General features: G+C 44.9%; 1 protein-coding gene across 1 annotated transcript; it reads right to left on the reverse strand.

Annotated features, from left to right (window-relative positions):
- Positions 1-19398: 19398 nt before the first annotated feature.
- LOC141122766 (uncharacterized) lies at positions 19399-57014 on the reverse strand. Its single transcript, XM_073612003.1, has 7 exons — positions 56827-57014; positions 55836-55883; positions 50679-50868; positions 34391-34485; positions 30208-30263; positions 27426-27548; positions 19399-19670 (listed from the first exon to the last, which is right to left on the reverse strand). Exons 1-7 carry the CDS (start codon positions 56867-56869, stop codon positions 19536-19538), a joined length of 690 nt encoding a protein of 229 aa, XP_073468104.1. The 5' UTR covers positions 56870-57014; the 3' UTR covers positions 19399-19535.
- Positions 57015-60948: the final 3934 nt, after the last annotated feature.

Genomic DNA, 60948 nt, shown 5'->3' on the forward strand with positions numbered 1-60948 from the left:
AAAGGCCCACGGCAAGACAGACATTGGCACGCATGTGCAAACATATTAGCGTGCATGCCAAACGGAACAGCACGCCCGGTATTGGCATTGGTGCCAAACGGCCATTTAAGCTGGACTATGACATAAACAGATTGCTGAGTGGTCTTCAGCTAGTTCCTGCTTACCTACACTTTGACCTGCTATACCTGCCTACCCCGTGTACAACTCGGCTTGCCCCTGACCTGTCCCTGGATTTCTGCCTGCCTGCTGTGACTGGACCACTCGGCACTTATTGAATGTATATTGCAGAACACTAAGAAATAAGAGCTGTTCATTGTTATGGGGTACATACACTTTGGGGGGCTCATTTTAGGGATTAGGCACCATGGCAGGGATTCAGTTAAGGGAGGGTGAAGTGTTGGGGCCTTCTTTTGTCTTGGGGGACACTTTTCTTGTTGGGAACACCTACATTACTTTATGATTTTTACTGATTCTCCTCTCACAGAGCTCCTCATAGAGAACTCCACCCTAGGTCCCGGAGACGAGGTCTATCCAAGGCTATGACATACAGATAAGAATGTTCATCTAACACTTGACCTCAGTGACGGGAAAAGGTCATCTAGAGCTCAAGGCGAACATGTCAAATTTTCTTTGCAAAAAAAACCCCACCCCCCACAGATGTTTGAGCATTATATAGTTACATAGTTACATAGTAGGTGAGGTTGAAAAAAGACACAAGTCCATCAAGTCCAACCTATGTGTGTGATTATGTGTCAGTATTATATTATATATCCCTGTATGTTGCGGTCATTCAGGTGATTATCTAATAGTTTCTTGAAGCTATCAATGCTCCCCGCTGAGACCACCGCCTGTGGAAGGGAATTCCACATCCTTGCTGCTCTTATAGTAAAGAACCCTCTACGTAGTTTAAGGTTAAACCTCTTTTCTTCTAATTGTAATGAGTGGCCACGAGTCTTATTAAACTCTCTTCTGCTAAAAAGTTTTTTCCCTATTGTGGGGTCACCAGTACAGTATTTGTAAATTGAAATCATATCCCCTCTCAAGCGTCTCTTCTCCAGAGAGAATAAGTTCAGCGCTCGCAACCTTTCCTCATAACTAATATCCTCCAGACCCTTTATTAGCTTTGTTGCCCTTCTTTGTACTCGCTCCATTTCCAGTACATCCTTCCTGAGGACTGGTGCCCAGAACTGGACAGCATACTCCAGGTGCGGCCGGACCAGAGCCTTGTAGAGCAGGAGAATTATCGTTTTATCTCTTGCGTTGATCCCCCTTTTAATGCCAATATTCTGTTTGCTTTATTAGCAGCAGCTTGGCATTGCCTGCCATTGCTGAGCCTATCATCTACTAGGACCCCCAGGTCCTTTTCCATCCTAGATTCCCCCAGAGGTTCTCCCCCCAGTGTATAGATTGCATTCATATTTTTGCCACCCAAATGCATTATTTTACTTTTTTCTACATTGAACCTCATTTGCCATGTAGTCGCCCACCCCATTAATTTGTTCAGGTCTTTTTGCAAGGTTTCCGCATCCTGCGGAGAAGTTATTACCCTGCTTAGCTTAGTATCGTCTGCAAATACAGAGATTGAACTGTTTATCCCATCCTCCAGGTCGTTTATAAACAAATTAAATAGGATTGGTCCCAGCACAGAACCCTGGGGAACCCCACTACCCTCCCCTGACCATTCCGATTACTCCCCATTTATCACCACCCTCTGAACTCGCCCTTGTAGCCAGTTTTCAATCCATGTACTCACCCTATGGTCCATGCCAACGGACCTTATTTTGTACAGTAAACGTTTATGGGGAACTGTGTCAAATGCTTTTGCAAAATCCAGATACACCACGTCTACGGACCTTCCTTTATCTAGATGGCAACTCACCTCCTCATAGAAGGTTAATAGATTGGTTTGGCAAGAACGATTCTTCATGAATCCATGCTGATTACTGCTAATGATATCGTTCTTATTACTAAAATCTTGTATATAGTCCCTTATCATCCCCTCCAAGAGTTTACATACTATTGATGTTAGGCTAACTGGTCTGTAATTCCCAGAGATGTATTTTGGGCCCTTTTTAAATATTGGTGCTACATTGGCTTTTCTCCAATCAGCTGGTACCATTCCAGTCAATAGACTGTCTGTAAAAATTAGGAACAACAGTCTGGCAATCACTTGACTGAGTTCCCTAAGTACCCTCGGATGCAAGCCATCAGGTCCCGGTGATTTATTAATGTTAAGTTTCTCAAGTCTAATTTTAATTTCGTCCTCTGTTAACCATGGAGGTGCTTCCTGTGTTGTGTCATGAGTATAAACACTGCAGTTTTGGTTACAGAAGCCCCCCGATTCACTCGTGAAGACTGAGGAGAAGAATAAATTCAATACCTTTGCCATCTCCCCATCCTTTGTAACCAGATGTCCTTCCTCATTCTTTATGGGGCCAATATGGTCTGTCCTCCCTTTTTTACTGTTTACATACTTAAAGAATTTCTTGGGATTTTTTTTGCTCTCCTCCGCTATGTGTCTTTCATGTTCTATCTTAGCCGTCCTAATTGCACCCTTACATTTCTTATTGCATTCTTTATAAAGTCTGAATGCTGAGGATGATCCCTCAACCTTGTATTTTTTGAAGGCCTTCTCCTTTGCTTTTATATGCATTTTTACATTGGAGTTAAGCCATCCAGGATTTTTGTTCGCTCTTTTAAATTTATTACCCAATGGGATACATTGGCTAATGCCCTTATTTAATATGCTCTTAAAGCAAACCCATCTCTCCTCCGTATTCTTTGTTCCTAATATTTTATCCCAATTTATGCCTTTTAGCAAGGTTTGTCGTTTAGGGAAGTTGGCTCTTTTGAAATTCAGTGTCTTTGTGTTCCCTTCATGTTTCCTATTTGTGTGATTTATACTGAAAGTAATTGACCTGTGATCACTGTTACCTAAATTGCCCCGTATTTCCACATCCGTGATCAGGTCTGTATTGTTGGTAATCAGTAGATCCAGTAATGTTTTATTTCTAGTTGGTGCGTCTACCATCTGACCCATAAAATTGTCCTGCAAGACATTAAGGAACTGGCGAGCCTTAAATGAATGCGCGGTTCCCTCCGCCCAGTCTATGTCTGGATAATTAAAATCCCCCATTATGATAACACTTCCCATCCTTGCTGCTAATCCAATTTGTGATAGGAGATCCGTCTCCACTTCCTCCCTCAGGTTAGGGGGCCTATAGCATACTCCCAGTATTATTTTCCCCTTAGCTTCATCCCTTTGGAGCTCTACCCATAAGGATTCCACCTCCTCTCTAGCTCCCTCAGTGATGTCATCTCTCACATTCGCTTGTACATTATTCTTGATATATAGGCATACCCCTCCCCCTTTTTTACCCTCTCTATCCTTGCGGTATAGGGTATACCCTTGAATGTTTGCCAGCCAATCATGAGAGCTGTTGAACCAGGTCTCTGAAATTCCCACAAAATCCAAATCCTCCTCGTACAACAGTATCTCTAGTTCACCCATCTTGTCCGCCATGCTCCTGGCATTGGTGAACATGCCACATAGTTTAGACCGGTCGCATATTGTCCTCGTATTGGGTGTTTCAAGATTGCAACTAGGACTTGCTACTATACTCACCTTGTGTTTTTGTGCTTTGGTTAACCTACCACTAATGCCCCCAATACTACCCTCTGGAATATCTTCCGCGCTGGCTATCTCTGTCTCTGGACCCTCCCCCCATCGCCTAATTTAAAAACCCCTCTAACTTTTTGGCTATCTTCATTCCCAGCAGATCTGCACCCTCCTCATTTAGGTGCAGTCCGTCCCTTCTATAGTACCGGTTACCGACTGAGAAGTCAGCCCAGTCCTCCAGGAACCCAAACTCCTTCTTACTACACCAGCTCTTCAGCCACTTGTTTACTTCCCTAATCTCCCTCTGCCTTTCTGGTGTGGCTCGATGTACCGGTAGTATTCCTGAGAATACTACCTTGGAGGTCCTTTTCCTCAATTTAGCTCCTAAGTCCCTAAAATCGTTCTTTAGGACACTCCATCTGCCTCTGACTTTGTCATTGGTGCCAACGTGCACCATGACAGCAGGGTCTTCCCCAGCCCCTCCCAGTAATCTGTCCACAAGATCCGTGATGTGCCGAACCCGAGCGCCCGGTAGACAACATACTGTTCGGCACTTCAGGTCTTGGTTACAGATTGCCCTCTCTGTCCTTCTAAGAATTGAGTCCCCTACCACCAGAATCTGTCTTTCCTTTCCCTTTGCTGCCCCCCCACTCTCACTGGAGGAGTTCTTCCCCTGGCAGCTAGGAGAGTCCCTCAGCTCCAGCAGTGCTGGTCCCTGACTGGTTTCACCAATGTCACTCAATGGAGTGTACTTATTGGGATGCTTCAGTCCTGGATCGGCCTCCCTGGCACTTCCCCCTCTACCCTTCCTGACTGTCACCCATCTACTCTTTGCTAGTGCCTGCACCTCTTTTTCTCCACCCGCCTCTGTGCTGGCCCCTGCCGGCACCTGCCGTGTACGTTCCTGGCTCTCCTTTAGTATGGAGGGACTTCTCAGTGCTGACAGTTGCTTCCCCAGATTCAGAACCTGGGCTTCCAGGGAAACAATGTGCTTACATTTTGCACAGCAGTATTCGCCCTCGATCGGATGATCAAGGAACGCATACATGCGGCAAGATGTACAAAGAGTCGCCTCTCCACACCCGCCGGGCATCGTACCTATCAAATTTAGTGAGGATTTGGGGATTTTACCCTGTCCAAATTACCTAACAGCTAGCTTCCTGGCACTAATACTCAAGACAATACACAGGTACACAACAAGACAATACACAGGTACTCACAGACCTACGTGCAATCGCAGAACAGTTGCAGACCTACGTGCACTCGCAATACTCAAGTATACAATACACAATACACAAGTACTAACGATCCACACACACTACTCAGACAACACTCAGGTACTCACACTACACAGGTACTATGACCCCTGTTATAACCTCCTGTTTTAAACTCTGGTTTTTATTTTACCACTTAGACCAGTTCCACTTACACAGAGTTCCACAGCCTCAGACTGAGCACGCTCAGACTGAGTCCTACACCCAGTTATATAGGCACCTGTGAGCAATTAAGCACCCCCCTTAATTGATAGACTGAAGGAACCAGAGAAAAAAAAAAAAAAAAAGCTATTTAAAAAGTGTATGAGTAAGAAAAAAATACCCCCCCCACACCCCCCACCCCCCCCAAGAAAAACTGAGCACTAATCTGCATGCTTACCCCCTAAGCATAAATCCCCCTCCTCCCAGTACAAATCCGCACCCTGCTAAAATCCCCCCTCCCAGCAAAAATATTTGCCCCCCCAGCTTAAATCCTCTCTCTCCTTATATGCCCCCAGCACAAACCCCCTTCCCTTCAAAAAAAAAATGTTTCCCCTCTGACCACAAATCCCCCCTACTTCAAATCCCCCCTCCCAGCACAAATTCCCCTCCTCCAATCCCCCATCATATCACAAATCCCCCCCCCCCCATCATCCCTACTAGCACAAATCCATTCCAAATACATTTCCCTCCTAGCACAAATCCCCCCCCAACCATATCACTTTTTCTAGCAAAAAAAAACACCAAATCACCCCTCCTAGCACAAATCCTCTTCCCCCCTCCTAACACAAATCCCCCCAAATCAGCACTTCTAGCACACCTCCCCAAATTCCCCCCTTAGGACAATTCTTACCCCCTGCCACTCCTTCCCCCCCCCCCAGCACCGATCCTCTTCCCCCCCTCCTAACAGAAAACCCCCCAAATCACAATTCCTAGCACAAGTCCTCAAATTTCCCCTCCTAGAACAATTCTTACCCCCAGCCACCCACCCCCCACACCGAATTCCCCCTCCCAGCTCAAATCCCCTCCCCCAATCTCCTCATGGTGTCCCCTCCCCACACTGCACATGATACTACAGTGAGCAGGGCTGGTGCCGCTCCTGCCCACCCCTTGTCCTGGACCTGTGTGACCTTCACATATTTATTTAATTTAAATAAGCCCATGGATACCAACAAAGAGCAACCAAGATGTGTGTCGCCATCCACATTAACCAATCTGAAACCATCTCTGATGTCTTCTCAGATAGAGTGAACTCTGATTGGCTGATATGGTCGCTGTCACCGATCTGCACTGTGGTGCTTAGCGGGAATGTTGGGGAAGGTGAATCCTCGCTCTCCGATGTATCAGGAAATATAAAACAAACCAGAAGAACGTTCAGTGAGGGCGGCGATGACGGCGACGGCAATGATGGCGGTGTACAAACGCTTGTAGCTGAAAGAGAGGAACGAGGGGAACGTTCAACTCATTGCACCCTCAGGATAGGATTTCCGGGACATTGGCTTTAAAGCTGAACTCAGATATAAAAGATACAGATTCATTTTGTAATAACCATTAATCATTATTAACCCCTTTAATACCAGATACCCCCTCACCCCACCCCCCCGCACAGGAATATTATTAGCTTTCAGCGGACTCCTCCTGGGTTTAGTAACACTTTAATAACCATCTGTTAATCCTAATTAGCACTAATTAGCTCCTATTTCTACTCAGCTGTGTTTTATATATATATATATATATATATATATATATATATATATATACATATATATATATATTTTGTTATATATAATGAAGACACGTGATTCCTGTGTCGAACACGCGTAGGGGAGGGGCCAGGACGGAGCGAGCGTCAGCGTATCTGCTAGTGATGAGACACCTATCATACCCCCAGAATGTTGTACTGTTTGAACGCCTTCTATAGAGGGGTGCACTGAAGCACTTTAAGAGTGTGAGTACCCCATTTGGGGAGTGTGTTTTTTTACAGTATTTAATAAAGTTTTAAACGGTATCACACTATCAAGTTTTCTTTCCTATGTATCTCTTTAGAAACTGCATTGGAGCCTGAGACCCGGTGATCTGTACTGAGCCCTACATTACCTGGGGGGGCACTGGATCACACCTTTGGCATGGTTTTTCAGCACAAGAGGAAGTTATAAGCACGCTGGAAATTAACTACAGTGGACACTTATCATAACACTTTCACTACTATCTATTTACAGGACTCCACTTCCACTTTTATCACATTACAATAAGGACTCTTTTCACTTATATTGTGTGGCACTTTGGCACTTTTTTGCATTATTCAATACGATTTATGATTCATTTCAGCATGTTTATTTGATTTTATTTTGGTTATTGCACTTCAGTGTGTTCACACTTATTGTTGTGTATATTTATACTCAGCATTATTCCATGACTATGAAGCAACTATTTTAACAATTGTTTATTTATTTTAACCATTTATTCACTGTTATTCTGTGCTTGATTTAGTAGGGCACACATTTAAATATTTTTATTAGACATGTGCACAGCCAAAAAATTCGTTCATTTTTGTTTCATTCGTTTATTTTTTTTTTTCGTTTTTCGGGTCATTCGTTATGATCGCAATTCGTAAATTCGTACATTTGTACATTCATACATTCGTACATTTGTTCATGCGTACATTCGTAAATTCGTACATTCGTAAATTCGTACATTCGTACATTCGTACATTTGTTCATTCGTACATTAGTTCATTCGTACATTCGTAAATTCGTACATTTGTTCATTCGTACATTTGTTCATTCGTACATTCGTACATGCATAAATTCGTACATTTGTACATTTGTACATTCGTACAGTCGTACATGCGTACATTCGTAAATTCGTACATTCGTTCATTCGTACATTAGTTCATTCGTACATGCATAAATTCGTACATTTGTACATTTGTTCATTCGTACATTTGTTCATTCTAGATTCCCCCAGAGGTTCTCCCCCCAGTCTATAGATTGCATTCATATTTTTGCCACCCAAATGCATTATTTTACTTTTTTCTACAGTGAACCTCATTTGCCATGTAGTTGCCCACCCCATTAATTTGTTCAGGTCTTTTTGCAAGGTTTCCGCATCCTGCGGAGAAGTTATTGCCCTGCTTAGCTTAGTATCGTCTGCAAATACAGAGATTGAACTGTTTATCCCATCCTCCAGGTCGTTTATAAACAAATTAAATAGGATTGGTCCCAGCACAGAACCCTGGGGAACCCCACTACCCTCCCCTGACCATTCCGATTACTCCCCATTTATCACCACCCTCTGAACTCGCCCTTGTAGCCAGTTTTCAATCCATGTACTCACCCTATGGTCCATGCCAACGGACCTTATTTTGTACAGTAAACGTTTATGGGGAACTGTGTCAAATGCTTTTGCAAAATCCAGATACACCACGTCTACGGACCTTCCTTCATCTAGATGGCAACTCACCTCCTCATAGAAGGTTAATAGATTGGTTTGGCAAGAACGATTCTTCATGAATCCATGCTGATTACTGCTAATGATATCGTTCTTATTACTAAAATCTTGTATATAGTCCCTTATCATCCCCTCCAAGAGTTTACATACTATTGATGTTAGGCTAACTGGTCTGTAATTCCCAGGGATGTATTTTGGGCCCTTTTTAAATATTGGTGCTACATTGGCTTTTCTCCAATCAGCTGGTACCATTCCAGTCAGTAGACTGTCTGTAAAAATTAGGAACAACAGTCTGGCAATCACTTGACTGAGTTCCCTAAGTACCCTCGGATGCAAGCCATCTGGTCCCGGTGATTTATTAATGTTAAGTTTCTCAAGTCTAATTTTAATTCCGTCCTCTGTTAACCATGGAGGTGCTTCCTGTGTTGTGTCATGAGGATAAACACTGCAGTTTTGGTTACAGAAGCCCCCCGATTCACTCGTGAAGACTGAGGAGAAGAATAAATTCAATACCTTTGCCATCTCCCCATCCTTTGTAACCAGATGTCCTTCCTCATTCTTTATGGGGCCAATATGGTCTGTCCTCCTTTTTTACGGTTTACATACTTAAAGAATTTCTTGGGATTTTTTTTGCTCTCCTCCGCTATGTGTCTTTCATGTTCTATCTTAGCCGTCCTAATTGCACCCTTACATTTCTTATTCCATTCTTTATAAAGTCTGAATGCTGAGGATGATCCCTCAACCTTGTATTTTTTGAAGGCCTTCTCCTTTGCTTTTATATGCATTTTTACATTGGAGTTAAGCCATCCAGGATTTTTGTTCGCTCTTTTAAATTTATTACCCAATGGGATACATTGGCTAATGCCCTTATTTAATATGCTCTTAAAGCAAACCCATATCTCCTCCGTATTCTTTGTTCCTAATATTTTATCCCAATTTATGCCTTTTAGCAAGGTTTGTCGTTTAGGGAAGTTGGCTCTTTTGAAATTCAGTGTCTTTGTGTTCCCTTCATGTTTCCTATTTGTGTGATTTATACTGAAACGAATTGACCTGTGATTGCTGTTACCTAAATTGCCCCGTATTTCCACATCCGTGATCAGGTCTGTATTGTTGGTAATCAGTAGATCCAGTAATGTTTTATTTCTAGTTGGTGCGTCTACCATCTGACCCATAAAATTGTCCTGCAAGACATTAAGGAACTGGCGAGCCTTAAATGAATGCGCAGTTCCCTCCGCCCAGTCTATGTCTGGATAAAAATAAAATCCCCCATTATGATAACACTTCCCATCCTTGCTGCTAATCCAATTTGTGATAGGAGATCCGTCTCCACTTCCTCCCTCAGGTTAGGGGGCCTATAGCATACTCCCAGTATTATTTTCCCCTTAGCTTCATCCCTTTGGAGCTCTACCCATAAAGATTCCACCTCCTCTCTAGCTCCCTCAGTGATGTCATCTCTCACATTCGCTTGTACATTATTCTTGATATATAGGCATACCCCTCCCCCTTTTTTACCCTCTCTATCCTTGCGGTATAGGGTATACCCTTGAATGTTTGCCAGCCAATCATGAGAGCTGTTGAACCAGGTCTCTGAAATTCCCACAAAATCCAAATCCTCCTTGTACAACAGTATCTCTAGTTCACCCATCTTGTCCGCCATGCTCCTGGCATTGGTGAACATCCCACATAGTTTAGACTGGTCGCATATTGTCCTCGTATTGGGTGTTTCAAGATTGCAACTTGGACTACTATACTCACCTTGTGTTTTTGTGCTTTGGTTAACCTACCACTAATGCCCCCAATACTACCCTCTGGAATATCTTCCGCGCTGGCTATCTCTGTCTCTGGACCCTCCCCCCATCGCCTAGTTTAAAAACCCCTCTAACTTTTTGGCTATCTTCATTCCCAGCAGATCTGCACCCTCCTCATTTAGGTGCAGTCCGTCCCTTCAATAGTACCGGTTACCGACTGAGAAGTCGGCCCAGTCCTCCAGGAACCCAAACCCCTCCTTACTACACCAGCTCTTCAGCCACTTGTTTACTTCCCTAATCTCCCTCTGCCTTTCTGGTGTGGCTCGATGCACCAGTAGTATTCCTGAGAATACTACCTTGGAGGTCCTTTTCCTCAATTTAGCTCCTAAGTCCCTAAAATCGTTCTTTAGGACACTCCATCTGCCTCTGACTTTGTCATTGGTGCCAACGTGCACCATGACAGCCGAGTCTTCCCCAGCCCCTCCCAGTAATCTGTCCACAAGATCCGTGATGTGCCGAACCCGAGCGCCCGGTAGACAACATACTGTTCGCCACTTCAGGTCTTGGTTACAGATTGCCCTCTCTGTCCTTCTAAGAATTGAGTCCCCTACCACCAGAATCTGTCTTTCCTTTCCCTTTGCTGCCCCCCCACTCTCACTGGAGGAGTTCTTCCCCTGGCAGCTAGGAGAGTCCCTCAGCTCCAGCAGTGCTGGTCCCTGACTGATCTCACCAATGTCACTCAATGGAGTGTACTTATTGGGATGCTCCAGTCCTGGATCGGCCTCTCTGGCACTTCCCCCTCTACCCCTCCTGACTGTCACCCATCTACTCTTTGCTAGTGCCTGCACCTCTTTGTCTCCACCCGCCTCTGTGCTGGCCCCTGCCGGCACCTGCCGTGTACGTTCCTGGCTCTCCTTTAGTATGGAGGGACTTCTCAGTGCTGACAGTTGCTTCCCCAGATTCAGAACCTGGGCTTCCGGGGAAACAATGTGCTTACATTTTGCACAGCAGTATTCACCCTCGATCGGATGATCAAGGAACGCATACATGCGGCAAGATGTACAAAGAGTCGCCTCTCCACACCCGCCGGGCATCGTACCTATCAAATTTAGTGAGGATTTGGGGATTTTACCCTGTCCAAATTACCTAACAGCTAGCTTCCTGGCACTAATACTCAAGACAATACACAGGTACACAACAAGACAATACACAGGTACTCAAAGACCTACGTGCAATCGCAGAACAGTCGCAGACCTACGTGCACTCGCAATACTCAAGTATACAATACACATTACACAAGTACTAACGATCCACACACACTACTCAGAAAACACTCAGATACTCACACTACACAGGTACTATGACCCCTGTTATAACCTCCTGTTTTAAACTCTGGTTTTTATTTTACCACTTAGACCAGTTCCACTTACACAGAGTTCCACAGCCTCAGACTGAGCACGCTCAGACTGAGTCCTACACCCAGTTATATAGGCACCTGTGAGCAATTAAGCACCCCCCTTAATTGATAGACTGAAGGAACCAGAGAAAAAAAAAAAAAAAAGCTATTTAAAAAGTGTATGAGTAAGAAAAAAATACCCCCCCACACCCCCCACCCCCCCCAAGAAAAACTGAGCACTAATCTGCATGTTTACCCCCTAAGCATAAGCATAAATCCCCCTCCTCCCAGTACAAATCCGCACCCTGCTAAAATCCCCCCTCCCAGCAAAAATATTTGCCCCCCCAGCTTAAATCCTCTCTCTCCTTATATGCCCCCAGCACAAACCCCCTTCCCTTCAAAAAAAAAATGTTTCCCCTCTGACCACAAATCCCCCCTACTTCAAATCCCCCCTCCCAGCACAAATTCCCCTCCTCCAATCCCCCATCATATCACAAATCCCCCCCCCCCCATCATCCCTACTAGCACAAATCCATTCCAAATACATTTCCCTCCTAGCACAAATCCCCCCCAACCATATCACTTTTTCTAGCAAAAAAAAAAACACCAAATCACCCCTCCTAGCACAAATCCTCTTCCCCCCTCCTAACACAAATCCCCCCAAATCAGCACTTCTAGTACACCTCCCCAAATTCCCGCCTTAAGACAATTCTTACCCCCTGCCACTCCTTCCCCCCCCCCAGCACCGATCCTCTTCCCCCCTCCTAACAGAAAACCCCCCAAATCACAATTCCTAGCACAAGTCCTCAAATTTCCCCTCCTAGAACAATTCTTACCCCCAGCCACCCCCCCCCACACCGAATTCCCCCTCCCAGCTCAAATCCCCTCCCCCAATCTCCTCATGGTGTCCCCTCCCCACACTGCACATGATACTACAGTGAGCAGGGCTGGTGCCGCTCCTGCCCACCCCTTGTCCCGGACCTGTGTGACCTTCACATATTTATTTAATTTAAATAAGCCCATGGATACCAACAAAGAGCAACCAAGATGTGTGTCGCCATCCACATTAACCAATCTGAAAGCATCTCTGATGTCTTCTCAGATAGAGTGAACTCTGATTGGCTGATATGGTCGCTGTCACCGATCTGCACTGTGGTGCTTAGCGGGAATGTTGGGGAAGGCGAATCCTCGCTCTCCGATGTATCAGGAAATATAAAACAAACCAGAAGAACGTTCAGTGAGGGCGGCGATGACGGCGACGGCAATGATGGCGGTGTACAACCGCTTGTAGCTGAAAGAGAGGAACGAGGGGAACGTTCAACTCATTGTACCCTCAGGATAGGATTTCCGGGACATTGGCTTTAAAGCTGAACTCAGATATAAAAGATACAGATTCATTTTGTAATAACCATTAATCATTATTAACCCCTTTAATACCGGATACCCCCTCACCCCACCCCCCCGCACAGGAATATTATTAGCTTTCAGCGGGCTCCTCCTGGGTTTAGTAACACTTTAATAGCCATCTGTTAATCCTAATTAGCACTAATTAGCTCCTATTTCTACTCAGCTGTGTTTTATATATATATATATATATATATATATATATATATATATATATATATATATATATTTTGTTATATATAATGAAGACACAGGATACCTGTGTCGAACACGCGTAGGGGAGGGGCCAGGACAGAGCGAGCGTCAGTGTATCAGCTAGTGATGAGACACCTATCATACCCCCAGACTGTTGTACTGTTGAACGCCTTCTATAGAGGGGTGCACTGACGCACCTTAAGAGTGTGAGTACCCCATTTGGGGAGTGTGTTTTTTTACAGCATTTAATAAAGTTTTAAACGGTATCACACTATCAAGTTCTCTTTCTTATGTGTCTCTTTGGAAACTGCATTGGAGCCTGAGACCCGGTGATCTGTACTGAGCCCTACATTACCTGGGGGGGCACTGGATCACACCTTTGGCGTGGTTTTTCAGCACAAGAGGAAGTTATAAGCACGCTGGAAATTAACTACAGTGGACACTTATCATAACACTTTCACTACTATCTATTTACAGGACTCCACTTCCACTTTTATCACATTACAATAAGGACTCTTTTCACTTATATTGTGTGGCACTTTGGCACTTTTTTGCATTATTCAATACGATTTATGATGCATTTCAGCATGTTTATTGTTTATTGCACTTCAGTGTGTTCACACTTATTGTTGTGTATATTTATACTTAGCATTATTCCATGACTATGAAGCAACTATTTTAACAATTGTTTATTTATTTTAACCATTTATTCACCGTTATTCTGTGCTTGATTTAGGAGGGCACACATTTAAATATTTTTATTAGACGTGTGCACAGCCAAAAAATTCGTTCATTTTCGTTTTCGTTTCATTAGTTTATTTTTTTTTTTTAGCTTTTCAGGTCATTCGTTATGATCGCAATTCGTAAATTCCTACATTCGTAAATTCCTACATTCGTACATACATAAATTCGTACATTCCTAAATTCGTACATTCATACATTCCTGAATTCGTACATTCGTAAATTCGTACATTCCTAAATTCGTACATTCGTACATTCCTACATTCGTGAATTCGTACATTCCTACATTCCTACATTCCTAAATTCGTACATTTCTAAATTCGTACATTCCTAAATTCGTACATTCATACATTCCTACATTCGTAAATTCGTACATTCCTACATTCCTACATTCCTAAATTCGTACATTTCTAAATTCGTACATTCCTAAATTCGTACATTCCTAAATTCGTACATTTCTAAATTCGTACATTCCTAAATTCGTACATTCCTAAATTCGTACATTCCTAAATTCGTACATTCCTAAATTCGTACATTCCTAAATTCATGAATTTGTACATTCGTACATTCGTAAATTCGTACATTCGTAAATTCGTACATTCGTACATTCGTACATTCGTACATTCCTAAATTCGTACATTCGTACATTCGTAAATTCGTGAATTTGTACATTCTTACATTCGTAAATTCGTACATTTGTACATTTTTACATTCGTGAATTCGTAAATTCGTAAATTCGTACATTCGTAAATTCGTACATTCCTACATTCGTACATTCGTAAATTCGTACATTCGTACATTCGTACATTCGTAAATTCGTACATTCGTACATTCGTACATTCCTAAATTCGTACATTCGTACATTCGTAAATTCGTGAATTTGTACATTCTTACATTCCTAAATTCGTACATTCGTACATTCGTACATTCGTAAATTCGTGAATTTGTACATTCGTACATTCGTAAATTCGTACATTCGTAAATTCGTACATTCGTAAATTCGTACATTCGTACATTCGTACATTCCTAAATTCGTACATTCGTACATTCGTAAATTCGTGAATTTATACATTCGTAAATTCATACATTCGTAAATTCGTACATTCCTACATTCGTACATTCGTACATTCGTACATTCGTAAATTCGTACATTCCTAAATTCGTGAATTTGTACATTCGTACATTCGTAAATTCGTACATTCGTAAATTCGTACATTCGTACATTCGTACATTCGTACATTCCTAAATTCGTACATTCGTACATTCGTAAATTCGTGAATTTATACATTCGTACATTCGTAAATTCATACATTCGTAAATTCGTACATTCCTACATTCGTACATTCGTACATTCGTACATTCGTAAATTCGTACATTCCTAAATTCGTGAATTTGTACATTCGTACATTCGTAAATTCGTACATTCGTAAATTCGTACATTTGTACATTCGTACATTCGTACATTCCTAAATTCGTACATTCGTACATTCGTAAATTCGTGAATTTATACATTCGTACATTCGTAAATTCATACATTCGTAAATTCGTACATTCCTACATTCGTAAATTCGTGCATTCCTAAATTCATACATTTCTAAATTCGTACATTCGTACATTCGTAAATTCGTGAATTTGTACATTCTTACATTCGTAAATTCGTACATTTGTACATTTTTACATTCGTGAATTCGTACATTCGTAAATTCGTACATTTCTACATTCCTACATTCCTAAATTCGTACATTTCTAAATTCGTACATTCCTAAATTCATGAATTTGTACATTCGTACATTCGTAAATTCGTACATTCGTAAATTCGTACATTCCTAAATTCGTACATTCGTAAATTCGTACATTCCTAAATTCGTACATTCGTACATTCGTAAATTCGTGAATTTGTACATTCTTACATTCGTAAATTCGTACATTTGTACATTTTTACATTCGTGAATTCGTACATTCGTAAATTCGTACATTTCTACATTCCTACATTCCTAAATTCGTACATTTCTAAATTCGTACATTCCTAAATTCATGAATTTGTACATTCGTACATTCGTAAATTCGTACATTCGTAAATTCGTACATTCGTAAATTCGTACATTCCTAAATTCGTACATTCGTAAATTCGTACATTCCTAAATTCGTACATTCGTACATTCGTAAATTCGTGAATTTGTACATTCTTACATTCGTAAATTCGTACATTTGTACATTTTTACATTCGTGAATTCGTACATTCGTAAATTCGTACATTCGTACATTCCTAAATTCGTACATTTGTACATTTGTGAATTTGTACATTCGTGAATTCGTAAATTTGTAAATTCGTAAATTCGTACATTCGTACATTCCTAAATTCGTACATTAGTGAATTTGTACATTCGATCATTCGTACATTCGTACATTTGTAAATTCATACATTCATAAATTCGTAAATTCGTACATTTGTACTTTTGTGAATTTGTACATTCGATCATTCGTACATTCGTAAATTCGTACATTCGTAAATTCGTACATTCGTAAATTTGTTCATTCGTACATTCGTATATTGGTAAATTCGTACATTCGTAAATTTGTTCATTCGTACATTCGTATATTGGTAAATTCGTACACATTCGTATATTCATACATTCGTACATTCATACATTTGTACATTCAAAATTTGAAAATCCAAAAACCCGAAAATTCGAAAATCTGAAATAGTAACTAACTATTAAATTATAGGTATTGTAATCTCCTTTCAAGTTTGGCTGTCAGTGAACGTAACAAATACGAATTTATCCAAAGTTACGAATGATCCGAAATAACGAATGCCGCATCGAAACAAATGGAACGGAACAAATTAATAATAATAGCTAATAATAATAAAAAGTTTTTATTATTAATATTGTTGTTTATTATTATTAATTCATTACGTTCCATCCGTTTGGATACGGCATTCGTTATTTCGGATCATTCGTAACCTTCGGATAAATTTGTATGTGTTACGTTCACTGACAGCCAAATTTGAAAGGAAACCACAATATCTGTAATTTAATAGTTACTAGTAGTAGTAGTTAAGTTATTATTAGTTAATTATTATTTCAGATTTACGAATTTACAAATTTAAGAATTCACAAATTTACGAATGTACGAATGTATGAATTTACAAATTTACAAATTTTTTGAAATTACGAATATTTGGAAAAATTTGTTAAATGGGTTTTCGTTAATTCGGATATTTCCGAATTAACGAATTTGTCGAAATTCGTTAAGAAACTAATTCGGAACGAAACGAATTGCACATGCCTAATTTTTATGTGTTTTAGTTTGGAGACACACACACCTTATATTACATAGCGTAATACAGTACACTTTTAGCGCAGCATATTTTTCTATTTTACAGAGTTCAGGAGTAGTCAAGAGACAAGCCGGGTCAGTAACAGTAGTCAGATGCAGAGTAACAGGTTGCAGGTGTGCGGGGGGAACGCTGTAGACAAGACAGCACTGAAGCACAGCACAGGCTCCGTTTAACCACTTCAGCCCCGGAGGATTTGGCTGCTCAATGACCAGAGCACTTTTTACAATTTGGCACTACACTACTTTAACTGGTAATTGCGCGGTCGTGCAATGTTGTACCCAAACAAAATTTGCGCCCTTTTTTGCCCACAAATAGAGCTTTTTTTTAAGGTATTTGATTGCCTCTGCGATTTTTATTTTTTACGATATAAACGGAAAAAGACCGAAAATGTTTTAAAAAAATGATATTTTCTACTTTTTGTAAGAAGAAAAATCCAATAGACTCAATTTTAGTCATACATTTAGGCCAAAATGTCTTCAGCCACATGTCTTTGGTAAAAAAAAATGTCAATAAGCGTATATTTATTGGTTTGCGCAAAAGTTATAGCGTCTACAAACTAGGGTACATTTTCTGGAATTTACGCGATTTTCGTTTATGACTGCCTATGTTATTTCTTGAGGTGCTAAATCGGCAGTACAACCCCCTCCCCCACCAAATGACCCCATTTTGGAAAGTAGACACCCCAAGAAAATTGCTGAGAGGCATGTTGAGCCCATTGGATATTTTATTTTTTTGTCACGAGTGATTGAAAAATGATAAAAAAAAAAATTACACAAAGTTGTCACTAAATGATATATTGCTCACACAGGCCATGGTTATATGTGGAATTACACCCCAAAATACATTCTGCTGCTTCTCCTGAGTATGGGGATAACACTTGTGTGGGACTTTTTGGGAGCCTAGCCACGTACAGGACCCCGAAAACCAATCACCGCCTTCAGGATTTCTAAGGGTGTAAATTTTTTATTTCACTCCTCACTACCTATCACAGTTTTGAAGGCCATAAAATGCCCAGATGGCACAAAACCCCCCAAATGACCCCATTTTGGAAAGTAGACACCCCAAGCTATTTGCTGAGAGGCGTGTCGAGTCCATGGAATATTTTATTTTTTGCCACAAGTTGCGGGAAAAGGACAAACTTTTTTTTTCTTATTTTATTTATTTATTTATTTTTTACATTGTCACTTTAAAAAAAAAAAATTCTGATCACTTTTATTGCTGTCACAAGGAATGTAAACATCCCTTGTGACAGTAATAGGTGGTGACAGGTCCTCTTAATGGAGGGATCGTGGGGTTTAAAAGAACCCAAATCCCTCCTTTGCACTTCAAAGTATTCAGATTGCCAAAAACATTGATTCTGAATACTGTAATTTTTTTTTAAATCGGCGCCATTGGCAGCCCCGTAAGTGACGTTGCTTACGTGTGTTTACATAAAAGAATGTAACAAAGCCATTTCTGGCTTTGTTTCAGTCTTACCCTAGCCGGCGGAAGTTCCGGATCACAGATCGGGTCTCCCGGTGTGACGAGAGGCCAGGAGAGAGCGGTGGAAGGCAGCAGAATGGGGGGGGGAAACGTCCCCTTCCGTTCATTTGGGATAACAACCGAGCGGCTTTTAGCAATTGCCGACACCCGGCTATTGAAAAAATAAAGAAAAAAACAGCATAGGGGTCCTCCCCATCCATACCAGACCCTTCTCTGAGCACGCAGCCTGAAAGGTCTCGCCCCCCACCCCCACCCTTCTGAACCATACCAGGCCAAATGCCCTCAACATGGGAGGGTTGCTTTGGGGCAAAAAAAATATGTAAAAATCGCCCCCCTGAAGGGTCTGGGGGGCCCAATCAGGGCGCAGAATGCACTGTGCAGCGCTCAGTGCGTTGCAGGGCTTTTCGGCAGGGCAAATACCCACCAAACACCCTGCAAATATGGGTGTTCCCCGAACAGGGTAAACAGCCAATGTTCGGCCCAAACTCATGCTCGGGCCGAACCGTTCGCCCAACACTAATTAATGATTATGAAGTCATTCCCATTCACTGAGAACATGGACACAGAGAAACACACAGCTATTTCTTCAGAATAACAAAAGGTAGGAATCTGCAACAATGCATGTTACAATCCCTGCAATGTACACCGATCATCCGAAGGGGAATGTTTTTTTTCTCAAAGTGGAGTTAGTCTTTAAGTTTCCATCACTATATGATCTTCTTAATAAAAGTATGTTATATATGAACAGAAAACAGCATTTGCTTAGAAAGGTTTAATTAATTAAGATTTAATGTTCTTATAATTTTGGGCACTTTTCCATGAATTGCTGATATTATTACAGGATAGACTTGTATTCTAAATAATGTATTTTCCTCCATATTGGGAATCTCGGAGCTCGGCGTGATCACGGCCTGGCTGGTAATCCGAGGAGACTGTACGATGAGTCTTCCTTCAGCTGGACTTGTTGTCTGGATGGTGTCTCCTGAGAATGATGCCCCCCGGAGTTGTAGAGGGGGTTCTGCAGGATCTGAAATGACTCCTAGAAAGAGAAAGGGCAGTCAGTATCACCTGGAAATATATTTTCTTCTATGTACTCCATTATAGGGAATTAGAAGGATGAGAGCACCACCACACTCGATTCAGTCCAGGCGTTTCAAAGCCCCTCACCACCCTTTATGAGGGTTAAGGAACAACAAGAAGTTGGAGATGCCTTCAAAACGTGCTGGATTTTTTGAACAGCAACTGTTCCTCTCACTGATACAAAATACTATTCCTCCCACTGACACCAATGATGGGGCACTATTGATCTTTTATTGAAAAGATTTAAGCAACTAATTTTATACAAAAGTAAAAAACATAAACATAGTACAATACTTCAACAGAAATCAAAGGAATACACATCCATGTTCAGAATATATACAATATATACATAGTCCACTACCAAAATATTTTTAAAAAACTATTTACATAAAGCAGCAGAGAGGGCCTAAGAGGCACAACCCATCTCCCATGTACTCATCCATTTATCAAAAATGAATCATAAATTATAAAATCTAGGATGATAAGAGACAGACAGCCACACCCGGAAAAGAGACTCCTGGCAGTCAGGGAGGCTTGAAACCCCTCCACGCCTTCAACTAAGCCCCCCGACCCAGCTTGTCTCTCTTCCCCACCTCATGCAAAATGTCATGCCTCCAAAGACCACTTGCCGGGATGTAAAAAGAAATGGCTTGATCCTTGTAAAAAGGCATTTCCTGTCCCACATTGTGTGCGGCCCATAGACATGAATTAGGCGCAGGTCCTGCCCTCCCACAAGGACGTCTAAGACCATACATCTCCCAATCTCCACCTCAATAACCCGCCGGACAGTTACCATGTTGGTTTTAAACAACACCACCACACCGCCGTAAGGCTCGGCCGCAAGAGACCAGTAAGATGGACCATACCTCCACTCTCTATTGGCCATATGAATATCTGCCAAGGAGGTGAGCCTAGTCTCTTGCAAAAATAAAATTTCAGCATGTAATTGGCTGAACAAAAAAAGGCCATAGAACGAGCTCTTACTGACTTAATGCTGGCGACATTTATTGTCACCAATTTTAACGGAGGGGGAACCACCATTTGGGTTATTTGGTGGATTGCTTTTTAGCTCCCCTCTGCTGCTCATCACCAGAAGCCTCTCTCTTTCTTGAGGCCGCCTCCAACTCCATTTCTGAATCTCCCAGATGAGGAAATATCTAACTTAGAGGACCTATGACGGTTGGAGGCAGGCACGGGAGCTTCCCGACCCCGTTCCGTCCTCACCGCCTGCTTCTTCCGCCTCCCAACCTTCCTTCTCTCCTCCAAGTACTGCGGGTCAGCTTCAGAGATGCTCTCATCTCTTGATTTTTTCTTAGAAGTCTTCACAGAAGACTTCTTCACAGAGGAAGAAGAAGCACCCTTTTTAGTACTTGCTACCACTCCTGGTGGGGGGGCTTTCTTTAGTCAGACTTAGGAGGGGAAAACTCATGGGTAGGGATGAGCCGAACACCCCCCTGTTCGGTTCGCACCAGAACATGTGAACAGGAAAAAAGTTTGTTCGAACACGCGAACACCGTTAAAGTCTATGGGACACGAACATGAATAATCAAAAGTGCTAATTTTAAAGGCTTATATGCAAGTTATTGTCATAAAAAGTGTTTGGGGACCTGGGTCCTGCCCCAGGGGACATGGATCAATGCAAAAAAAAGTTTTAAAAACAGCCGTTTTTTCAGGAGCAGTGATTTTAATAATGCTTAAAGTCAAACAATAAAAGTGTAATATCCCTTTAAATTTAGTAGCTGGGGGGTGTCTATAGTATGCCTGTAAAGGGGCGCATGTTTCCCGTGTTTAGAACAGTCTGACAGCAAAATGACATTTCGAAGGAAAAAACCTATTTAAAACTACTCGCGGCTATTGCATTGCCGGTCCGACAATACACATAGAAGTTCATTGATAAAAACGGCATGGGAATTCCCCACAGGGGAACCCCGAACCAAAATTTAAAAAAAAATGACGTGGGGGTCCCCCTAAATTCCATACCAGGCCCTTCAGGTCTGGTATGGATATTAAGGGGAACCCCGGCCAAAATTTAAAAAAAAAAGACTTGGGGGTCCCCCTAAATTCCATACCAGACCCTTCAGGTCTGGTATGGATTTTTAAGGGGAACCCCGCGCCAAAAAAAAAACAACAAAAAACGGCGTGGGGTCCCCCCAAAAATCCATACCAGACCCTTATCCAAGCATGCAACCTGGCAGGCCGCAGGAAAAGAGGGGGGGACGAGAGTGCGCCCCCCCTCCTGAACCGTACCAGGCCACATGCCCTCAACATTGGGAGGGTGCTTTGGAGTAGCCCCCCAAAACACCTTGTCCCCATGTTGATGAGGACAAGGGCCTCATCCCCACAACCCTGGCCGGTGGTTGTGGGGGTCTGCAGGCGGGGGTCTTATCGGAATCTGGAAGCCCCCTTTAACAAGGGGACTCCCAGATCCCGGCCCCCCCCCCTGTGTGAAATGGTAAGGGGGTACTTACCCCTACCATTTCACTAAAAAACTGTCAAAAATGTTAAAAATGACAAGAGACAGTTTTTGACAATTCCTTTATTTAAATGCTTCTTCTTTCTTCTATCTTCCTTCATCTTCTTCTTCTTCTGGTTCTTCTAGTTCTTCCTCCGGCGTTCTCGTCCAGCATCTCCTCCGTGGCGTCTTCTATCTTCTTCTCCTCGGGCCGCTCCGCACCCATGGCATGGGGGGAGGCTCCCGCTCTTCTCTTCATCTTCTTCATCTTCTTTATCTTCTTCTCTTCTTCATTTTCTTCTCTGGGCCGCTCCGCATCCATGCTGGCATGGAGGGAGGCTCCCGCTATGTGACGGCGTCTCCTCGTCTGATGGTTCTTAAATAATGGGGGGCTGGGTCACCGGGTGGCCCCTCTGACGCACGGTGACTTGACGGGACTTCCCTGTGACGTCACGGGGAATGCCACAGGGAAGTCCCGTCATGTCCCGTGCGTCAGAGGGGGGCGGGGTCACCAGGTGGCCCCGCCCCCCGTTATTTAAGAACCGTCAGACAAGGAGACGCCGTCACACAGCGGAAGCCTCCCTCCATGCCAGCATGGATGCGGAGCAGCCCGGAGAAGAAAATGAAGAAGAGAAGAAGAGAAGAGCGGGAGCCTCCCCCCATGCCATGGGTGCGGAGCGGCCCAAGGAGAAGAAGATAGAAGACGCCGCAGAGGAGATGCTGGACGAGAACGCCGGAGGAAGAACCAGAAGAAGAAGAAGATGAAGGAAGATAGAAGAAAGAGGATAGAAGAAAGAAGAAGCATTTAAATAAAGGAATTGTCAAAAACTGTCTCTTGTCATTTTTAACATTTTTGACAGTTTTTTAGTGAAATGGTAGGGGTAAGTACCCCCTTACCATTTCACACAGGGGGGGCGGGATCTGGGGGTCCCCTTGTTAAAGGGGGCTTCCAGATTCCGATAAGCCCCCCGCCCGCAGACCCCCACAACCACCGACCAGGGTTGTGGGGATGAGGCCCTTGTCCTCATCAACATGGGGACAAGGTGTTTTGGGGGGCTACCCCAAAGCACCCTCCCAATGTTGAGGGCATGTGGCCTGGTACGGTTCAGGAGGGGGGGCGCACTCTCGTCCCCCCCTCAATTCCTGCGGCCTGCCAAGGGTCTGGTATGGATTTTTGGGGGGACCCCACGCCGTTTTTTTTTTTTGGCGCGGGGTTCCCCTTAAAATCCATACCAGACCTGAAGGGCCTGGTATGGAATTTAGGGGGACCCCCACGTCATTTTTTTTTCAATTTTGGTTCGGGGTTCCCCTGTGGGGAATTTCCATGCTGTTATTATCAATGAACTTCTGTGTATTGTCAGACCGGTGTCTTGCCGAGAAAGTTCCCTCGGCGGATAAGTTCCCCCCTGTACTGCGCAGGCGCAGCGCCTGCGCAGTACAAACTACTAGCAGCCGCCAGAGATAGCCGAACGACAAAATCTACAATCAGCTGTACACGGCGCCTGCGCCCTGGGTCCAGGTTCCTTCCCCACCATCCAAGTGGACCCAGAGGGGGAATCTAAAAGAGCCGAGCGAAGCGAGTCCGTGCCCGAAGCGTGGTGAGCAAAACGAGCCCACGAGGGGCCCTCTTACAGGCGCCGTGTACAGCTGATTTTCCCCTATTTATCTTCGGCTATTCCCGCCGGATCCTACTGCGCAGGCGCAGCGCCTGCGCAGTAGAGGGGGGTCCTTATCCGCCGAGCGGAACTTTCTAGGCAGAACACCGGCAATGCAATAGCCGCAAGTAGTTTTAAATGGGTTTCTTCCTTCGAAATGTCATTTTGCTGTCAGACTGTTCTAAACACAGGAAACATGCGCCCCTTTACAGGCATACTATAGACACCCCCCAGCTACGAAATTTAAAGGGATATTACACTTTTATTGTTTGACTTTAAGCATTATTAAAATCACTGCTCCTGAAAAAACGGCTGTTTTTAAAACTTTTTTTTTTGCATTGATCCATGTCCCCTGGGGCAGGACCCAGGTCCCCAAACACTTTTTATGACAATAACTTGCATATAAGCCTTTAAAATTAGCACTTTTGATTTCTCCCATAGACTTTTAAAGGGTGTTCCACAGCATTCGAATTTGCCGCGAACACCCCAAATTGTTCGCTGTTCGGCGAACTTGCGAACAGCCAATGTTCGAGTCGAACATAAGTTCGACTCGAACTCGAAGCTCATCCCTACTCATGGGCTGGACAATTGTCCATCACACTTGTACTGGGGCAATTGCTATGAGTCACACACACACACACATTCAATTTCCCATCAGGCATAGTCACAGTTGCTGCTGCAATACCAGCTGTCTCCTCAAGCTGTGCTGTAGAGTCTTCAGCAGCTGTGAGGCAAACAGCTTTAGACTCGGCTAAAGGAGGGTTAACAGGCTGAGCTGACAATTGTAGTTCCTTTGCAGGAATGTAATTTTCTAAATGCAATTTTTGCTGCACTGCAGCATCAGCATTGCTACACACAGGACTAGCAACCTTATTGTCACTGGGCACACTTTCAGCATTACTCATGGTGTTAGATGGCACAAAAACTGTTTTATCCCCTGCTTGAGGCTTGACATTATCAGGCACATCATCAGTAATGTCTTCATCCCCAATTGCCAGCTGACCCCCCCCCCATAGGAGACTCCATTGCCTGGATGGCCCTCAGCATGCCTCCTGAGTCCTGGGAAGGCATGGGGCTGCTTACCTCTCCCTGAGGGGGCAGGGGGTTAGAACTGGGGGTCTCCTCCCTCACCTCCACTTTGCCATCCTTGCAAACCTTTGCTCGTTGCCAAACTTTTCCTTGAAAGGCCCATCTATTCCATCCATCATGGACACAATGGTCTCCTGGTGTTCTACCCGGACTTTGGCCAGTTGGATTTCCGAATCCATCGATCCGCGGTTCCTGCTGTGCAAGCCCTCACGCTGCCTTCCCAAATGTTTTAGCTCTGCTCTCAGTTTGTAGAGCTTGTCTCTCTCCCTATTCAGGACCTTAATCCCGACCACCACTCGCTCCCGAATGGCCTCCGTGCCTTCATCCTCACCAGGGGCAGAGAGATCACCAGCAATGACTTGTATAGGGCCAGAGAGATCACCAGCCATGGCTTGTACAGGGGCAAAGAGATCACCAGCCATGGCTTGTACAGGGGCAGGCTTGAAGGCTTATATGCAAATTATTGGCCATAAAAACCCTGCGCGTTTTTTTCAGGAGCAGTGATTTTAATTATGCTTAAAATGCAACAATAAAAATGAAAAAGTCCCTTAAATATAGTGTGTGGGGGGTCTCCTTTGTCTGCTATTATAGTACCATCTGTACCATGTATAGAACACGCTGCAGCAAAACTGACATTTCTAAAGAAAAAAAACAATTCAAATCCCATTTAAAAAGACTTGTGGTTACAATTGCCGGCACCTGGCGAAAAAATAAAATAAAGAAAAAAACGGCGTGGGGTCCCCCCCAACCCATACCTTCGGGTCTGGTGCATGCTGGGCTCATGACGTCATAAGGGGGCGGGGCCACCAGGTGATGTAGCCAGGTGGCCCCATCCCTTACCTATATAAGAACTGTCAAAGCGCAGATGAGGCATTCGGCGGGTGGCCGTCCCAGGAGACGGAAGGCTTTTTAAAAGTGATTTATTTTTCGGGGAGGTGGGAGGCAGTTGTGGGGATGAGGCCCTTGTCCCCATCAACATGGGGACAAGGTGCTTTGGGGTTGAGGGCATGTGGCCTGGTATGGTTCGGGGGGGGGCGCTTGCTCGTCCCCTCCCTTTCCTGACCTGCCAGTAGATGTAAAATTCCTTTAGTTCCAAATTTGTTTTTTAACGAATTTAGACAAATTCATCAATTCGGAAATATTCACATTTTTCAGAATATTCAGAAATTAGAAAATTCGGAAATTCGAAAATTTGGAAATTCGAAATTCGCAACTTCGTAAATTCTAAAATTCGAAACTAAAAAATTTGGAAAGTAGAAATTCTAAAATACACAATTTCGGAAATTCAAAATTAAGAATGAAAAGCTGAAAATTCAAAAGAACGAAAATCTGAAAATAACAAAAATACGAAAATTCAAAAATCCAAAAATTCAAAAATCTGAAATAATAACTAACTAATAATAACCTAACTATTACTAACTATTAAATTATAGGTAATGGAATTTCCTTTTAAATTTAGCTGTTAGTGAACGTAACGAATACAAATTTATCCAAAGTTACGAATTATCCGTAATAACGAATGCCAATTCTAAATGAATGGAACGTAACAAATTAATAATAATAATAAAAAATGTATTATTATTATTTTATTCCATTCCATTTGTTTAGATGCAGCATTCTTTATTTTGAATAACTCATAACTTCGGATGAATTTATATTCGTTACGTTCACTAACAGCCAAATTTGAATGGAAATTCCATTACCTATAATTCTATGTTAGTTATTTTTGGATTTTCAGATTTTCGTTCTTTCGAATCTTCGGATTTTCCTTTCTTATTTTCGGATTTTCGAATTTTTGGATTTTCGAATTTCCGAATGTTCGAATTTCTGAACTTTTCGAAACTTTTTCTTGATTTTCGAAATTCCGATTGTTTGAATTTTCAATTTTTTTAAATTTTTGAATTTCCGAAAAAAAAACAAAAAACAAACGAAACGAAAACTAAAACAAACACATTTTTTGGTAGTGCACATGTCTACCTGCCAGGCTGCATACCCAGATAAGGGTCAGGTATGGACTGGGGGGGGGGGGGGGGGGCACTTTTTTTTTCTCTATTTTTTAACCGGCACTTTTTTTTGTTATTCAGCCATCAGCGGGGATGCCGATTGACAGTTGCTAATTCATCGGTTGTTAAGGATGCCATGGCCGGCTTCCCATAACAACCACCTTACACTGCGCACTGATTGGGCAAAGCTTTGGCCAATCAGGGTGCAGCACTCAGTGCATTGCAGGGTGCTCAGTGAACGGCTGGAAAGGCAAATGTTCGGCCTGAACTCATGCTAGGGCCGAACCGTGCGCCCAACACTATTGAGGACCACCTACCGCTGGGAGGAGTTGCAAAGATGACCTGGTGTATCATGTGACCAGCCTAAAGATTTTTTGGAAAAGGTAAGGAAAAAAGTATGGGTGCAGTAGGGGCTTCCAGAGAGGGGAGCACCAGGGGATGAAAGGGTGGTAAGTTGGGTTTTATTGAATTAAGCCCCTTATTCTATGATGACATCACCATGAACCGAATCTCACCGTCAGTGTAGCTGGAATTTCCTGGTAGATGGGGTCTTGTTTATCACACGGATCTTCTGATGGCTTTTTGGTGGCAATATAGATGGTTACCATCTTCTTCCCAGGATCCACCTCTTCTAAATTCTATAAAAAAAAATAAATATGCTATAAGAGGCATTAAAGATGAACTCTGGGTGGGCATGAAACACCAATCTTTGTTATTCGATCGCAGACAGCCTGTTCCTGTGCCGTATTCTACCATTCACTAAGAGTGAAATAAACGTTCTAAAAGAAAAAATGACCCACTATGGACACTGATGGGCTGCACTGATGAGGCCGTGCTGAAGAACACTGATGGGCAATAATGAGGCTGCACTGATAAGGCAGAACTGATGGGCACTGATAGACTGCACAGATGAGGCAGCACTGATGGGCACTTATAGGCTGCACAGATGAGGCAGCACTGATGGACACTGATGTGCACTGATAGGCTGCACTGAGGAGGCAGCAGTAATGGGCAATGATGAGGCTGCACTGATGGGCAATGATGAGGCAGCACTGATGGGCAATGATGAGGCAGCACTGATGGGCACTGATAGGCTGCACTGATGAGGCCGTACTGAAGAACACTGATGGGCAATAATGAGGCTGCACTGATAAGGCAGCAGTGGTGGGCACTGATGGGCACTGATAGGCTGCACAGATGAGGCAGCAGTGATGGGCACTGATGGGCAATAATTAGGGTGCACTGATGAGGCAGCACTGATGGACACTGATGTGCACTGATAGGCTGCACTGAGGAGACAGCAGTGATGAGCAATGATGAGGCTGCACTGATGAACACTGATGGTCAATGCTGAGGCTGCACTGATGAGGCAGCAGTGATGGGCAGTGATGGACACTGATGGGCACTGATAGGCTGCAGTGAGGAGGCAGCAGTGATGAACACTGATGGGCAATGATGAAGCTACACTGATGAGGCAGCACTGATGAGGCAGCACTGATAGACACTGATGGGCACTGATAGTCTGCACTGATGATGCAGCAGTGATGGGCACTGATGAGACGGCACTGATAAGAAGGCACTAATAGGTGGCACTGATGGGCACTGATTGGCATCCCTGCTGGGCACTGATTGGCGTTGGGCCAATGGGCTCCTGCTGCTGTCTCAGCCAATGCGGAGGGAGAGTCCCAGGACAGCTGAGGCTCTGATGTAACATCACTGGATCGGAGGGAGCTCAGGTAAGGATTGGGGGGGGGGGGGAGTTTGCTGCACACTAAAGGCTTTTTATCTTCATGCATAGAATGCAACCTTCAGCTTTTAGAATCACTTTAACCTCCAGGCCATTTCTGACACTTTACATATAACAGTTGTTTTTTGCTAGAAAGTTACTTAGAAACCCCAAACACTATATATTTTTTTTAAAGCAGAGACCCTAGAGAATAAATTGGTGGGTGTTGCATTTTTTTTATGTCAGTATTTGTGCAGCGGTTTTTCAAACACAAATATTTTGGAAAAAATACACTCTTTTAAATTTTAATGCACATAAACAAAATACAAAATTTTTAGATATAAATAAATAGATACCAAACATGTCACACTGTAAAATCGCACACGCCCGTGTAACGGAGACGAACGGCGTACATTTTACTATCCATAGGTGATGCTTTAAAAGCCTTTATGGGTTGCCACTTTAAATGTACAGAGGAGGCCTGGTGGGAGAATTACTGCCCATGATCTGAGGTTCGCAACGATACCTCACCTAATTAGTATGATCGCGGTTTTCTGTGCGCTTGGGACCGATGCACACGTTCACCTTTGCGTGGTAGCACAGGGGGATGGGGGCACTTTAATTATTTTTTTTTTAAATTAACTAATTTATTTATTTATTTATTTATTTTTACACTGTTGCTTAAATTTTTTATTATATATATTTTTTTTTTGCTGTCACATGAAATGTAAACATCCATATGACAGTAATAGACATGTGACAGGTACTCTTTATGGAGGGATCTGGGGTCTCCTCTGCACTTGAAAGCATTGAAAACACCAAGATTTTTGAGTACTTTTTATCTTAAAAAAAACATGGCGCCGTTAGGATGTCGGTAAACCGAAAGTGACGTTATGTCATCGCTTTGGGATTACCATAGCGATCCCGGCTTTTTTTGGGGTCTCTGACTAGCGGGGTAGTAGCTCGGGTCTCTTCATGGAACAGGAGATCGCGAGCAAGCCGCGGAAGGTGGCTGCTTGCGTTAACAACCAAGCAGCTGGTGAGCCGCTCCGGTTGTCTTTACAAGAGAGCCGACCGTCGGCGTTAAAAAATTGTACCGGGGTGATGCCTGTAGCTGCATATCATCCCGGTACGTGATTTGGAGACACGTGCAATTCGTTTCATTTCCAAATTTGTTTTTCGACGAAATTCGACAAATTCGTTAATTCGGAAATATTCGAATTAACGAAAACCCGAATTAGCCAGTTTTTTTGGAAAATGTGAAAATTGGAAAATTCGTGAATCCAAAAATACGGGAAATCAGGACATGGCTTCCACAGTGAAGGTCCTCTGACTCCTCTGGATGGGGGTGTGCACATACATGTATATACAGTACATAGCCACAGAAAAATAATCAGTAGTCCATATGGATAGAGAAACATGGACATACAACTAATGGTATAAAATAAAAGTCAGTGGGTAAGACTCATGAATAGCCCTCGATGGGGGAATTTATTTGCAGTTAGTCTTATTTTGATGGTTTAGAAACAATGTTATGTTATACAGTATAATCCTTTGTATGTAGTACATACCAGAACAGATCCATGGCTTATATGAATGTTGGCACCCCCCAATGCCTTCTGATTACCTGGGATAAATTCAGACAAAGAAGCTGTTAGTGGGAGTTGAGTATGAGAAACCACTCAAGTCACTACTCTTCTGGTTTATAATAGAGCAAACAATTGATCATTCACTGACAAAACTAGAGGAAAAGTATATCTGATTGGTTACAGAGGGCATTGGTAAACCCTCAGCCAGCGCACGTGCCCCAGGTCTTCTCCTGAGTGCCCAGGTTTCTTCTGAGATACGGAGATGATACATTCCATCCATTATACAGTTTTGGAATGTCCACTCTTCAATCTACCCTGTTTCCCCGAAAATAAGACCTAGCGTGATTGTCGGTGATGGCTGCAATATAAGCCCTGCCCCCCAAATAAGCCCTAGTTAAAGTCCTTGTAGGTCTTATTTTCAGGGTAGGGCTTATTTTCGGGGAAACAGGGTAGGGCTTATTTGGGGGGTAGGGCTTATATTGCAGCCATCACCGACATTCATGCTAGGTCTTATTTTTGGGGAAACAGGGTATCTTGTGACGGAACCGTCCAGCATACGGCTTTGGTGGCAGGTGTCCCTCCCCCCCGCTGATGTAGATAACTGCAAATAGATTATTATAGGGACCCTAAAGTTGCCAATGGGTATCTCATATATCCCAAAACCAAGTAACCTCCAAGTCCAATCCCAATATAAATTATATTCAAATTTTTTAAAAATTAACATAAGAACCTGTCAGGTAAAAGTGCTGTACACCAAATCCCCCATATCTGTGCATAGAACCCCCTAATAATATCCCAACAGTTGGTATTATCCATACAACATCATTTTATTCAACACAGAGATAAAAACTATTATCCGCAGCTTCAATGACGGGATATTATGAACTCTTCGCGTTTCGCAAAACAAGTCCGCTTCCTGGGGAGATATGGTGGTGCCGGATTATATGTACTTTTTGTAAAATATACCAAAGCAGATTCTCGCAGAAAACCAGTACAGACTTATCCTCATGCACATTGCACTGCTGCTCATACTTTTGGGCAAAAGGGCAATACCAGGCACGCTGTGATGTTTCTGCGCGCATGCATGCGCACGTGCACGTAGAAATTGGGGTGCACGCTTGACATCCAGCAGCAGTGGCGGCCCGTTCAAGCAGGGGTGCCGCCCCCCTAATCCATGCGCCCAGCCCCTAATCTACATGCAGGGCGCCGGACGCATAGATTCCAATGGGGTGTTTTTTTTTTTTAAACACGTGATTAGAGCCTGAGACTCTAATTGGCTTCAAAAAAAGGGCGGACTAAGGGTGCAGAGCACTGCTTCCGAGCCCACCCAGTTGTGTGACAATAGCGAATTAATATTCGCTATTGTCTTCCTGATTCTCCTCCTGGCCAAACAGTAAGCCCCAATTGTGTCTCAGGACACACTTCCTGTTCAGCCGGGAGGAGAATGTTTCTCTGTGGGCTGCAGATGATGTCTTTGAAGTCCGGCTGGAAGAAGCGGTCAGAGCGGCCCCCGGCTCCTCCTACCCCTGCCTCCTAAGGTAAGGCATCTAATTGGCACATTCCCATTTGTCTCCCGCAGGGGGGGTGTTCATTTGCTGCCCCCCTCCCCAAAATTTTGAGCACCAGCCACTGCTGCCCAGCAGCCTATATTAATGGATGTGTCACTGGGAGAAGTTGCTGAATGGTCTTGATCTTTTTCCGTGTATCCTGAGACCTGATCCATTGTATTTGTCTACCTGTGTATGACCCGTCTTCTCCCTGGACTTCGCCTCTGCTCTCTGCTTCAACCTTGCTCATCTAGTTACTTTGACCCTGGCCTGTTTCCTGGACTTGTCCCTGCCTGCTAATTCTATACTGCCTTGCCCGGCTATTACTGACCTTGGCCTGTTTCCTGGACTTGTCCCTGCCTGCTAATTCTATACTGCCTTGCCCGACTATTACCAACCTTGGCCTGTTTCCTGGACTTGTCTCTGCCTGCTGATTCTGTACTGCCTTGCCCGGCTATTACCAACCTTGGCCTGTTTCCTGGACTTGTCTCTGCCTGCTGATTCTGTACTGCCTTGCCCAACTATTGCTGACCTTGGCCTGTTTCCTGGACTTGTCTCTGCCTGCTGATTCTGTACTGCCTTGCCCGACTATTACCAACCTTGGCCTGTTTCCTGGACTTGTCTCTGCCTGCTGATTCTGTACTGCCTTGCCCGGCTATTACCGACCTTGGCCTGTTTCTCTGCCTGTCAATTTGGTCCCTTGCTGCCCCGGCTGTCACTGACTGCTGCCTGTTTCCTGACCCCTGCTACCAGATCCTGCTCTGGTGCCAAGCTGCTTCAGCATCCTGTCCTGAAGACTGCAACTTCCAGCTCTACCTGCCTAAAGAGCAGACAATGCCAGCCAGCTACTCCGTCACTTGTGCCACTCCGTGCCCTCACACTCTCTGCCTCCACCTTCAGGAGTGTTGGGTAGGAAGTGCAAGAGAGGCCTCCACACCATTCCAGTCTTCTCTAGGTAGGTCATATATGGTTTAGTGGCTAATGTACTACTTCCTGGGGGATAAAAGATGACTCCGGGATGTGGCAATTTGGATCCAAGTCCCCTTATAATGTGACACCATAGAAAACTCAGAGGCTGATTTAATCAATGAGTGATCCATTTCTGGTTTTGGTTTCATGCAGTCCTCCACTAACACTCTCCACAGACCCCAGTCCTATGTTTTATTGTTTTTATAAATGTAGATGTGTAAAAAAAGTACATATAACAAAATCTGTAAGCTCCATATCTCCTGAGGAAACTGACTCAGTCTGCGAAATGTGTACAGTTCATAATGTCCCATCCAGGGCTGGGACAAGGGGTGGGTAGGAGGGGCGGCTGCCCTTAGCACTGTGAGGTGGGGGGGGCACCACACGGAGGTTGGAGGGAGGGGATTTGTGTTGAGAGGGGGAATTTGAGGGGAAAAGAATTGTTCTAGGAGGAGAAATTTGTGGAGGTGTGCTGGGAGTATTGAGGGGATTTGTGTTGGGAGAGGTGACGGGGAAGAAGATTTTTGCTAGTGTGCAACAAGGTTCCTCAAACATGGGATTTTAATGGACCATTAACATAGGTGATTCTTATGAAATTGAGAATTTTTTTGTTACACAAATAGAATTTTAACAATACTTGTTGAATGATAAAAACAAACACATAGTGAAAAAACAACAGAAAAACTGGAATACCCCAATTCCAATCCAATGTGTTTCAACAGATAGATTAGAAGTCTTCTTCAGGGACAATGGGTTGAAGATTTCCGGATATATGTTTAATCCCATGTGTTGTGTGTTTCAACCAAGAAAGATCAAAGCTCAAAAAGTAAAAGGAGACCAGAGTGCCAAAGCAACACCCAGGAACCAGAGCAGGATGGAGATGAAAGGTGTCTATAAATTGACCACGCGTGGGAATGTGCCCACCTAAAAAGGGGAGCAGTATGAGAGACCAGGCCACAGAAAATTCTATGTCTTAAAAGTTCAAGACTGGTCGCTAAATACGGGAGTTTAGTCTTTAGTCTGAATGAGATTTATCCATAAAACAATCCGGTCACAGGTGGTCTGGAAGGTTGGTCAGAAGTTTATCACTTTAAAGGCCATCCAGAGATGCCAAAGTATAAAGCTGGCGAGCCGGTCTATAGAACCTGGCTAGAGATGACCAGCTACGCCTTAATGGTGTAGTTTGGACATAAATTTCCCCGTGTCTCTTGGTTGAAGGTTGTTTTTTTTGGGGGGGGGGGGGGGGTTGTGCTAGTTGGGATGATTGGGGTATTTGTTCTAGGAGGAGCAATTTGGGGGAGGTTTTAGAAAGGGGGATCTTGAATAATTTGTGATGAGAGCGGAAAATTTGAGGAGTATAGGATTTGTACTGGGGGGATTTTTTTTTGGGGGGGGGGTGGATTTATGCTTAGGGGGTAATCATGCAGATTTTTGCTGACACATAATGCGCACACATCTTGGGGGGGGGTCCCAATTTGGCATGTTCGCCCTGGGCTCTAGATGACTTTGTCCTGGCACTGGCCCCATCGACAAAGCTATGAATTTTATTTTTACTGGGATTGTACTTGGATGCTGTGTGTGTTTTAGGATGTCCATTGGCCCCTTTAAAGTCCCTTCAACAACAACCACCCATCCAATACTTCCTTCCTTACGTTTAAGTTTCCGATTTCTTCTCCACAGAATAAAAACACAAGTTGCCAGAATAAGGACAGCCATAACGAGGCAAGGAACCAAGATCTGTATCCACCTGTAAAAGAAAAGTAAAAGAGAGATTGCACCAACCATCACATGAAGATAGTAGCATCCTCCAGTGGTGAATAGGCTGACAGTGTTATAGGATGTTTCTCAGGAGAACATGACCATGTTCCTTTGGCTTCCCCAAACATTACCCCTAGTGGGTGTATACAGTAAGTGTGGTGGTGACATTAGACTGTTAACTCCTCTGAGGAACATGGACTGATGTGAATGGAGCCATATACTCCATGCAGCCTGCAAGTAAATAAGTGATACTGATAACTGTCTAGCTACTTTTGGACCGCCCGCCGTCATTATACGCCGGCTTAATTTTGGAACTGGGCAATGAGGGGTCAGAACTAGGCACCACATCCGATGAGGTAAATAGAAACAACTGGTAAAGAACAAGCGGGACTTTAAAGGTAACAAAAATAATGAACAAATAGATATATAAAAATATAAATTTTTATTAAACATCAGTTTCTTTAAAATGTTCAGGAAGCATATAATTCATATAACACGTGCAACCACTTCTTACTCTACATGTTTCGCTCATAAGAGCTTCCTCAGGAGCTTTTGAAAGTGCTGCATGAAGTTAAATACTACAAAAGAAACAAACAATTATGAATAATTGTACTTAAAGATTATTGTGACAATTGTGTCAAAAAGATTACATAACATATCATAAATCATGATTATATACATTTTTTTCGAAAATTGATAACGAGCTGAGAATGCATGCCTACCAGATGCTTTTGTTCGCAATGACACTTGAATTAATCGGACAATTCTGATTCCTAGACTGGAGCCTGAGTTATAGGGGCATATGTACAACCATAGGGAGAGGATAAGATTCTGAAATGTATAGAAACCACATATAAATTTTGAACTTTAGGACCCTAATTGATCAAAACCATAGAAATGGTTTAATAGTAGTTTTGAAAGGAGGCAAAATGACCTTATTCAGAGTTGTGACAGTATAGAATCTTTATACAGTGGAACCTTGGTTAACGAGTAACGCGGTTAACAAGCATTTTGAAAGACTAGCAACTTTTTTCTTTAAATCCTGACTCAGTTTGCGAGTGTTGTCTTGCAAAACGAGCAGAATTCAAGCTAATGGGGTGTGCAGTACTGCATTTGGCCAGAGGTGCGGGGGGCGCCGGTGACACTCGGAATGGTTCGGAGCTGTTCGGAAATACTCGTAAGCACTCGGAAATACTCGAAAACACACAGAAATACTTTGTTCCTGAGTGTTTCTGAGGGCTTCCGTGTTCAGCCGAGCTGTCCCCGAGTATTTCCGAGGCTCTCCGGCACCCCCTACCTCTGGCCACATGCGGTATTGCATGCAATAGAAGCCAATGAGGAACAAATTATCTTAGTTTCCATTGACTTCTATGGGGAAACTCGCTTTGATATGCCGAGCAGTCCCCGAGTATTTCCGAGGCTCTCCGGCACCCCCCCACACCTCTGGCCACATACGGTATTGCATGCAATAGAAGTCAATGCGGAACAAATTATCTTCGTTTCCATTGACTACTATAGGTAAACTCGCTTTGTTATGCCGAGCAGTCCCCGAGTATTTCCGAGGCTCTCCGGCACCCCCTACCTCTGGCCACATGCGGTATGGCATGCAATAGAAGTCAATGCGGAACAAATTATCTTCGTTGCCATTGACTTCTATGGGGAAACTCGCTTTGATATGGCGAGCAGTCCCCGAGTATTTCCGAGGCTCTCCGGCGCCCCCCCCACCTCTGGCCACATGTGGTATTGCATGCGATAGAAGTCAATGCGGAACAAATTATCTTCGTTACCATTGACTTCTATGGAGAAACTTGCTTTGATACGCGAGTGCTTTGGATTACAAGCATTCTCCTGCAACGGATTATGCTCGTAATCCAAGGTTCCACTGTATCCCCAAACCAAGGGGATAAGGTTTATTGCTGGGATAACTAGTAGAGAAGCAGCAGAAGATATTTGCTGGACCCTAACACGACCCAGATATAGACAAACAGCACTCCTGCTGTCAGGTCTGTTTTGGGAAATCAGCCAGCATAATCCTAAAATAAAAAGAGATTGTTTCCTTTTAGTAGAAATTTGTATATATATATCTCAGACTTCCCACATATGTTCATACAGATTACTCCTGCCCTGGGTGAGGGGTCAATTTGGCGGGTGGGGGCATCAGCACTTCAGAGAAACAGATGGAAACAAATTGTCTGTGGCTTAAAGAGATGCAGCCTACTTACCTGCAAACGCAGGCAGATATTGACCAGTGAGCCCCAAGCCCCCCTCCCCAACAGGAGTGAACCAGGGGACATATTGTAGAAAAAGGGTACTTCCATGTGCCGAAGATTCAAGGGAAAACTTTCTGTGAAGGGGGAAAGAGAGGAGGGACGCACAATCTCTCTCTCACAAAAATTCCCCGTCAGTGCATGGTGGCAAACCGCCACGTTTTAAGCTCTCCCCGTCCCGCCGGCGTCTGGCGTCACCAACGGGGCGCAGACGTGTTGAGAGCGATACTGCGCATGTACCAGACTCTAGCGTCAAATGTGACCTCACACGCTGACGCGCGTGGTCACAATTCGCCATGTTGGAAAGTCCATGATTGCCAGATAAGCAGAGGGGACGGGCGGACATGTATCCAGTCCGCCCCTCAGCGTCACAGGCAACGGACTCTCCACATAATGACACAGGGATCAGATAACTGACTCCAAGTCATAAGGATGTTAAAATGGGGGATCAGACATGCTTCTGCTAACAGCGCTGACGGGCCCGAGCAAAACACGAGTGATTGGTTTGACACTAATGCAGCAAGTGCCCAGGGCGTCCGTATGGTTACTAGTCCCCCATCCCAGTCATGAATGAAAGCATGATTATAGTAATTATTGATCTCAAATTATTTTATCTGCATCTGAAAATACGGCATACCTTACCAGCTCATCGTGTACATAGATGTGTGAACAAACAGCATAGCACCTCCTAGATAAAAATTGATGAACAAAACATAAACAATTAACCTCTTGCTTACCGGGCACTTAAACCCCCCTCCTGCCCAGACCAATATTCAGATTTCAGCTCTGTCACACTTTGAATGACAATTGCGCAGTCATGCTACACTGTACCCAAATTACATTTTTATCATTTTGTTCACACAAATGGAGCTTTCTTTTGGTGGTATTTAATTACCACTTGGGTTTTTATTTTTTGCTAAACAAACAAAAAAAGACAGAGATTTTTGAAAAAAAAAAACATGTTTCATAGTTTGTTATAAAATTTTTCTCCTTCTTTGATATTCGTTGATGAGGCTGCACCAATGGGCACTGATGGGCTGCACTTTTGGAAATTCAGAGTGCGACCATTTCTTCATTTTATTCGTATTGGACGGTGGTGAGCCGGGGTCTTCACCTGTCATCCATTTGCACCTGAAAATTTACCTGGAGCGGTGTGTGCTCTTCTTTTGGTTCCTGCTGCACTGATGGGCTCTGATGGGCTGCACTGATGGGCACAGATAAAGCGACACTGATAGGCACAAAAAAAGGGGACACTGAAAGGCACAGGTAAGGCGACACTGAAAGGCACTGACAAGACGGCACTGATGGGCCCTGATGGGTGGCACTGATGGGTGGCACTAATGGGCACTGATAGGTGGCACTGATGGGCACTGGTAGGTGGTACTGATGGACACTGGTAGGTGGTAATGATAGGCAGCACTGGGGATGAAGCACTGATTGGTGACATTTATAGGTGGCACTGTGGGCTCTGATAGGTGACACTGTGGGCAATGATAGGTGACACTGTGGGCACTGGTAGGTGGCACTGGTGGGCACTGGTAGGTGGCACAAGTGGGCACAGAAGCATCTACAGAGGCTCTCCACAATCGGGACTGATGTCCCTCTCACAGCCGCCGGTGATAGCCTTTTTTTTTTCCTCCTCACAGTACCAGCGTGCGTAGAAAAAATAGCCGATTACCGGCTCTGTTTACATCACATGATCAACTGTCATTGGTTGACAGCTGATCACGTGGTAAGGGGTTGGGATCGACTCCGATCTGTGATCAACCGAGTCTCATAGACTCCCTGATCACAAAGCGCGCCGTGCGCGCCCTGCAGGGTGCGCGCAGGCCGCTTGAGCAGGGGAGGATGTCTATGGACACCCTCCCGGCAAATTAGGTCCGCGCTGCAGTCGTCTTTCAGCTATAGCGCGGACGGGAGGTGGTTAATAAGTGTTTATTAACTAATTTGAAAAAATGACTATATGTAACCAGATGGAAGGTGGGGAAAAAAGGGGAAAGGATACAAAAGGTATTTATATTAATAATACATTTGTTAAATTTATTAAATTTGAACCAGAGAATGAGAGAAATGGGAGTTTGAGCCAAATAAACAGCCTAATTTACAGGAATGGCTTAAAACTGAATGCATCACTCAGTCCCGGGGGGTTTGAGAGCCGATAAATTATGAATCCACCGGGCCTCCCGCTGCAGAAGTAGCTTGTCATTGTCACCCCCCCTCTCTATCATTCTTTGGTAAGTATTGCAAAGCAAAAAAAATGCATTTTCGACAGGTAAAAAGCATGGAAGAGACCCATATGTCGACTAATGGGCGTCTCCATTCTGGACTTAGAGACTAATTTGACATGATCACGAATAGGGGGGGAGAGAACGTTCTTTTTGTTTTGCCCACATACTATGCGCCACAATCACACATCATGATATAAACCACCCCAACCAATCGACAGTGGAAAAAGACACGCCCGCCGCTTCCAGGTGAGACCAGGAAGCCTAATGATCCAGTAGGTGCTCGCCTCGGCTCGCCTCCGCACACAATGAATTTAGAAGAAATGGCCGCAAACCACTGTAGATCCAAATCCTTTTTATTTGGACTTCCCAAAAACGATAGGAATCAGAATGCTGGCAAGTTGGCAAGAAATCGCGGTTTAAAGATGTGTCCATCAGGCATTGTAATCTCCTGAGCTTCATGAATGTGTCTACAGAAGTTGCATTTACCGCAGGGAAACGTTTCTGTGCGTTCATTCTGACCTGTTTTCTTGGATTGGTGGTGACTGTGGACCAAACTGTCTCTTAGGGATTTGGATCTCCTGAAGGTTATTTCCGGGTAAGTTTTTAAATATTTTGATACAGTTGGATCGGCAAGTAGTAAATACCAATATTTTTGCATTATGCTCCTGACTTGTTTTTGTTGCCCCGAGTAGCGGGTAATCAGTCTTACCCCGCACTCAGGTTTACTAACTTTAGTTCTACCCTGTCCTGATTCTTTGCTCGGTTATAGGCCTTTTTGAGGCATTTGTTACTGTAGCCTCTTTCTTGTAGGTGAAATCGTAATGCCCTGTACACAAGGTCGGATTTTCCGACGGAAAAAAGTGCGATTGGATTGTGTTGTCGGAAATTCCGACCGTGTGTGGGCTCCATCGGCCTTTTTCCGGTCGGAATTTCCGAAAACACAATGTTTGAGAGCAGGCTATAAAATTTTCCCACAACAGAATCCGATCGGTTAAATTCCGATCGTGTGTAGACAAATCTGACGCACAAAGTGCCACGCTTGCTCAGAATAAATTAAGAGACGAAAGCTATTGGCTACTGCCCCGTTTACAGTCCAGACGTACGTGTTTTACGTCACCGCGTTCAGAACGATTGGATTTTCCGACAACTTTGTGTGACCGTGTGTATGCAAGACAAGTTTGAGCCAACATCCGTCGGAAAAAATCCAAACGATTTTGTTGTCGGAATGTCCGAACAAAGTCCGACCGTGTGTACAGGGCATAATGTTTTGGCCTCTTTCTTAAAAATCAACATCACTGCCAGTGGCGTCGCTAGGGGGTGGCTTTTGGGGGCTATATCCCCGAATCTGGGGCCCATAGCCCCGAGTCTCTGCAGGGGTCCCCAAGGGGCAGGGAGGCTCTCTGGGGACCCTGATGTAAGGTGGAGGCTCTCTGGGGACCCCAATTTTAAGGGGGAGGCTCTCTGGGGACCCTGATTTAAGGGGGAGGCTCTCTGGGGACCCTAATGTAAGGGGGCTCTCTGGGAACCCTGATGTAAGTGGGGGGGCTCTCTGGGACCCTGATGTAAAGAGGGAGGCTCTCTGGGGACCATGATGTAAGGGGGGGCTCTCTGGGTACCCTGATGTAAGTGGGGGGCTCTCTGGGGATATACACACACACACACACACATATATATCTGTATATACATGTGTATGCCCACCCAAGCGTATGACTTTCTTTACTACGCTGCTATGGGCTCTAGCCCCAGATCTTTTGTAGACCTAGCGACACCCCTGATCACTGCTACAAATTAGTTTTAATCGCAAGTACTGGCTATATGGAATACTCATAACCAGAGGTGATGGATGAGAACTATCAGTGTGTAGAATAGATTTCCCGGCTAAGGATTTTTGAAATAATGTGGAACCGAGACTACCATCAGGATTAATAAACAATGTCGATTAAAAAGAAGCCATATGAGCACCTTTGAAAAAAAAATTCTGCATATCTTCCATGCAGAACAAGTCACACTCCCAGTCACGCGGAGACTACGCAAGCACCGCGAGACTTGGGATTTACCTTAGCTGTATGACAGCAATGCTACACGGCATTGTTCATTCCGTGGACACGCTGACCATCGGAGGAAGGTATCCTCCTATTCTCTGCGGCTTGGACTTAGCCCAAAGACGGCTGCAATATCCGGCCTACATTTAGGACCTGGATGAGGCGGACTTCGGACGACTGGTGAAGTGGTGAGATGTATCTGACCTATTGAGAGTTATCTATTTATATATATATATATATATATATATACCGATATATATATATATATATACTCACCAATGGCGTCCCTAGGAGGGCCAGAGGGGGCCCCTGACCCCCCCAACATTATGCTGTGCCCCACCATGTGCCCCCCAATTAAAAAAAAATATATTATTTTTTTTTTTTTTACAAAAAGGCAATGTCTAAGAGGGAGAGCGTCCCCAGTCAGCTCCTGCGGGTGATTCCTCCCCCCTTCCTCTGCTCGCTGACACTGCATAATGCGAGCGCTCAAACAACAACGGCCACCCGATCTGCTCCTTCCCCGGCATCCTCATTGGCAGGGAGAGGAGAGAGTTGCAGGAAGGACTCCACCAGGACTCTCAGTTACTGAAAAAACAGACTAATTTCTCCCATCCTTAGGACGGGAGAACCAGCCTGTAAATTCCAAGAGATGCCAGACCAGCGCTGTCAATAGCAAGGACAGAACGGCAAGAGGAGGCTGGGGAACCCCACAGTGGCAGAAGCCCGGTGGCAAGACAACCTTTGCAACCCTGATAGTTCTCCCACTGCTTTGGACCCTTATATTTTCTTGGTATGCTGGTGACATATACAGTATCTCTTGTTTTCTGCCACCCTGGGGGGGGGGGGGGGCAATGCAATAGGAATGGAGCTCACTGCAGAACATGTGAAAGGGTTGTTGTGGGATCGTAGTAAAGGGCTCCAGGATATATATATAATTGCATTTTATAGTTGCCCCCCTACTTTTGTCCCTGTCCCCCCATGTGCCCACCCTAAATATGAAAGCTGGAGACGCCACTGATACTCACCTGTACCGGGTAGAATCCATTAGCCTGTCCCCAGCTGATACCGTCAAGTGAGGTGCCTACATATCTTTCTATATCTTTGAGGGGATTGGTTACTTCAATCCAGTGTCTAATCTTCATGGATTATACTTTCAGGAAAATGTATATTTTGCATGCAAGGTGGGAAATACTAATCTCCATTGTCTTTTGAATGGAGCCCGAACGCATGGACCCTGTATATTAATAATTATCCAGTTTGGATTACTGAGTGCTGCTTTTTTGCCCCCTTTCAATCATGATTGAATTAGGACCTAATATAGAGAATTAGCAGTGTTTGATGTCTGAGAGACCTGTATGTCTGTTTGTGGTGGCCACCTGTGTCCTTAAGACAACTGTCTAATTTTAGATGTACGTGGTGGAGGTTTGGTATTATTATACATTTGTAAATTGTTAGTATTATGTGGAGTTTTCAAATAAAGGAATTTTTTTACATTTAATACCGGCTAGTTCCTCCCTGAAGAATTCTTTGGGAATCCTTTTCCCCCTTGTTCTTTGTATGCTGATTTGAATTCAGAGGAACACACCCCTAGATAGATAGATTACAGGAATCCCCTTTAGTCTGGCCTATGCGGATGTAGTCGGAGTGTCATTTCTATATGGTTGTTTTGTCGGTCCTTAAGTAGCTAGAAGATGAACATGCAAAAAAAGTGACTGGAAGCTATAATACAGCTGTAATCATCCATAATTTGAAAGGACTGTCCCTCTTTTGGACCCAAACTCCTCGTTCCTTCACAGCTGTCCCTCGCTTCGGTCTTGTATGAGATCTGCGTGTAGGCAGGTGCAGTCTACACTCTCCACTGCAGGTGGCGCTCGTACGTACTGGCAATGCAACTGGATGAGGAAGTAGGGAGATACTGGGTTTCTCTTTGGTTTCCTCAGACCCCTGGAGGAGTGGTCTGGTTGGCTGCAGTGAATCCTGGTGACCCTGACGGCCATCTTGGGTCATGCAGAGTCTTTTTAAGTCTCATCTCCCTGGTTTTGAGTTGCATTTTGCAAGTGGCTAGTGTAGAGACAGGGTACCCGTCTGCACTAGCGGTAGAGAGAGGTTCCAAAAGGAGTAGGGAAAAAGTAGGGTCTACATCTACATGCTTGGGAAGCTCCCCTGCAGGTTGGGCCAGCCAAGCCGCACTCCGCTCCCCTTGACAGACGCCGTCGGCAGCTCGGGCGTACACACAGCTGACTCTCTTCTCTGAACTGTTGTTAGTGTCCAGATCGGGTGAGCTTCTCCACTAGGCTTGTTTGTACTGTTTTGCAAGCTCTGCAATACATATTTTTTGGCAATCCGGGGCTCTCTGTGCTTTCTGCTGCTGCGCCACGCTGCACCTACCCAACATGTATGAAAAAAAAGTTTATATTGCATTGAGTGTAATCGACTTTTTGAAATTTTGGCTGGAGCGTGGATGAGTTAGCACCCCTTGTCAGGTTTTTTTTATGCTCCATGTCACAACCAGGCAGGTTCACCCTTCTATTTATCTTAATTACCATTTTCACTGGGCAGGGCCAACATTCCAAATCATTGGGGCCCCATACAGCCTACCTGATAAGGCTGGGTCCCCCTCTAGAAAACTTGTATTACAGAATGGCAACGGCAGTAGAAGAGCCTTTGCTCATGCTGCTGACTTGGGATTGGTGGAGGAGAAGGTAGCCCCAGTCCCACTGGTGAGGGTATAAATAGGGCAGCGGGATGGGAAGCTCTAGAGCAGGGTTCCATAGTTGGAAGAGAGGAGAACTGATAACTAAAGACTTGTAGCAGACACGCTTGTGTAGAGCTGTCCTGGGATGGGGCCGGACCCCTTGGGGTCAGCAGGAAAGCCCATTACTAGTACTGGAGTACTGCCTATAACCCCCTATATATCGGCAGCCCTAAAACTTAGAGTGAAGGAAAATACAAAATGTTGTGTGGTCACCATAAAAATCCTCTAATGGCAAGTGTCCTAAGTGTCCTAGAGGGTTTTTTTTTTCCTTTTTAGAGATTTCATCTTACTTCCTGTTGTCTTTCCAAGACAGGAAGTGAAGGAAAACCCCCAATTGGGACACAGATAACTATCTATGGGCCATATAGTGCTGCACCCCGCTTACGATAATTACAAAGAACTCTAGAGGGTTAAACCCCCAATTATGACGGAATTTTAAGGTACAACTTACACAATATTTGTAAACTGTTTATAACAAAATTATTAAACAAAACATTTAAAACAGTAACACATTAAAATGTCCATGGGCATCATACAGAACCTTTCCAGAAAAGAATGTGGTAAGATGTTCAGTTAAAGCTTCACATATAAGTGTACGATGACAGTAATAGCAGTGCAGCAGATTATAGGAAGCTCCAACACCCTCGACACGTTTCTTGGATAAAAATCCACTTCATCAGGAGTTCATTGAAGGAGCATATATAGGAAAACTGAATATTCAAATGCAAAGGAGAGGAACATTCATGCCCATTATGAGATGGTACATGCGCAGAACCCCCAGAGCACACCACACCAGACTCTCCTGAAGAAGACTATTTGGAGATGTTTAGATAGACATCTCATGATATATGCATAAATGCACAATGTCTGAGATCTGTAAATTGCGTAAAATGGCCAGGCTAATTTTTAAAGTTGGTTCACTTCGACCATTAAATGCTTGAGCCTTCAGCTCTAAAAAAAAAAAAAAAAAAATAGTCATAAAAGGAAGAAATCCAAGCGTCCTCTCAGCGTGTCTTTAGCAAAAGGTCTGTGCAACTTCAGACGCCCTCGGGGCAGAACCCCCAAGAAACGCGTCAAGCGTGTTGGAGCTTTCTATAATCTGCTGCACTGCTATTACTGTCATTGTAAACTTATATGTGAAGCTTTATAACTGAACATCTTACCACATTCTTTTGTGGAAAGGTTTTGCATGATGCCCATGGACATTTTAATGTGTTACTTTTTTTTTAATGTTTTGTTTAATAATTTTGTAATAAACTTTCGTACAGTTTTCAAATACTATGTAAGTTGTGCCTTAAAAATCCCGTCATAATTGGGGGTTTAACCCTTTAGAGTTTTTTGTAACACTCTATCTACCCTGTTTCCCCAAAAATAAGACCTAGCGTGATTGTCAGTGATGGCTGCAATATAAACCCTACCCCCCAAATAAGCCCTACCCTGTTTCCCCGAAAATAAGCCCTACCCTGAAAATAAGACCTACAAGGACTTTAACTAGGGCTTATTTGGGGGGCAGGGCTTATATTGCAGCCATCACCGACAATCACGCTAGGTCTTATTTTCAGGGAAACAGGGTATGACATATAAAAAAAAAAAAAAGTTTCAGCTTTGTACATACTATATATAAAGGTTTGTCTGGGCAGGGCCCCCCTCCTTCATATTTTCACCGTTCCTTCACTCCCCGTCTGCTCCATTTATCTGCTGAACAGTAATACCTGGTACTTCAAGGCAGGGGCATTGCTAAGTCTAAAAAAGATCTGGGGTTAGAGCCCATAGCAGCGAAGTAAAGAAAGTCATACGCTTCGGTGGGCATACACATGTCTATAATATACGTGTGTGTGTGTGTATATATATATATATATATATATATATATATATATATATATATATATATACACATATATATATATATTGTACAGGACACCAAGAATGTGTCCTAGATGGCAGGTACATTCCCTCAATATTGGAGTCGTGGTCCCTTTAAGGGGGACAGTTGCAGAGTCTTCAAACCCTGATCACTAGGACTTTGGTACTGAAGGGGTTAAGTCCCAGTGGGGAGAGAGGCTTGAAAGGCAGCAGAGGGAAACCAGCACCTGTGTCTAGGAAGAAAGAGAGAGAATCTCACAAGCTGGGCAGCAAGTGTGAGCTCTTTGACCAAGGAGACACAGGCTGATGACCCCCTCTGTCTGGCCTGCCTGGCACCCTTGCTCTGGAGAAGCCTAACCCCTGTATGGGACCAAAAAAAAAAACAGCGTTGAACCTGCTTAAATTATCAGTACCAGGATTTAGGACTGTTATTTACTGTGGCTGAAGTAAGCTGTCGTTTTTGTTTAGTCGTCATTGAAATAAATGAACTGTTTGCTTTCAATAAACTGACTGGCGGTTATTACAGAGCTACCCCCCAGGTTACATTTGGTGGAGAATGCGGGCAGAGTATAGCCACAAAAAAAGTTTGAAAGCTTTTAAAGGGCCAGTACCCACATTTACATGTCCTGGGTCAGGACAGCACAAGCTCTGAAAACCTCACAAGGCGACATGGAGGAGGTGATGAAAGCCCTAGCTCAGAGCACGATAGCCCAGCAGCAGGCCGCCGCAGAAGCCAACCGTCGCCATGAGGAAGTAATGGCCCAGCAACAGGAAACCACTTGCTTGCTGGTCGCCCAGTTCACAGTCCAGCAAGAGACTACTGAAGCACAGGTAGCTGCTTTACAGGAAGCAATGCAGCGCCTTGCACAGGGACAAGAACAAACCGTGGGTGCCTCTAGTAACCAGCTAGCCATAAGGGCCAGTCACTAACTGCAAAAGTTAACGCCTAGTGATGAGGTAGAGGCATTCATGGTTACTTTTGAGAGAACAGCAGAAAAAGAAGGGTGGCCCCCAGACCAGTGGGCTGGTGTTGTTGCTCCTTTCCTCACTGGGGATCCCCGGAAAGGCATATTTTGATTTGCCAGCTGCTAATGCCAAGGATTACCAATGGCTGAAGGCTGAAATCCTGGCCCGCCTTGGGGTGACTACTGCTATGCGGGCCCAAAGGGTACACAGTTGGAGGTACCGCCTGGACTGTCCGCCAAGGGCTCAGATGCATGACCTGAGTCAGCTGGTCAAAAAATGGCTGGCCTGGCACATTTTGCTCTGGAGAAGCCTAGCCCCTATATGGGACAAAAAAAAAAAACAGCGGTGAGCCTACTTAAATTATCATTACCAGGATTTTGGACTCTTATTTACTGTGGCTGAAGTAAGCTGTGGTTTTGTTTAGTCGTCATTGAAATAAATTAACTGTTTGCTTTCAATAAACTGGCTGGCGGTTATTACAGAGCTACCCCAGGTTACAATATATATAGATATATATATATCTATATATATCTATATATAGATATATATCTATATATCTATATATAGATATAGATATATAGATATATATATATATAACATTACATTATATATATTATCATTACATCAGAGTCCCCAGAGAGCCTCCCCCTTACATCAGAGTCCCCAGAGAGCCTCCCCCTTACATCAGAGTCCCCGGAGAGCCTCCCCCTTACATCAGGGTCCCCAGAGAGCCTCCCCCTTACATCAGGGTCCCCAGAGAGCCTCCCCCTTACATCAGAGTCCCCAGAGAGCCTCCCCTTACATCAGAGTCCCCAGAGAGCCTCCCCTTACATCAGGGTCCCCAAAGGCTTCCTCCTTACATCAGGGTCCCCAGAGAGCCTCCCACTTACATCAGGGTCCCCAGAGATCCCCCCTTACATCAGGGTCCCCAGAGATCCTCCCCCTTACATCAGGGTCCCCAGAGAGCCCCCCCTTACATCAGGGTCCCCAGAGAGCCTCCCCCTTACATCAGGGTCCCCAGAGAGCCTCCCCCTTACATCAGAGTCCCCAAGAGCCTCCCTCTTACATCAGGGTCCTCAAAGCCTCCTCCTTACATCAGGGTCCCCGGAGAGCCTCCCACTTACATCAGGTCCCCAGAGATCCTCCCCCTTACATCAGGGTCCCCAGAGATCCTCCCCCTTACATCAGGGTCCCCAGAGATCCTCCCCCTTACATCAGGGTCCCCAGAGATCCTCCCCCTTACATCAGGGCCCCCAGAGATCCCCCCCTTACATCAGGATCCCCAGAGAGCCCCCCCTTACATCAGGGTCCCCAGAGAGCCCCTCCTTACATCAGGGTCCCCAGAGAGCCCCCCCTTACATCAGGGTCCCCAGAGAGCCACCCCCTTACATCAGAGTCCCCAGAGAGCCTCCCCCTTACATCAGTGTCCCCAAGAGCCTCCCTCTTACATCAGGGTCCTCAAAGCCTCCTCCTTACATCAGGGTCTCCAGAGAGCCTCCCACTTACATCAGGTCCCCAGAGATCCTCCCCCTTACATCAGGGTCCCCAGAGATCCTCCCCCTTACATCAGGGTCCCCAGAGATCCTCCCCCTAACATCAGGGTCCCCAGAGATCCTCCCCTTTACATCAGGGTCCACGGAGATCCTCCCCCTTATATCAGGGTCCCCAGAGAGCCCCCCACTTACATCAGGGTCCCCAGAGAGCCCCCCACTTACATCAGGGTCCCCAGAGAGCCCCCCGCTTACATCAGGGTCCCCAGAGAGCCCCCCGCTTACATCAGGGCCCCCAGAGAGCCCCCCGCTTACATCAGGGTCACCAGAGAGCTTGATCAGCTGACGTGTAAGGAATCAGGAAGTGCTTTGGAGTACAGGCTTAGGACAGTGAGACACCATCGCCCTAATACACGAGTATACCAAGGCTTGTTTTTTATCATGAAATGTGAGTGTATTGATGTGGAGTATAATTTGTAATAAATATTTTAAAACGATATCACACTATTGCAAGCCTCTGTTGTTCCTACGTGTGACATATATGAGAGGAGATCACTGTTAACCAGGAGGAAGGAGTTATTTTGATCCGAAATCTGAGCCAAATTGTTACTACAGGAAGGATGAACCACAGGAGGAATCCCTAAGTTGATACACATTAACTACAGGCTTTTTTTTAAAAAAAAACCCTTAAGGTGAGGGTACATCCGGTGGAGGGGTACACCAGGATTGTGTGCACACTGCATGAAGGCACCAGCATCACTTTTATTCATCTCCCTATGATGGACTGTCAAGATTATTGTTTAATGTATTAAGGATAGTGTGCAGCACATGGAGCACTTGCACTTCATTTTGGACGTTATAATATTTGAATGTTATCTGCACGTTTTTGGACTATTTACACAGGGTTCATTTATTAATAATTCAAAATATTTATTTATTATGAGATTTGTGTACTAGGTTATTCTTATAGTTACTCACCTTATTATATTGGATTTTTTATTTATATAATTATTTATTTATTCATCTATTCACTGGTTGGTCTTAGTGCTGCACATATTGTTATTTAATTCCCCAGAGAGCCTCCCTCTTGCATCAGGGGACCCTTACATCAGGGTCCCCAGAGAGCCCCACCTTACATCAGGGTCCCCAGAGAGCCCCCCTTACATCAGGGTCCCCAGAGAGCCCCACCTTACATCAGGGTCCCCAGAGAGCCTCCCCCTTATATCAGAGTCCCCAGAGAGCCTCCCCCTTATATTAGAGTCCCCAGAGAGCCTTCCCCTTGCATCAGGGTCCCCAGAGAGCCCCCCACTTACATGAGGGTCCCCAGAGAGCCTCCCTTTATATCAGAGTCCCCAGAGAGCCTTCCCCTTGCATCAGGGTCCCCAGAGAGCCCCCCACTTACATCAGGGTCCCCAGAGAGCCTCCCCTTATATCAGAGTCCCCAGAGAGCCTTCCCCTTGCATCAGGGTCCCCAGAGAGCCCCCTACTTACATCAGGGTCCCCAGAGAGCTCCCCCTTACATCAGAGTCCCCAGAGAGCCCCTTTCCTTACATCAGGGTCCCCAGAGAGCCCCCCATTTACATCAGGGTCCTCAGAGAGCCTCCCCTTATATCAGAGTCCCTAGAGAGCCTTCCCCTTGCATCAGGGTCCCCAGAGAGCCCCCCACTTACATCAGGGTCCCCAGAGAGCTCCCCCTTACATCAGGGTCCCCAGAGAGCCCCATCCTTACATCGGGGGCCCCAGAAAGCCCTCCTTACATCAGAGTCCCCAGAGAGCCCCTTTCCTTACATCAGGGTCCCCAGAGAGCCCCCCACTTACATCAGGGTCCCCAGAGAGACCTTCCTTACATCAGGTTCACCAGAGAGAGGACGGGCAGTGCAATATGATGTCATCTCTCTGCTGCCCGTGGCTGCACAGTGAGAGTGGAACAGCAGTGATACAGGGTGGGCAGTGAGAAAATTATGTCATCTCTCTGCTCTCTAATGGCCCAGCTGCAGAGAGGCCATGACCACCTCTGAGAGACTCGGGGCTATGGGCCCCAGATTCGGGGCTATAGCCCCAAAAGCCACCCCCTAGCGACGCCACTGCTTCAAGGTATGAAGTGGCATATAACTCCTTCCCCTTAATGCAGCCAATCACCAGGGCTCAGTTATGTCATGTGAGGGGAGGAGAGAGCCTAAAGCCTTGTGTGAGCTCTGACCAGACTGGCTTAGAGCTTACACAGGGTTTTCCCTCAGCAGGGGAATAGAGAGTCAGAGGAGAAGCGGGAAGGTGAAGGAACCAACTGCTTCTCTGTACACAGGTGATAGGTTCATTTTAAATGCGACCCCACCAGCAGCTAATACTCGCCTTGTCTTGCATCTGTAGGGCCACATGATGCAATAGGCTGTGCACACCTATGAATAACTTGGTAATATGGGGGGGGACCATTGCAATGAGCATGTAGGAGAGTTGGAATGCCCCATTACCGCTTTACAACATGCTGGGAGATACCTGCAACCAATAAGAAACCATTCCAATTTCACCATAGAAAATATTCTCTAAACCATGGGAGAAATCTTTGGCTCTTACCACTTTTTTCTATTGTTATGATGGTCATCACGGTGGGTCTTGTTTGTGTCCTCATTGGTGTTATTATTCCCTCCCTTAATATTGGCAAAGCCAAGCAATCCATATGTGCCATAAACCTCTGTTTGGTTGGTGTTTGTATTCCTATGAGTGATATCCAGGGAAGACACCGGGGAGGTTCTGATATTGGACTCTAAAAAAGAGATAAAGGATTCTCATAAAAGTAGCTGGACAGTGTTACATATATTATACGTATAATGCGTCAAACTAGAGTCCCAATACTTCTTAAAGAAGAACTTCACTCCCTTCTCCTTTACAATTTTTTTTTACCCTTTCACCTGTACAGCTGGGTTGTTCTCAAAAAACATATCCACCCAGTGAGTCCAATCTTGACTGGTGTAAGCAACCACGTTTCAGCACTGGGGGTCCCACACCACCATCTTCTTATGTGACGTCATCAGGAGGCTGTCTTTCTCTTTCAGGTTTGTTGAGGTGGTCCCCTGATGATGTGAGGCAACGCATACGCAGTTTACCAATTTATGCGCAGTGTGGTGACACTTTACAATGCATGCGCAGTGCAGCCCCTTATATACCACGTATATAGTACGGTATGTGTTTAGAGAAGCGAAGAAGAGCCTTTAGTAGACATTGGCTGGGTTTATTGATGCCAAGTACCCAGGTAGTTTACTGAATTGCATGTGTTGCTGTTGGAGTAATTAAATGTTACTACAAGTTTCACCACACCTGGATGTTAACACCAGTATCACCATGCCTGGAAGATATGGCTTTATCACCAGCTTTACCAAGGTTGGAGGACATGGCTGTTAACACCAGTATCACCATGCCTGGAAGATATGGCTTTATCACCAGCTTTACCAAGGTTGGAGGACATGGCTTCTACCTTCAGTATCACCACACTTAGACAACATAGCTTCTACCACCAGCTTCACCAAACCTGGAAACATCGCTGCTACTACAAGATTCACTACACTTGGGGGACATGTCTATTACCTAGGGTTGCCACCTCATCCCTTTATATTCAAATACATATTAATTACACAGGTTCTGTGGCTGATTAAGGTGGTAATTAAACTCACTTGGTGCCTTATCTGCATTAAATTAACCTGTGTAATTCATAAGTGTTCGGGTTTAAAGGGATAAGGTGGCAACCCTACTATCACCACCAGTATCATCATACCTGGAAGACATGGCTTTTACCACCAGTTTTTCCACACGTTTAGACACAGCTTCTACCACCAGCATCACCACACCTAGAGGACATGAATTCTAACACCAGCTTCACCAAACCTGGAAGATATGACTGCTACCGCCAGATTAACCACACTTGGAGGACATGGCTTATATCACCAGCTGCATCACACCCGGGGGGCATGGCTGCTACCACCAGATTCATCACACATGGAGGACATGGCTGATACCACCAACTTCATCAAATCTGGGAGACATGGCTGATACCACTAGCTTCGCCAAACTCGGAAGACATGACTGCTACCACCAGATTCACCGCACTTAGAGAAGATGGCTGATAGGGATGAGCCCGATGTTCAAGTCGAACATAAGTTCGACTCGAAGATCGGATGTTCGCCCGTTCGCCAAATACCGAACATTATGGGGCGTTCGCAGGAAATTCGAGCGCCCGTGGAACGTGCCATAATAAACGGAGAACCATGGCTCAGGGGGCTGAGTCCAAGCCCCACACTATGTAGGGGGGGGGGCAGGATCTTGGGGTCCCCTTGTTAAAGGGGGCTTCCAGATTCCGATAAGCCTCCTGCCCGCAGACCTCCACAATCACCGGGCAAGGGTTGTGGGGATGAGGCCTTTGTCCCCATCAACATGGGGACAAGGTGTTATGGAGGGACCCCAAAACACCCTCCCCATGTTGAGGGCATGTGGCCTGGTACGGTTCAGGAGGGTGGGCACTCTCTTGCCCCCCCCCCCCTCCACTTTTCCTGTGGCCTGCCAGGTTGTGTGCTCGGATAAGGGCCTGGTATGGATTTTGGGGGGGGACCCCTACGCCATTTTCTTTTCAAATTTTGGTGCAGGGTTCCCCTAATATCCATACCAGACCTGAAGGGCCTGGTATAGATGTTGGGGGGGACCACCACACAATTTTCTTTTTAGTTTCGGTGCGGGTTCCCCTTAATATTCATACCAGACTCAAAGGGCCTGGTATTGGACTGGGAGGGGGGGACCAGCCGCCAGCAGTTTTAAATCACATTTTTTTTCCTTTAGAAATGTAATTTTGCTGTGGAATTGTTCTAAACTTGGGAAAGAGGCTCTACTTTACAGGCATATTATAGACACCCCCCAGGCACGATATTTCATTTTTATTGTTTCACTTTAAGCATTATTAAAATCACTGCTCCTGGAAAAACGGCCGTTTTTGAAACTTTTTTTTGCATTGATACATGTCCCCCTGGGGCAGGACCCCGGGTCCCCAAACACTGTTTATGGCAATAACTTGCATATAAGCCTTTTAAATGAGCACTTTTGATTTTCACGTTCGTGTCCCATGGACTTTAACAATGTTTGCGTGTTCGCAACAAATTTTTTGCCTGTTGGCAAGTTCTGGTGCGAACTGAACCGGGGGAGGTGTTCGGCTCATTCCTAATGACTGATATCATCAGCTGCATCACACCTGGGGGACATGGCTGGTACCACCAGCTTTGAAACACTTGGAGGACAAGGCTGCTACCAGCAGCTTCACCACACCTGGGGGACATGGCTGGTACCACCAGCTTTGCAACACTTGGAGGACAAGGCTACTACCAGCAGCTTCACCACACCTAGGGGACATGGATGCTGCCACCAAATTCACCACAAATGGGGGACATGGTTGTTACCACCAAATTCACCCCACCTGGGGGACATGGATGCACAGCTGGAAGACAATTTTGGCAATTATTTCTATAAAATCAATAATCTCTCTTTTAAAAGAACTCTCTAGAACTAGAAACTTGTTTACAGCCCCCGAATCAGCAACATTTATTGTATTTTTTTAAATGTACTTGTTCTTTTAGTTACTTCCCATTTTGCCAAGATGTAGTAATTTTATAATGAAGCAACATTGGCCACTGCGAGCTTCAAGAGCCTCTAAACCCAAGAACAAAAATGTTACATATTCCAGATTACCGGCCCTTAGATGTGGTGGCTGCATTAGTGTTTTCAGGGATTTTTTCCCCTTTATGTTCATCAGGTGATCTTGACAGTAACACATGAATTGATGGATACTGTTCTATATAAATATTTACAGTACTATATACACTCACCGGCCACTTTATTAGGTCCCCCTGTTCAATGGCTTGGTAACACAAATTGCTAGTCATCCAATCACATGGCAGCAACTCAATGCGATTAGGCATCTAGACGTTGGTGAAGACGACTTGCTGAAGTTCAAAGCGAGCATCAGAATGGGGAAGAAAGGGGATTTTAGTGACTTTGAATGTGGGATGGTTGTTGGTGGCAGACGGGCTGGTCTGAGTGTTTCTGGGACACAACCATCTCTCGGGTTTACAGAAAATGGTGGGAAAAAGAGAAAATATCCAGTTGTGTGGAGGAAAATGCCTTGTTGAGGTCAGAGGAGAATGGGCAGACTGGTTCCAGATGATAGAAAGGCAACAGTAACTCAAATAACCACTCGTTACAACCAAGGTATGCAGAATACCATCTCTGAACGCACAACACATCCAACCTTGAAGCAGATGGGCTACAGCAGCAGAAGACCACACCGGGTGCCACTCCTGGCAGATAAGAACAGGAAACTGAGGCTACAATTGGCACAGGATCACCAAAATTGGACAATAAAAGATTGGAAAACTGTTGCCTGGTCTGATGAGTCTGGATTTCAGCTGCGACATTCAGATGGTGGGGTCAGAATTTGGCGCATGGATCCATCCTGCCGGTGGTGGGGGTGTAATGGTGTGGGGGATATTTTCTTGCCACACTTTGGGCCACTTAGTACCAGTTGATCATGGTTTAATCACTACGGTCTACCTGAGTCTTGTTGCTGACCATGTCCATCCCTTTATGACTACAGTGTCCCCATCTTCTGATGGCTCCTTCCAGCAGGATAATGCACCATGTCACAAAGCTCCAATCATCTCACCACTGGACAATGAGGTCCCTGTCCTCCAATGGCCTCCACACTCATCACATCTCATCCAATAGAGCACCTTTGGGATGTGGTGGAAGGGGAGATTGGCATCATGGATGGGCAGCCGACAAATCTGCAGCAACTGTGTGATGCTATCATGTCACTATAGAGCAAAATCTCTGAGGAATGTTTCCAACACCTCGTTGTATATATGCCATCAAGAAGGAAGGCAAAAGGGGGTCCAACCCGCTACTAGTAAGGGGAACCCAATAAAGGGGGTCCAACCTGCTACTAGCAAGGTGGACCTAATAAAGGGGGTCCAACTCACTAGTTTGCAAGGGCAACCCAATAAAGGGGGTCCAACCCGCTACTAGTAAGGGGAACCCAATAAAGAGGGTCCAACCCGCTACTAGCAAGGTGGACCTAATAAAGAGGGTCCAACCCACTGGTAGCAAGGGCAACCCAATAAAGGGGGTCCAACCTGCTACTAGCAAGGGGAACCCTATAAAGGGGGTCCAACCCACTACTAGCAAGGTGGACCTAATAAATGGGGTCCAACCCACTACCAACAAGGTGGACTTTATAAAGTGGCCGGTAAGTGTATATACTGTATATATTATGTCTCTTCTGCTTAAAAAAAAAAAAAAAATTCACCAAAGTTCCAATTTAAAGTTTTCTCACTAACTTACCAGTTTAGAAAAATGCCAATGTAACCAATGGTAGAAAAATCCCACAAATAATAATAAATATAAAACACAACATTTTAAGCTACATTCTATCTCGTCAAAACTACATTTTTTTCAGAATTCCATGCTCTTATATTTCCCAGCATACATTTTAGATATTCTGGAAAAATTAGGTTTTTAGCCTCATTCACAAACTTCAGAAGTACGTTTCCCGTTCTTCTCATGTTCTAATGTGCCCCTGTCTTCTCTGCTCCCTAGGATGCTGCCTACATACAGTATCACCCCCAATGGGACAAACCTGGAACATTGGAGCGGTCAGTGACTTTGTGCACATTATTCTGAATCTCAGGTTTACCTTACCTGTCCATGCGGTGAGAGTGGCATTCCATGTTCCTTCTCCGCAGATTCCTGGAAGAGATGATTGGGGATAAGAAAATCAACAACCTCTGATCCCAGGGAAGGTTCTGGAAGTTTATTTAGAAGAGAAGAGTTACAAAGTAAAAGTAAAGATTAGAAAGTAGAGAGATGAAGGTGTGCGGAGATCCTTAGACATGGCAGGAGGACCAAGGACCTGACCTCTTCATCAAACGGGAGGCTTTTACCCTCCAATCCTGGACAGTTTTCATGGAGGACCATCCCAAACATCATTTTACAGGTTAAATCATTCTCTGAAGAATTTGTACAAGCAGCACATTATTCATTGCAAGAAACATTAATTTCTATTATCTCTGAACACCTTATCAGCTTGTCCCATTTCCAGACTCCCAAATCCCTCATTGTAGAAGAAGGAGACCTACTGTCTCTATGTTCCACAACAAGACCTTCCAAGGATCCGGAGATCAACAATTTGTTCTAATAACATCTTTCTGTAAAGTCATTCTAGCAAGAGAACCTCTTATTATATAATGATCCTAACATTAGCATATAAGCACTTAATAATGTAATTAAATCATCAGTAAAGCATATAATAATTATTTAACTTTATCAAGGTAAAAAAATATATAATGCATTAGGATCCTTCTTCCTAATGTTCAGTATAAGCAGTTGCTAACTGCCCAATAAGCAGATTTACCAATCACTGTCTTTATTCATTAAAGGATATCTAAAGGGGTTCTCCATATTACATCCTCTACCTCTCCAACCCCTAGTGCTTTCTACTGGCTAAACAAAAACAAAAAAACAACTAAAGCTGTACAAAGCTTGTAATGTGCTTCTAAAAAAAATAAAAACTACTGAAATTCGCTTGGTAGCTAGATGCTAATGATTTCCAAGTCCCAAGGTTTCCACTACATGGACCTCAGTGAAGGACATGGCACAGAGACCTCCTGGAATGGTCATGCTCGGGACGTACCTGTTACAAACAGCATGGTGACACCGATATAGAAACATCTCATTGTTCTCCTCCAGAACACAGCCAGTGGACCCCTCCAGTAATGAATACATGCAGCAACAACGCCCAATATACTCAGAACAGACTATGGCTATAAGATGTGCATGTTGTATGTAGGACGGAGGATGTGGTACGGGAAGAAAGGTTTCTACATTCACCATAAAATGTGGGCATCTGACCAGTTATCAGACTTCTCTCTGGAACTAAAAAAAAATAAAATTCTTTAATGAAGAATGTTCCTCTTTTAGTCAAAGGCTTGAGACAATATCCCACCTTCTTCTGCTAGACAGGAATTACAGCTGAACTCCAGGAACTCCACCACTTTGAGCCAAGTCCAACAATGTGTCTGCCACCTCCTGGACTTATCTCTTCAATTTACATCTGACTATTTTTGCAGAGCTCCTGGAGCGTAGTCACCCATATGCTTCCGGTGCTCCAATGCTGGACCTTCTGGTCTAAGCTCCTTCAGCTGCAGAGTCAAATGCAACCCCCCGTGCCCACCCCTCTCCTCCTCATGCCCAATCACACAAATCTTGTTGTATTATGTGAACTCACACACAAAATACAAAGGCTTATGTGTAGGGTTTCCACGTTTTCTTCAAGCCAAACCCAAACACTTTAGCGGTGAACGGTAATTTTTATTTTCTACGGGGAAACGCTTTGGACTCTGGTGCAAAGAACTCTGATCTAAGGGGATTCCTGCTCACCAAAGCCCTCACTCACACCAGAGTTCCCAGTATCCCCCTTTAAATCATGGTTCCCAAAGCCCCCCTTACATCTGAGTCCGCAGAGAACACTTTATATGTGAGTCCCCCTTACCTTGGTGTACTCACTCACTCGGAGGCAGGAGAGAGAATGTATCTTCCGGCTGCTGGGCTTCAGATTTCACACCACACATCCCTTTTCTGAGGTACAGCATGCCGGGGATTGGAGTATTGGCGGGCAGACACAGAGGGGTAAGGGCAGGAGGAGGAACAAATCAAGCCCTCTCTCCTCTCCCGTTCGTGCGGGGAACTGTGCTGGCACTGGGCGGTGTGAGAGAGTGTCCGAGACACTCAACTTAGACAACTGCAGCCAGCCCTATGGATGGTTGGCAACCCTGGTGATCAGGGTGTGCCCAGGCACATCCAGCCCATGTGCACGCCTGTGCACTCAGCAGCTGTGGTACTCTGTTACTTGGGGAGCCACAGTCCAGTCCGTCTGAATAGTGTTCAAAACCTGGACTGTCCGGGTAAATCCCGCATTGGGTGGCAATCCTGCTTCTGTGAATGGACAGCTGGGGGGGGGGGGGGATGGTTGAGAGCAGAGATGTTTGCTCTGTGTGTAAGCAGACAGCATTTTTCCTCCCAGAGGGTTAGGTGTGTAGTGATTAGCTGTACTACAGTGTAAGCAGGTGCAGTTAACTAGCCTGCCACTAGGTGGCTCTGTTCCAAAATAGTGTCTGGTTACAGAAAGCAGTGTCATCAGGTGCTAGGCCCCTTTTAGTTAGAACTTAGAACCCACAGTGTAGTGATGTCATGGGTGAGCCAGGGCCCAGTTATAAGCCAGGTCGGGAGGAACCCTAATGCAGCTTGGGGATATGGAAAGAACTGTTTCTACATTCACTATAAAACGTGACTACCAGACTTCTTTATTGAAGAATATTCCTCTTTTGGCCAAAGGCTTGGGTCAATATCCGCTCCCTTCTGCTAGACAGGAATTAAAGCTGAACTCCAGGAATTCAGCCCCCTTTGTAAAAATGTGCAGGCATAGTTTGAAGCAAGTCTAAAAAGATGCAGGCCTCCTCCTGGACTTATCTCTTTAATTTCCATCTGACAGTTTTATGGAGCTCCCATTGTAAGAGGGGTTTGGGAAATCGGCACCAAAAGCACAAGTCCCTGCCCCGCTCCTCTCCTGTTAGCACAGCGACCTTCAGGCTTAGGCTTTACCCCTTCGCCACCTTGTACCTGACTCCATGCCAAAGGCCTCCTCCTGACATTCCTGCCTGTTGACCTTCATATCCCCAAAAGAAGGAATGTCCACACACAAATAGAGCTGCTACACTTTATTGGTGGTACTTAAGATGATGGCACAAACAGTCACATCACACCGACATACTATCCGGGGTCACTTGACAGTACATTGTCGATCACATTCAACGGATGGTCTGCAGAAGTCATATGTGAAAGCATCATACAGCCCTTCCAGTAAGCCATCTTCTCTCAGTCTCTCTTCACCTGTGGTCATTAATACTCACTGGGATGGGACCTCTGCAGTCACCTCCTCCATTGGTACACCATTTCTGGGACCCTCCAGGGGGAAAGCCTCATTCCAGGGAACTCTTAGCCTGGCCTATAAGACCCTTTGCAACCCACTCAAGCCCCCACCTCGATAAGGGTCAGGAAGCCTACAGCCGGCTCTTCGGGGTGCAGATCTACCTCTCCCCGGCCTCCAGCCCTGTCCAGGGCCTCCACTTGCTGGCTCTGATGGTGGGGTTTCTGGCAACCATACCCCAACTGCACTAGGGCTCCTACCAACCCGACTGATAACTGGGCCCTGATTCAATGACATCACTGCAGGTGGACTCTAACTAAATGGGTCCTAGCACCTGATGACACTGTTTTCTGTAGCCAGACACCATTCTGGCAGAGAGACACCTAGTGGCAGACTAGCTAACTGCACCTGCTTATACCATAGTACAGCTATCACTACACTCCTAGGGCTCTGAGAGGAGAGGCGCTGCCTTCTTACACACAACATTTCCGCCCCTCCCCCCTCCGCTGTCCATTCACAGAAGCTTTTGTATTTTGTGAATGAGTTCACGTTCTACAAAGTGATTTGTGATTGGGCATGAGGAGGAGAGGGACGGACACAACAGCTGCATTTGATTCTGTAGCTGAAGGAGCTAAGACCAGAAGGTCCGGGGTCGGAGCGCCGGAAGCACAGGGATGGCTATGCTCCCGGAGCTCCATAAAACCATCAGAAATATGTCCAGGAGGTGGCATGCACCTACTTGGACTTAACTCGTACTATACCCCTGCACATTTTACCAAGTAAATAGATAAAGACTGACTGCTGCTCAACCCGCACTGTCCTTGGCTTTCAGTGCAGATGAGGTGAATGCTGCGGCAACTGTTGGCCCCCAAATAGGATGAAAAATACTTCAAGCAGCACTCGTCCTCGGGATAAAAAGGTTTTATTCATCACAGTTAAAAAAACATGACAAGTCCCAACAACTTCCACGTTTCTGCCCAAAACGTAGTGAGTGTACTTTACAGCTGTAATTAGTCTGGAAGGTCAGATTCTGGGTTATTATTATCAGAACCAAATAATCTCTGACCAGCTACCTTCAGAAGTTTGGTTTGGGGAGATGTGAATGTTTGAAGGCACCATTTGTGCTAGAAGAGATGATATGGTAGAACTGGGAGGTGGAATTGTGCTAAGAGGGGATTTTTTTTTGGGGGGGGGGGGATTTGTGTTAGTAGAGATGATCGGGGGGGAATTTGTGCTAGGAGGGGGGGATTTGTGCTAGGAGGGGGGATTTGTGCTGGGGGGGCAGTTGTGTTAGTAGGGATGATCGGGGGGAATTTGTGCTAGGAGGGGGGGATTTGTGCTGGGGGGGGAGTTGTGTTAGTAGGGATGATTGGGGGGGATTTGTGCTAGGAGGGGGGGGTTTGTGCTGGGGGGGGGGTTGTGTTAGTAGGGATGATTGGGGGGGATTTGTGCTAGGAGGGGGGGTTTGTGCTGGGGGGGGTTGTGTTAGTAGGGATGATTGGGGGGGATTTGTGCTAGGAGGGGGGGGTTTGTGCTGGGGGGGGGGTTGTGTTAGTAGAGATGATCGGGGGGGATTTGTGCTAGGAGAGATTATTGGTGGGATTTGTGCTAGTAGGGGTGATTGGGGGGGATTTGGAGTTAGGGGGAGAGGAGAGGAAATTTGGGGGGCAGACGATTTTTGCTAGAAGTTGGGGGGGGCTGGATATGTTCTGGGGGGGGGGGCTTGAGGAGGGGAGTGGACTTGTGTTAGAAAGTGGGGTGGATACATGCTGGAGGACGCTTTGAGAGGGGGGAGGACTTGTGCCACAGTGATTTTTTATTTGGGGGGGC

This window comes from Aquarana catesbeiana, linkage group LG01 (assembly GCF_042186555.1).
Source record: "Aquarana catesbeiana isolate 2022-GZ linkage group LG01, ASM4218655v1, whole genome shotgun sequence".
Taxonomy (NCBI): domain Eukaryota; kingdom Metazoa; phylum Chordata; class Amphibia; order Anura; family Ranidae; genus Aquarana; species Aquarana catesbeiana.

What these genes read in the sequence shown, in the direction of transcription:
- LOC141122766 (XM_073612003.1), bottom strand. Translation starts at nt 56,869, where the DNA reads ATGAGATGTTTCTATATCGGTGTCACCATGCTGTTTGTAACAG. An exon ending in CATAACAATAGAAAAAAGTG is followed by an intron (nt 34,486 to 50,678) that starts GTAAGAGCCAAA and finishes TTTCTTTTACAG; the next exon opens with GTGGATACAGATCTTGGTTC. An exon ending in AAGAAATCGGAAACTTAAAC is followed by an intron (nt 30,264 to 34,390) that starts GTAAGGAAGGAA and finishes AATTTATCCCAG; the next exon opens with GTAATCAGAAGGCATTGGGG.